General features: G+C 34.4%; 3 protein-coding genes and 1 non-coding gene across 9 annotated transcripts; 2 read left to right on the top strand and 2 right to left on the bottom strand.

Annotated features, from left to right (window-relative positions):
- The first annotated feature begins 23,328 nt into the window (after positions 1-23,328).
- Positions 23,329-25,922, top strand: LOC127872422 (putative defense protein 3). The gene is made up of 4 exons (XM_052415753.1): positions 23,329-23,515; positions 24,069-24,205; positions 25,205-25,296; positions 25,527-25,922. The coding sequence occupies exons 1-4, from the start codon at positions 23,329-23,331 to the stop codon at positions 25,906-25,908; spliced, it is 798 nt and encodes a 265-aa protein (XP_052271713.1). The 3' UTR covers positions 25,909-25,922.
- Positions 25,923-29,922: 4,000 nt separating this feature from the next.
- Trnar-ccu (transfer RNA arginine (anticodon CCU)) lies at positions 29,923-29,995 on the bottom strand. The gene has a single exon. It is a non-coding gene; the product is annotated as a tRNA-Arg (tRNA).
- A 4,226-nt stretch (positions 29,996-34,221) lies between these two features.
- Positions 34,222-39,542, top strand: LOC127872421 (uncharacterized). The gene is made up of 7 exons (XM_052415752.1): positions 34,222-34,243; positions 35,187-35,326; positions 36,272-36,414; positions 36,891-37,027; positions 38,022-38,094; positions 38,703-38,868; positions 39,191-39,542. The coding sequence occupies exons 1-7, from the start codon at positions 34,222-34,224 to the stop codon at positions 39,413-39,415; spliced, it is 906 nt and encodes a 301-aa protein (XP_052271712.1). The 3' UTR covers positions 39,416-39,542.
- Positions 39,543-43,331: 3,789 nt separating this feature from the next.
- Positions 43,332-55,966, bottom strand: LOC127875421 (coadhesin-like). Of its 6 annotated transcripts, none has more exons than XR_008047403.1 (13): positions 55,839-55,966; positions 54,886-54,918; positions 54,187-54,266; positions 52,857-52,925; positions 52,526-52,658; positions 51,668-51,787; positions 51,373-51,543; positions 49,879-50,049; positions 49,354-49,527; positions 47,313-47,486; positions 44,587-44,775; positions 43,882-44,195; positions 43,332-43,718 (listed from the first exon to the last, which is right to left on the bottom strand). XR_008047403.1 is itself a non-coding variant. In XM_052420479.1 (13 exons), the coding sequence occupies exons 1-13, from the start codon at positions 55,861-55,863 to the stop codon at positions 43,535-43,537; spliced, it is 1,497 nt and encodes a 498-aa protein (XP_052276439.1). In that variant the 5' UTR covers positions 55,864-55,966; the 3' UTR covers positions 43,332-43,534. The 6 variants fall into 6 exon arrangements, 5 of the variants coding, with proteins under 5 accessions (XP_052276439.1, XP_052276440.1, XP_052276441.1 ...); XM_052420479.1 differs by having other exon boundaries at positions 43,332-43,590; positions 44,094-44,195; XM_052420480.1 differs by having other exon boundaries at positions 43,332-43,590; positions 44,098-44,195.
- Positions 55,967-72,089: the final 16,123 nt, after the last annotated feature.

Below are 72,089 nucleotides of genomic sequence, written 5' to 3'. Positions count from 1 at the left end.
TTTTCTGTTAATTACTATTAAAACAGTTCCATTGATTTTTACCGGTATCCAACTCTTCGTAGATACTTCATGCACCTTATATATTTTCTTTGACTCGTCCTACTTTTTAAACACGTATTATCAGGCGTATACTAGTGACTGAATCTGCAACTACTTATAACTGTATTTCTTATTATATTTATTATTATGAGCAAGGAGAGTAAAAATAAAAAGACACCATTGAATAGAGCATTGTTTGTGTATATACTTTATTTCCATTATTAAACACACACACAAACATCATACTCATTTTATCCTCTCCAATAATGAAAGCACTGCGGGGAATCACGTGGTTTTATTTTGATATGGAACACGGAAATGGCGGCGTCATTGTCTCGGTAAGAGTAACTTTTTTGCTTCTCGTACTTAAATTCGAGATATTAGCTTGAAATGATATAGCCTATTATATGCGGAATCGAAATCCGCATCCAATGATATCTTACTATTATAAATTTACTACCTACTTTTCTCATATACCCTTTGAATTTATTTCAAATTGAATTATTTAAAATGATAGTTTTCACGGAATAAAGACATTGTGTCATATATTTCATAACATAAACATATGTCATATCATATTATTGCATGAGAAATTTGAGAAACATAATTTGGAATATGTATGATATTCTGGACGGCTTACCACTTAATATGTAAATAAAAAAAGCGTGAATAAAAAATGATATGTTTCACGGAATAAAATGTGTATGATATGTTCCACGTAACAATTGTTAAAGAGCTAGGTAAATACTTATTTTCAGACTATGGTTGTGTCGAATTCGCGGCAAGGCTTTTCAAAGCGCCTCAGGGTTAAGAGATCATGAAAGAAAACATACGGGGGTAGCGCCATACAAATGTTGTGGACGGATGCTCTACAGCAAAGCTAATTTAACAAGACACATGTAAGATGGTATTGTGAATATTAGGCATTTTCAGAAATGTTAGTGAGAAAAAAAAATGTATTTAAGCACAGATGACTATTCCCCCCCCCCAATTATATTTCATAACTGTGTATAGCCAATTATTCCGACACATTGCAACCAAAATTATTTCGAAATCGGTAAAATATGTACGTTGCCATTATTGTAATTGCTGATGATGGCTCTTTGGAAGTGTACATACACATTGACAACGCACGGAATGTATACTCCATTGGTATACTCCAATTTCGAAAAAGAAAACCAAAATCACCAGGTTTATTCGATTGTGTTTTGTCATTTATGATAAAAAAACGTTTGGCATATTAAGATGGATCGATTTCATGCCGGGACATGAGTTTCAAGCTAATACTCAAACTTCGTTGCACCGTTTTTAGTGGCGGATGTGACAAATTGCGTATCTTCTAAAATGGCAAAAGTTTACAAACATTCGCATTGGATCAAGTTAAATCTACATTTTTTTGCTTCATAAAACGTCAAGTCACCCGATAAAATATGAAATACTTGACCAGTTGTTTAATGGTTACACAGCAATGTTTTGTATTAAACTACAGGATTATGAGGCACCAAAGTCTAACGTGTAGATCTTTTGTTTTTTCTTGTATGTTTTCTTATGCACACTGGTCTTTTCTTGCTTGTAGGTGCGACGCACATAACGAAACTAAAGATTTTGCGTGCGAGACATGTGGGAGGTCATTCGCATTAATGGCAGACATAAGAACGTACATAACACATCATCAAGAACCGACGTCTAAATGTGACACATGCGGACATCAAATAAATAGGAGAGACCAATATGATGATCACATGGCTATGCATCTTGGTGCCACGAATCATGCATGCAAATGCGGAAAGACATATACTCACAAGCCGGATTTGTATAGGCATCCGAAATGCAAACATGATAAAAAGGGAATACTAATACAGTTGCAAGTAATAATACGCCTTCAGCTTAAGAAACTGCAACAAATTTTGACCCAATATATAGTAAGTGATTCATTTCAATTGATCGTATAGATGCAATTTGTACACAGCCATATCGTGATGATTATCCTCAGGGAGAGTGATACGCTTATGTTTATTATTTTATTTTTTGTAGGTGATTATGGTGATTTTGTTGTGCTATGTTCTCATGATAAACACTGTTATTTAATTTAATTATCTATGATATTGCTGATTAGTGAACACATAAACGCTAATCCATGTTTCCTATTATTGTTTTGAAATAAATAAAGCAAAATAGCGTTTTGTTATTGTACAATCATTTATAAACAGCAATTAATAAGACATCCAAATTACGGCGGCAGTTTACATTTGAACAGCTTAACTAAGCCCACACCCTTTTGAACGTATAGAATTTAATCTTGCATATTGAGTACATGACAATGTTACAAAATCGTTTGTATAAAACAAAATATATTATATATATATATATATATATATATATATATATATATATATATATATATATATATATATATATATATATATATATATATTTATATAACATACCTGCATTAAATTGAAAATCTGTTCACCATTTGGATAAATATTCACAACACATTTCTTAGACATCAGTCAATATGCTGCATCGGCGGCTATGTCTCAAACTCTATTTCATGTGATAATAACTTAAACAACGCTTATATAAGACGTAGGAATGACAAACAATATGTGAATAAATTGTATCCTGATTTTGAATAGTTTTTACTTTTAATTTGTAAAGCAAACTGGCGTTTTTGAAAATTGTTTTCGTTAATTCGTGCCCATCTTGTCAGATGGCAGGATTTATTCTCGCGTTTCCAAACGTAAACCGAAGAACCCGAGCTGTAAAGACGTCATTGAGGAAGACATTGTGCCCATCTTCTTTCTTCCATTTTGTTCTTTTTTCGTACACAGTCAAAACGGGTGTGCCTTCTACGCAGATTCTGCATTAACCTGGTGGCTCAAATACGATTTCCTCGGACTCTTCTGCAAGGTTGTAGAAGTGCGAGCGGCTCGTGCGGTAGGAGAGACATCTGTGAAAATTAAGCATAATACGCACATTAAACACAATGCACTAAGGTTAGATATTCCATTATTATGATAATACTTCAGTTAAGTGAAGAGAGGGTCGTGGTTAATTTATGTGTTAGAGTTTACGCCATTTTCAAAACATGGTCGATCATACGTATCACGGCTGCCAGTTAACCTAACCGCACTTTGTCCTGGGCTTTACCGGTACTAAGTGCTAAACCATATACTAGTAACTGAGAAAATATGCGACGTTTTATTTTTCGCCTTTAGACAATACGTGAAACATATCATACACTTAACGTGAAACATATCATAAATTTGTATTCCGTGAAACATATCATTTTTGTTTTTTGATTTATTATGCAGAAACTGCGATGATTTCAGACTCTCAGACAATTGACCTTTCGACAGCCGATTGATTGACAGGCTTATTAACCAATCAGATTACAGCATAGATTAGGCCCGTTACTATCCGCCATTTTGTCCGTCAAACTCGCCGTTGTCCGACACATAAGCTTATACGTAATTCTGTGTTTTAAACAAAGAAAATGGTTAAAAGGTGCTGTTATGGCACTTGTTATTCAGACACAAGGTATCCAGAACGGTTAAAAGATGGAAGTACGTTTTTTCCGTTCCCTCAACCGGGTACTAATCTTGAAAAATTCAAACGTTGGATTCGTCTTTGTGGTCGTCCACACGAACAGCTTAATCTCAACATATTAAGCGATCGCCCGAAAGCAAAACACAGTCGTAATAATAAGATACTACGCGAAAATAGAAAATGTAAGTTTTGCAACGGACACGTTATAAAAAAGAGTATAACTTTGTACTTGTTTATCCTCTATATAGACAAATTAGAAAGGAACATTTAAAACCATTTTTCAAAGGTGGCCAACGTTAAATAAATTTGACATTCTAATGCAGTCGGCAAATAAATAAGGCATTATAAACTTTGCTAGATTTTTTTAATGCTAATGAAATGCGTAATAATAAAGACAATCAGTTATTATTTTTAATAATATCACATAGAATAAAACATTTTTTATTTCTTTCGGTTTAAGTCTTCCAAATTTAATGTAAGTTAAGAAACTATTTTAAAATGCGCAAGTAATTATCAATAGGGGCCAATAAGTGTCATTTTACACCATATGTGGGCTTTCTACTAATCCGTTATCAAAACAGATGCCGCAAACTGTGAATGACCCTTTGAAAACCCGGTCTGATTAGCGAGTTTTTTTGTACATGAAAATTCTTTCAACTTTTTATATTTTAAATATTGCAGAAGATAGTTAACGAGGAAATAATAATATATAATAATATATTGTGTATGTTACTTTTTTGACGACTTTGACTATGTTTTACGATTATAACAATGCTCATGGGTCATTTTGACCAAACGCATTGTAGATATGTGTTATATCGGATTTCAATAAAAACGTTCATCGTCTTCTATTATAATAAATTTACTTACCTGTGCCACAATTGCGATGTTGCCATCGGTTGCAAAAATTAAAGGCTTTTAATTAAAAAACTGAAACATCTATTACTCAAGGAAAAATATTGTGACTAACGAACAATTCATACTGTATGCGATAATTGGCGATAATTTTGCCGACTTTGATGATAAATTTAACGGCTTTTAAGTAGACTAATAAAAAAGTTTTGACTATTTAATAGATATGATAATTATATTCAGCACCACTATTCAATGATAATAAAAACTATTGTATGGCCTTTCTGGTATACCATGAGGCCTTTTTGGTTCACTTATGCGGCCGATTCGCGTAGCCATTTTTATGACGGACTTCGGCGGAGTGACCCCCCTTGAAATCGGTGGGCGTGGCTTCACTCTAGCTGTCGAAAGGTCAATTTGTTTGTAATGTAAAGAAAACCTGATATCTATGTTAAAAGAAAAGGATTTGAGGAATGTCGATATTTATCAAATTTGTGAAGAACTCATTTAAATCCGTGAAAACTATCACTGTCATGCATTCGCATGTGTTCGAATTCAAAGGGTAAGCGAGAAAATTACTCAGTAATACATGAAATGTAAGGTACCATTACACTCGGAATTCGATTCCGCATATGATAGGCTACATCTTCGAAAGTTAAAATCAAACATTTAGGTACAATAATAAAAAATAATACTCTTACCGAGACAATCACGCTGCCATTTTCCGTGTTCCATATCAAAATAAAACCACGTGATTCCCCGCAGTGGAAAACTAGTACTTTTCTAAATCCCCCAAAGCCCAAAACAATTGAACACCAGGCTACATGCCTTTTAAAGTCTTCTTGTTCAAAGTTAGTTCCAGCTAGACACATCGATAAAGTTGAAATACGTGCATTAGACATCCGGGCAGGTGCTGTTGCAATCATGGAGCCTGGAAGTAAAGTAATGTAGTAAATAAAGTAATATTATCAAAACATTTGTATCGTCAGCTGCCTTTTTTTTCTATCGAATCTAAAAATGTGCAAGTTCTCATATTAAAGAGGAAACAGCTGCCGATCAACACGCTTGAAAGCCAAAGGATAGCTTTGCTATTACTTAATTGTGCAGACATCTCCGAAAAAAGGTCGGTATTGTTACGAAAGAGTAGTTGAGGAGAACACGTTTGTATCGTTTATTTGTAATTTTCAGGCCATTGACTTTCTTTAAAAGATGATCGCTAAATATCTTACACAGACAGATTATGTCAATTTATACTACAGTGTCGTTATGACGAGTTTTGTTTCAGAAACACAATCATGCAGGAAATAAATGGACTATAACGATGCATCTTCTTTATTGATTATGGAGCCTTTGACATAGATATACCAAGTTAACAACACGATACTTATTAGCTTTCAACGCATCCAATGAGGGAATACGGCGGCTAAATGTGTATGTCTAGTACACGACGCATTGTTGATGAGATGCAAATTGGCGACGCCAGATGTTCACAACATTTGTAAATAGTCCCCAAACTAGGATATAGGAATTGGTCTTGAGAGTTGCTCGAACATAACTGGCTCTCGATAAAAGAACTAAACAACGAAGTTTTGAGTAGCAGCACTAATATTCATTGGTAAAATTTGCACTTGAACATGTATTCAGTCATTATCTCTATAGAATACAACTTTTTAAATTTTACTGAAACATAATTAAGCCACGCGTACTAGTGTTTGCAATTATAGTCGATCTTGCGGATATGAGTCAAGTGTTCAAGACGTTTATGGTTGATTTCAGATGGAAAGCAGGATCGTGAAAAAAGATTTAAATTGAATGTTGTGAATGTCATCAGAATAATTAAGTGTATAAGCTGATCTTACAACCAACGCTACAGTGGATCAGTGCACACAAATATGGGGTTGAAAACAAATTAGACATAAAAGAGATCATTTGTGTGTTGTTCAGCTATGTGTTAAGATTTCGAGGAACGGTTATTATAAAGATTCTGCCATTTCTCTAAACATTTTCGCAATCCAAAGATTATTGATGGTTGCTGTAAAATCTTTTCAAGGTCTATTTCATGTTGAGTAGTTTTATTATCCCAGTCTATGTCAGATTATTCAAGAATATGTTTAATTAATCTCTTTTATATAGACAGCAGAGATTTTTCAAAATTAACAAATGGATGCCTTGTAAGCTTTTTCTTAATGCTTATATCTAGACAGAAGATAATTTTTAATTCAATACATTTATGAATTACCAGGCTTTTTCTTAATTTATTGAATATGATCGTGTCAGGCAATTGAAATAGAAAAATGGAAATGTAGCCCTTTCCATCGCACTACTTAGAAAGAATATTGGCTAAGAAACCACGACATGCTGACGGATATCCAAACAAAATAATAAAATATCATTGTTAAATTTTAAAGAAAATTTAGATCGTTCGTGTTTCAATTCATTTGAGTTTATTGTTATCAACATAAGCTTGTCGGCAAGTTTAAGAGCCACACACACCATTCACTATTCAATATTTTTTTTAGATTGGTAAACTTAATGTAAAGCTGCTCTTTAAATTTTTGCCCATGCCTCTCATCTGACAATCAAAGTACTGGCAGTACTGGTGTGACGATTCTTTTGAAGAGGATGGATATAAAACATCAATTTAAGTTTATCTATATCACCACAATTGTGTATGTTGATACGAACATTTGGGTACAATAACAAATTAGGGTTCGAAAATTTTGGGTACGAAAAAAAATTTGGTACGAAAAAAATTTGCGTACGAAACATTTTTGGTACGAAAAAAAGTTTAGGGGTACGGGGCAGTAGTACCCGTGGGTAACTTGACCCATTGAGCGAACTGGGAGGCGGGTCACATTCTTGTTCATTAAGTATGGCAATACATTCATGATGATTCTCGAAAGTAGGTATGAGCACATAGCCGGACCATGTGAGCTCAATCGTATGAGCACTTGACTATCCGACTTCGCCCACGAACATATGGATAAGTTAACTAATAGCGAAATGACCTTATATATGTATATGCTGAAATCTAACAATCGAACGAAATATCAAACATGGTATGTACACTTAGGTGGTTGTGTGATTTCTGTTAGAATATCGTATTCAATATGTAAATTTTAAATGATTGTGCCCGCACTTGAGTTTGTTGCCTTGTTTGAGTCTATACGCGCTGCACCCAGTGTGTGTATTTGTGTTTTTCCAAGGTAATGAATTACGTCCGCGCTGAGACTGCATAATGTTGGGACCCGGAGTGTGTCCAGCACTCCTACCTAATAAGATTAGATTGACGACAGTTGGGACGAATTTTGAATGATAGCTGCAATTTCCAGCTATTTGTTTTGTACTGAAATACTTTTTATTTTTTTATATGGACAAATGCTGCGGGGGGGGGGGGGGGGGGGTGATGAGATTTTCCGGAAAAAAACAACTGTCAGGAATGGTGACCACAAAACATACAAAATATAACATTGCGCCGGGAGCGGGAATCGAACCGGTGTCGTAAAGGTGAAAAAGCGAACGTCCTTACAACTGCGCTAGCGGGACGGACAATTACGCAAAGAAATGTTGTTTTATCTATATATATCATAGCAGTGCAGCGTTTACAATTTGCAGGTTCGAAATCGTTCGCATTCTTTTGTTTTTGTGATCACGTAAAAAGTTAATTTTACATGTTTTTATTCGCAATTTATTTACTAAATCGAGAACAAATATCAAACAAAATAGAGAAAATATATAGTTGTTTCATTGGTCCATAAAAATAAAATGGATGTAAAATTACTAATTTTAAATTAACGTCCTGATACACTTATTGAATCTGTTTCCCCAGGAAATGCTATTCTATTAATATTTACCTTTATCAACACGAACGACAACTCTGCTAGGAGAATGTTATCAATGAAAATCAACGAGCAATCTCCTACGCAGTGGCGAATGTCAAGGGAAGTAACTGAAAAATCGAGTTATCTCAATCGGATTGGCTCGGTCTTTAACATAGGTCCCCATTGTGAAGAATTTTTTTACTGATTATCAAACCTTAGACGACGCTGTTCCAGCATCGTCAAAAATACGGCTAATTATTGAACCGCCAAATGAAATGAATACTGACAGGTCAACGAAGCACAATATTACGCGTCTTCTGCTTTTACTATAGCATTTCCAAAATAGTACTATTCAGAAAGTTTCACAACATTCTTTTGCTAAGTTGTATGTACGACTGTATTGAAAATCGCATCACAATTTGATTTTGACGAGCAGTGAACGTGCATGCATGTGATTAATTGTTTTGTAAAAATCACAGAACATTGCAATTCGAAAAATATTAAGTATCCGATCATGCTATTGCTTTGTGTGTAGCTATATCAAACTTATACACCGTTGTGTTGCTTATCAATTTCAATAACAATGATATGGATTTAATGTTCACTTAAATTTGTGTGTGTGTGTGTGTGTGTGTTCAAATGAGTTCTGTGCTAAATATGAGGTTTTGCGTGGCGTTTAATCGGTTTAAATCCAGAAGACTTACAACAGATTGTTGAATCTGGTTGTCACCATATTTTATCATTATTACGTTTGAAGCTAAGTTATGTGATGTATGTTTAGGGAATTTGTCACTTGCTTCAATAAAAGATCAGCAGATATTTACAAGTATCCTGAATGTTTAGGGTTTTAATAAGCTTTTTATCTATCAATGTCAAAAGATTGGCATGTTTACGAGGCCCTCAAAACAGAACTATACCAAATGACTTATATGAATAATGAATGTAGGGCAATCCTTCGTGTTGTTTAACTGGTGCTTACGATTCCCTCGGGACAACAGAGGTACACATAAGTGCTTATATTATGGCTGGGTGCTGTAAACATGTTAAAAAAAAAAACCCACACTCATACCCGGATCAAAACCACAATGCAATTCACACACTTTATGGTGTAAGTATTTTCTTTGATTTATTTGACCATAGTTTAAAGAAATGAAAACAAATCGTTGATAATGTGTGATGTTTGACTTTATTGGACTCCGATAGCCATTGACTTTAACTAGATACGCAGACCTGGTTCTATTAAACAGACTGATGATTTAATAGTTTGATTGGTTGAATGGGTTGTTTTTATTTATGTGATATTACTCTGGGGAAAATGACGCGATAAAATAATACAAATGCACGTCGTTGCCTGATTCAACCAACACTGAAGAATTGTCTATTTTGTTAAATCGTCGATAAAACTGTTTCCTCATATTTGTTTGTTTTCTTTACAGGTTTCCAAAGTTGTGACTAAACCTGTAAAGATTCCATAACCCATGCTCTTAAATGAGTTCATCAATTATGTAGGATTCACAATAACTGTTATACATTGTTGTTGCAAATGAATACGGAGATCGAACTTGACTAACCTGCTACTTTTTAGACATCCCTTAGCGCACAACCTCAGACCGTATTTGCATATTGCTAACACAGTTTGAATTCCATCAATTTTTATTTATGTTTTGTTTTTGTTCTGTTTTTTTAAGTTTGGTCAAATTACTACTTTAGAAGGTGATAGCATTTTAATAACTCAATGGTTTTGTCCAATCGAATCGGTAATAACATCAAGGGCGAGGTTAACATAAAATTGTTTAAATTTCTTATCAACCTGCGTCGTTACCTAATTTTATAAAGTTTAACTTCATTATATAATTAAACGTAATTCAAATTATAACCCACTGTACACCTTCAGTTGCATCAAAAACAACCTAAGGTAATATGGTGAAACGTTCAACGGGAAATCCTAGGTTGAAATTTAGGGCAAAATGATCCAGATTTGTTTACGATGGACTTCGAAGAATGAAATAGTTGTGCGATTATGGCGCAAATTGAAAGCGTTTAATAATTATTTTACATGCTCATCTGAAAATTTCATTTAATATAAACAATTGATTATATTATACTGAAAACAGTACTTCTTGTTTGCGTAGGTAGATAAATCAAGGCGATTCGGTGAAAACTGAAATCGGTTTTACCATCAGAAGTTTGCAAGCGAACAACAAAAATATAATTATTATTATGGTGCAAATTGGTCGAAAGTTATAAAAGCATTGACCTAAACATTTTGTTCGAAATGTGCGTCCCCGTTATATATAACGTTATCAATAGTTGTTACGCATCTATTTAGTTTTAATAGTTTTAGTTTACTATTCATAATATTCATGAAGTGCACGCAGCTGCCGTCTAACAAAATATACCAACATAGATTAAGTCGCTTTATTTGATTAGCGGTACCGGAAGATTACACAGATGGTGTCCCGAGAAACTATTCCAATGTTTTTTTCCATAGAATATTTGTTTGCTGAACTAATTCCCACTAATTGCTTGTCGTAAAGCTGTCCCAAACTCCCTCAGAAGCTATTATATGCACACAAATTAGGAACCTAAGTCTAAGCGAATGGCAACGACGGTCAACTTGCTGTCAATGGAGCGTTCGTTTTCTTGGATATTGTACACTCATAATTATGCTCCTGATAATTGGGACAGTGCATGTTACACTTCAAATCCGCTCCCACTGTATTGTATTTATGATCAGACAAATAATGTGTTGAGGTTATGGATTCCAAATGCGGTGAAAAGACAAATAATTATATTCAAATGTTTATCAGAACAGAACAGAACACATATTTTATTCACTTAAGCATTTTACAGCTCATCGTGATCAATATAAAACATTCATACTGCGTGAACAAATACAGTAAAAAAGATAAAAATAAATTATTCGTGAGAGTGTTGTGTTTATGTACACACTGAGTTGAGTAGTGATACTTAACTATATATTAACAAAAAAAAACACAGTGAAAACAGCCAAAAATCACATTCATTTCATAATAATTTCATAATGCACTGGAACTGTTAACAATCATCGGCGTCAACAGATAAAACACAGTACATTCATTTCATATGAAAAGATAAATAAGTAACAATAATAAACGTTAAGTTAAACAACAATACAATTATTTCTTTCCTTAAAGCATATAATACAGTAAATTGCTAACCTCCGAAGGGTACTTTTATTATTTTTATTTAAGTAAAATTTATGCATACTTCGTCTTATTGAATAGTGTTTCGATATGTATTTGGATCTTTCTTCTAAATTAAATGGACATCTAAGTACAAAGTGATATTCGTTTTTAAAATCGCTAAAATTACATAAAGTACACATTCTTTCATTTCTGATAATGTTATTATGTCTACCAGTCTAATTAACATATTATGTGACAATAGACGTATTTTAGCAATGATGTTTCTATGTTTTTTTTTATTGTCAATGACATCTAAATAAATCTGTAAATGCCGTATGATTTAAAATTTTGCGAACTTTACAAGACCAGTTAACAGTGTTATTTTATCAGTCTAACCTTACAGAATGTTTCATCTTTAACGCACTGTTTGAAACATATACATCGACAAACACACTAATACTTGTACTACTAAAATGCTTCCGCGGCTTTTGTTGGTGCTTATACCACAACAACCACAACAACTACTTCAACTACTACTACTACTACTACTACTACTACTACTACTACTACTACTACTACTACTACTACTACTGCTACTGCTACTGCTACTGTTACTACTACTACTACTACTACTACTACTACTACTACTACTAAATTCTTGACAATAAACCATTGTGATCTTGGCAACATGCGTTAATTTATCATCTCACGAAAACAAACAAAACGATGTCCATTGCCGCAAATTAGTGAATAATAGCAATAAAATACATGCAAAGCACGAACAGTTCTCTTTAATTCAACACTTGGTCATTGATCGCGTCAACTTGGATGACATTTTGCCCGAAGCGGACGTAACGTCGTTTTGACACACGTTTAACCCTCGGATCTTACATATGATAACGTATTGATGTCGCCGCATCATTTTCACGTTTGATGTTGACAGATTCTGTTTTCGGTGGATGTAAACAACTTAAAAGTTTAAAGGTTCGTGTAATTTATTTTATTAAGAATGTTAATGAAATATATTAATTAAGGATGCACATATCTACTACTTGTATGCTGGATTGCATATTTTTGTTTTATGATTAATTTATTTTAGTCATGTCCTAAGTTAACACATAATTATATAAAATGTATCAAAACATGAAAACGGAAATTCCATTAAAATACAACTTAAGGTACTACATGGCACTTTTAATTGGCTATTTCACAGTTAATGGAGATTGGCAAGGTTATCTAAATTGCAATTTAAACAAAAATATACCATATAGGATGTCATTACTTAACCATTTTTGTATGTTACCCTCAAATGGATTAAAGTGAAATCGTGTAAGTATTTATATCCGAATGTCTCACATAACAAACTGGATGTTTGATCATTAAAACATATGACGCTTTGGAGTTCGTTAGAATCAGTGTAAGCCCCGACGTGCTTTTGCATAGACTTCATAAATCACTTTCTGTCATGTTATGTCTGTTTGTAGTCCATGTTGTCGATGGTATAAATGTACATTGTAAGTGAATATTTCTGGAGTTAAGATTCATGTTAAAAGTGTGAAGACCTGTTCAAACCCACAATGCTTTGCGTTGACAGTCCCAGGTGACACAGGATTTGTTGCTTTTTGTTTTGTCTTGTCTTACACATTAACTTCGTTTGGTATATAACTGCATGACAATTTGTTTCTTGCTATAAATAAAGTTGCGCATGAAAGAAAAAGGTTTCTCGCCTGTTGGTACTTGAAGTTTCATGTTTTGTTTATATTTGTTATTTATAGGTGAATGTTTTCATAATACTTCAGAACATATAGGCCATTTCCAGTTAAGATAAAGAATTCATACACATGTATGTATTTTTTCCGCAATTTTTAATTCTACATTATGATACAAGAACTATAAAGAAAAAAATCTGCCCCGATATTAACCCCGATATGTCATCCTAAGTGTTATCTAAGTTATTTGTCATCACTTTTATACATATAGTTTTAAGACAATAACGAATGGTTCTAATGACATGCATGTGAAAGCTACACACGCTCTATGGGAAAATGCACCAAGTAAAAATATTGTGTCTTTGCAACGTTTATTTGTATTTCCTTACCTACATCGACGGCAAAAACGTTATAAATATGGGTTTACGTGTCATTACGTACATATTACAACTATTTGGTGATTCAAAAAACATGCCTATCTTACGCTTAAAAGAAAGATTCTCTCTAGGGTTTTGTTTTATTTAAATATACTAGTTTTATGCATTACAATGACTAAATAAGATTGCGGAAACGAACATAGGTGACGTCGTTCTTAAAAATGCGAAATTGAATTTTGATAAATAAGATATAACCTTTACGTGAACTCGTTTATTGGCGCCTACAAATGATAAATGGGTGTGTACGGTAAATTGGCGCCATTTGTGTGTGTGGAGAAATGCGTTTGCAATAGTATTCAACCAGTCAACTGAAAATTTGCATGAAATAATAAAAATATAATTTTCGTTAAATGATTAAGCTTTATTCCGATCTGTAATTTCTTTGCGTTTATACCAGCTTGTTAATCATCTGTTTCTTGATCTGTGTTATACTATAAATGAGTTTGAATTGTTATAGCAATGCATCAGACGAGGCCATGATTTAACGTGTTTGAAATAAATCAATTTTTTCACGTAATATTGTGAACAGTTTTTAACGTTTGCTATACAGTGGTATGGAACATACTTAGGTTAATAAAAAAAGTTGAATTACTACGATAAACGAGACGCTCTGATGATATATTGTCCCAAGGAAAGACATCAAATTGGTTTTAACCGAAACAGAACATTTGTTTAAAATGTAAGCCTTTCAAACATCTTGAAAGAGTTTAAGAAACAAATTACACTAATAACAAGGTTGTTGCATAACGGAACCGTAATTATACAATAGCATTTATAATGATTAATTTTGCTTTGTCAAAGATAACATAAAACACAATATGTCACATAAATGAACACAATCTAGTCATACATTGATTTTCTGTTAAGTTTCAATTTTGTTTTTGCCTTTAATAAAACTAACTTTTAAAAAAGCTTTTTGAAAAAATGTCGATGATCTTACTTACCAAATAATGAAAATATGAACAAGAAATAGCAGAGGCCGATGCGTATCCCCACGCCGCATGTTTGACCCAGGAGGGCAACCCAGGGTTGGTAATGGGGCCATGCATAGTTGAGATTGACCGTATTGTCATAGGAGGTGTTCAGTATCAATTGGAAGTGAATCGGTGTAGAAATGAAGAAATTAATGTAAAATAACATATAACAAGAGATGTTTTTGTCAGGAACACAATGCCCCCTTCTGCGCCGCTTTGATTTATTTAAAAAAACATTTGGCAGGTTCATTACTTACCTCCCTTTAAAGCTTATTAGTTTCTTTGTATTTTTTTTTACCTTTGACATTGAATGATGACCTTGACCTTGACCTTTCACCACTCAAAATGTGCAGCTCCATGAGATACACTTGCATGCCAAATATCAAGTTGCTATCTTCAATATTGCAAAAGTTATGGCCAATGCACCATACCGGGGGCATAAACATGCGTGAAAATCTCTGACGCGGCCCCACCCCAACCCCTATAACTTTTGACCCAGGGATCAGATCAAAATTCCAAATAGTGCAGGGTCGCACATATACTCATAGCTACCATGTGTGTAAGTTTCAAGGTTCTAGTGCATATAGTATAGGAGGAGATAGTGGCCAGGACGGACGCACGGACAGACGGCGGATATAACCACAATATCCCCACTCTTTTGAAAAAGCGTGCTGATAATTTACCATGTTGATACACCAACTAATTTACACGCTTAAATCATGTGTATGATAAACGTATCTGTATAATACATTTAATTAATGACTGAATACACTGCATGAGTAATTCAGTCATGCGAAGTACTGTTGACAGAATTTACAAACAGCAAACCCCACGTGGATCTTCTATGATTCAAGCTAAGTTTACGCACCCATATGTTTTATTTAATTCATCTTCGAAACTCTTATAAACCGCGTTTGAGTTATCACCAAGCGAATCTTCGGATGTGATTCAATGTAAGTTTACGCCCCAATATGTTTTATTTAATTCATCTTCGAAACTCCTTAAAAACCGCGTTTGAGTAATCGCGTTTATAAATGTAATGATATATCTTCCGTCTGATAAATTTGTGGCCAACATTCCACAATAAACATTACATTCATTAAGCGCATGGTAGCAGGAGAACTATTTAATCTGTTTTACACTTTCTATATCATATAAATGTTGCAACCACTACAACTTGATCGCTTACGTTATTTGTCAATCTGACTGATTCTTGCTTTTGCTATAGCTATCTTATAGCTTTAGTCATATTGAAGTGAATGTGTGTACGTACTTGAGTGAATGTATTCCTTCCACTCACATATAATTCAATCAGAATTAATAAGTTATTAATAATCATCCACTCATATTGACTCTTTTTGAAGACGATTTGATTATGACGGGTTTTAGGATCACTATCGCAGGGTAACGATCTGTTCCACGATCTTGCCTTCCAAGACCGAAATAAATAATACCCCGAGGTATCCCATTGATACCATATTATGTTTTACAGATAAGTACATATATAAACAAACTAACGGGGAAAACTGTTTTCCGTTTTCCAATATTCGTTTTGCTTCAAAATAAAACTCGATGTTTTACTTGACACTTTAAGGATTCAATACTATTCTTCATGAAAAGAAGGTATATCAAAATTATGGTTGGTACAAACCGGTACATACTCTCATTTCGTTTTAGGTTTAATTGGGGATTCGTAGGTTTTCGCAGGCGTTGATTTGTGAATCGCCTTCGCGACTAGAGACGCACGATGATGATATAACTGTCCACTAATAAACAATCGATCATGAGGCCGCTCAATGTTGACAGCTGAATGACATGTGGAAATGACAAAAACATCGCTATTGTCATAAAACGTGCAGCAATTCAAGTCATCATTAACACTTTATTTCAATATACCCAGTGTCACATTTTATTTACAAATAATTTCTATCATGTCAATGATTTCAAAATTACTGAATATGCATTAAATAAAAATTGTTCCTGATTCGATGATGAGTAAATGTTCAATCTTAATAAATATATTTAATTCATGTGCCAACAAAACTAGGTATTCATGTATAGGCTAAATATACGAATTGCTTGTTTAACTGACATGATGACATGCAGATAAAATCTTACAATATTGTATGTCTGTATTTCTAGAGGTAAAATAAGTATGCTACATTACGGACAGGAACAGGATGGTATTTTTGCAGAATTTCGATTAAGTTTATATTATGGCAACATATTTAATCTAAAATTAACGAGTATCATTTCACTACAGTGACATAGAAAACAAGACTTAACTAGATGTTCCCTCAAATTTTCACTGGAACCAATACATTCTGCAGATTTAAACTAAAACGAAAGTTAATAAGAACTACTTAAACCTATCCAACCCGCCCACTTCCCATATACACGAGCAATGTAATACAATAAAAGTGAACTATGTATCAAATATTATATATAACAAAATCAGCAAATACACGTTTTTTAAATTGACATTTTGGACGTTATGTTTTAAAGCGCTTTTTGTTTTACAATCTCTCTCTCTCTCTCTCTCTCTCTCTCTCTCTCTCTCTCTCTACTCTCTCTCTCTCTCTCTCTCTCTCTCTCTCTCTCTCTCTCTCTCTCTCTCTCTCTCTCTCTCTCTCTCTCTCTCTCTCTCTCTCTCTCTCTCTCTCTCTCTCTCTCTCTCTCTCTCTCTCTCTCTCTCTCTCTCTCTCTTTTGAACGCATGCAATGCTTATTTAAACTGTTCGAACAATTTTTTTTTTTCATTTTGCTTCATTTCATTTTTGCCCAGCATAAGTGTCTCGTACAACTATGGCTAACGACTTCAATAATTTTACTGACATAGTGTAGGAATTTTAAATACATTTTACTGCATATAAGTATTTATTGTATCATTAATTGCGTTGAAGCGATCTGAATGTGGATTCCTGCACGCTCATCTGCATTTAATATATAATGGTTTGAGCTGGAAAAAAAACAAGCATATATTTTGATAATTATTACTATGTTTAATTAAATATGGTAAAAAATGTGGTCAACATATTGGATCAATAAACAATATGACATAAATTTAAGAACAGACTGGACAAAACAATTGTATGTACTTCAAACACTTTTTTAATTAAAAAAACTTTAAACACTGCTTTTTTATTTTAATAAACTTAAAAGGGATCTTTTCACGTTTGGGTTAATTGACAAATATAAAAAAGTTTCAGAATCGCAAATTTTCGTTGTGGGAAGGATATTTAAGAGGAAACAGTAATACTGAACATTTAGCATGCTAAAAAATATCCATTACATGCATCTTTTGACGATTTAAAAACCTGAAAATTATAAAGCGTTGCAACGCGAAACGATTCAATAATGTAAAGATTTTTGTTGTAATTGTTAAACTTTGTGACACAACGAGGACTGCTTAAATCAGGTATAAAATACACCATTTATTGTATGAGAACGGGTTGCCTAGTGGACTTTTACCCCAGGGGTCAGTGGTTCGAGCATAGTTGAGGGTTACTTTTTTTCTTTTTTCAATTGTATTCTTGTTTTTACTGGAGCTTTTCATGGGTGAACAGCCCTTTTACAGAGTTTAGAAAATGAGATCATATGGTAACAGTCCTTTAGGTATGAGCTTGGTTGGTCATTTGGAAGTCAGTTCTGATAACATGATTTAAGAAAGTTTGTTTTTAATAAATAGAGGATATTTGTTCATGTCAGTGTTAGATCGTTTGTTTTTTCACGAGTAATCATAGAAAATATATTTTCACCAGTGGCACAGCCACGAGTGAAAATATTATTTTTCAATGATCACGAGTGAAATAACAAACGATCTTACACTGACATGAACACATTTTCTGTTTCTTTTATGCCCCTTTTTCAAGAAAATAATTAACATCTGTTTCCCTTTCGCTGAAAAGTTACCCTTTCTCCCGTTGCGTGCCTCAATACATTTCAAAACACAAAATGACGTCATTATACCAGCGAAACTCTCCGTTCAAACTCTTTTACAATGTAAACAAGATAAGTATTGATGCAAAGCATCAAAGGGCGTCGGGAATTTCAGTGTTAAAGGCACTCAATGAAGTTACATGGAACGATTTTTTTCTACTGTAAATATTAATATATTGGCCGATTATTTTAAACAAAATAGAAAAAGATACTGGTATAACCATATATATAATTTTGTGTTATAACCCCCAAATAACCATTATTTATGATGTTGTGTTATAACCCCCAAATAACCATTATCTATGATTTTGTGTTGTAACCCCCAAATATTTCATAGTTCATTTTATTTACATTGGTTTCCTTTTTTACTGGCATCTGTGTGCAGTTTTCATTAATGGAACAGAACTGTGTAGGTTTTAAAAAATCTGCTTCATCTTGTAAGCGTAATTTCATATTTTTCTCAACTTCAAGGGGCTCATTTACGATAGGGTTTGAGTACTCATTGATATAAAAACACTGTAAAAGTTTGAATTTTTTTTAATGAAAACTGTAAATTGCATAAAGAAGCTGCATTTCACAATACTTTGAAATTCAGTAAAAGATCATAATAGATTTTTGCTTTGATATTCATCATTTTCAATAGGGTTCGAGTAATACTGATATAAAAACACTTAACAAGTTTGGAAAGATTCAGACGAAAGTTGTGAAATCTTTAAAACAAGTGGAAATTGTTTATTTTGTCAAATTTAACAGGAAAAAAATTCTGGACGTATTGTCCCGATGTTTCTCATTTTAAATGAGGTAAAAATGCTCATTGATATGAAGACACTGTTAGTTTGGAAAGAATCGGATGAAAAATGTTGATATAATCACCTAACCAAGCAGTTTTTCACTATTATTTTTAAATTTAAAGACACATTATTCTGGACTTATGCTCCGATATTGCTCATATAGAGTTTGGGTTGGGTCCTCATTGATAAAACAAACCTGTGCAAGTTTGGGAACAATCGGATGAACATTTTGGACTTTGAACAACGATTTCAAAATTTCTCAAATTCTAAGGAAGATAACTATGGACGTAATGGTCGGATTATGCTAAAAGGATCATACCACATGGATAGTAACACGTGTCGCGCTTCGCGCTCTATATGTGGTTCTTAAAAAAAATCCGAGGAGTGCTTGACTCTAGGGAAACGGGTTGCTGGGTCACAGCTCCTCCTTGATAAGCGGCTGCTTCCTTTATCGCAACTCATTGTTACAATCAATAATTCGTGTCGCGCTTCGCGCTCTATATGTGGTAGGGATATTACTTAGGGCCTATGATAGACAACCATAAAAATACATGAATAATAGATGTGCTGTTTGCATTTATTTGTTAATATAAAAACACGTGTATTTTTTATAAGATATTTCAGTGATGTAAGAAATTTTAATTAACGTTGTCACCACGCGGCATCCATTAATTTTATTAAAAATTTCCAATTGTAGTAAAATGGATTTTAAAATGTCTACATAAAATAAAGCTTAATTATATTTATAAACCTGACTTAAAAAAAGTCTGCCGCCGAATTGTTCCGTTCGTGCCGGAACCCGGGATTGAACCGGGGGCCTTTAGATGATTGTTGCGTAAACAATTTCAGTCTTACGCTCTCCCAACTGAGCTATTCCGGCTGAGATCATTTATGTACTGCTATTTGGTGAAGTTGTGTATAGCGATCTTTATTATATGTCTATTAATAAACTAATACATTGTACGTTTTCGTACCACTACGCCTTCCAATAAACTTGCTTGCGCGATAGGTTGTCAAATATCGTATTACATTGATTCTCCACTAAATAAGCAAATTAGAAAAACCACAAAATAAATATATTTTGATTATGTTTTGTTTTTATACAAAACCAGAAAGTTTCGCGAATTTACCAGTCCCTGTGATCTTTCCCCTGTGATCAGTTGTGGATCAGTTATTAATTAAAACAATTAGCTTTGCATTATTGGCAATAAATGTTGAAATAAATGTAATAGGCACAAATGCAGTTTTTATTTACACTATTTTACACAAAAAATCACCACTATGCAAGATATTCTTAAAACAAAAATATATACATTGATCCGTAAAATAACTTCTCCTCCCATAAGCGAAAAAAAAAATGCATTACATACTAGTCGCCGCTCTCCAGAGCAACGCCAATAAACGGTGGAAAAAGCATACAATCAAAAGAAAATTTGTTGGATTCAATGGAATATCGTTTTTAATTCACTCGTGATCATAAAAAATATGTATAAATCATGACGTAAATCTTAATATGATAATCTAAAAATAGAAAAAGTAGTTCCGAAAATTTGTTATTTTCACCGGTTAAAATAACAATTTGTTTATTTTCACTGCTGTAATTACACAGCAGAAATGTCATATTTTAATCATTAGATATAAAATAAACATTTTTGTTGGTGCAATAAATTAATTAAGGTAGCGCACCTCTAATGGGCACATATCCAAATATAATCTAATTAATTATTTTCTTAATCAGCATCATTTCACTGAACTACATGCAAATTTGTATGTAGGCTTTCCATGCTTTTTAAAAAAATATACCGATTTTTTCAAAACCACCCCCACGCTCGGCTTTTGTCCAGTTTATTTTCACCCCTGGGGTATATAAAAGTTCCATAATTCATTCAAATTTCCAAATATGGGCATGCAGTTGGTGTGTACAGATGCTGTAAAGGTGTTTAAAGTTTAAACAAGATGAAATAAGTATTCTTTTACAGACATTTATTTTTTACAAATTTTTATCTATGGAAGAGCACCACGAAATGTAAGTGATTTCAGCCAAGTAAAAATTGGGTCGGTTAAAAACAGTGTCATAAAATTCAAAATAGTATCATTTAAGTCATATTTTAAACTTAGTTTTTATAGAAACACTATATACAGCAAAAATACCAAGAACTAGACAGATTTACCGTTTACTTTTTGAAATAAAAATAAAAATGCAACATGCATGGTTCGTATTTTCAACAGTAAATCACCCAATTTCGCCATAACGTTGTTTTAATTTTAATAATTGATAATGTGCATAAAAATTGCAACATATTTAACAATAAATATAGCTTATATGCCATATTAAATCAAATTACGTTAGAAAATAAATAAAACGCGTCGCAAAAAAGTATACGTCGTCGGCAGGATTCGCACCTGCGCGGGAATATCCCAAAAGATTTCTAGTCTATCGCCTTAACCACTAGGCTACGGCACCTAATAGTAGGCTCTTCAACCTTCGAAGAAATCGCGGGAAATCATTAGAGGTGCACTACCTTAAAATATATGTAGATAAAACAGCCTCCTGAAAGTTCAGTTTCACGGTTTTTATAATTAATTTATTAATTTATTGTCATTAAAATACATGTTTATGAAAATGGCAAAGTCAGATCATACAATTTATCGAATAGCACGTAAGTAATTAGTGGAATGTGACGTTTTCATTCTGACGTCTACGATATAAAAAAAAGAAATTCGGAGGAAGCACAAACGCCATAGAGCCGAATGTGCGTTCTCATTGGCATGAAATAAGATTAAAAATATAAAAGTGCCTTCCGTGCAAACATATGCGTTTTCTCATTCAAAACAACCGAAAACGACGCCATTTTGTCAGTCAGTAACAACTACTTGTCTTAAACGTAGTCAGTCCAAGTGCACGCTTGCCTCCCTGAATATTGTGCGTTATGTTAATAAAACGTTTAGGATGCGGTGTACCTTTGTCTTTTCAAACCTTAATCATAGCTTGAAATGCGTAAACCTATTATAATTAAGTAACGTGTAGTTCGTCCTAATATTTGACTCATATAATCTGGAATGTCTTTGGATGTGCACGAGTTTTATAGCTTAAGGCAAGAGGGTCTCGTAAATTTCTAAGCCTGTACATCTTCATTAATTTTATGAGGACGTTTATCGATCACATGCTGTCAATCTTGATAGCATTTTATCGACCAACGCCTTCAAACACGCCAATGATTATTTATAAGAAATATGATTACATTAACATATTATTGCGGATAATATCGAAAAACAAATATACAAAAACATCGCTTTGTAACGTTTGTTGATGTCTTGATCACATGTTTAATTTATGAATCTGCTGCCCGTCTTATCAAACTTCGTACGACATTTTCACCTTACGATGCAATTTTCGAAGCGCCATAAATATGTAACCGTCACTTTTATAATTACTTTTGTTGAACATTTCCATTTATTTCCAAAAGTAGCTGTTAGATATGCTTTATATTTGAAACATACAGATCATAATCACTTATATTTTTAAATTACAAAATTCAATCGTAAGTTAACAATGTCGTACGACTGTACCTTTCTTAACGTTATTTTAATAAAAAGTTAGGTTAAATTTTCTTTTTGTAGCACTTTATTTGAACAATACGAAATTCGTGTTTTAAAATATTTTTCACTAATTTGTGTTTATTTTTGAGTACGTAATTGACACTAATTAAAGAGTACAATCTTGCTTTATCTCTTTGAAAAAATTTCAGTTGATGATAAGATATGCAAAACTTTTATTAATTTGCATTTATCTGTGCTTTGACGTTTTTTTCATATTATATTCTTTAATTTTGGAAGTCTTACAGAATGTTTTGGAAGATTGTCAGCTCGCAAATTTGTGAACACGTCCTCCAGCATAAAATCAATTGCAAACTTTAATAAATCTATAAATTCGGCACTAATTAAAATAAACTTTTGTGAATTACGTATCGATCGATAGTAGCGTAACATAAATATAAATAATTCTCATTTGAATACAATCAATGCCTTTTGATTCCAGGCAACAAACATGATACTACAGCTGATCGTTCTAATGGGCGTATTGAGGGGCGTGGCAGGTTACAGTAGCGGTGCACCCCCTGGGCAGTGTAACCTCATGTACCCGGGACACGGGGTCCCCGCCCAGCCAGGGCCCGCCCCCTACAGGATCGAAGTCAGCGATAACTCGTTCGGGTGTCCGACCGATAACATTACAGGTGATGCGTTATTATGCATGTAATCTATCGAACGACAAACACAATTAATATATGAACTCAAACATACAATCAAATTAAAAGCAAAGTCCGTCCAGGTATTCTTAACAAGCAGTTGGTGTATGTATAACATTTTAATTGAATGCACAACGATTTTCCAAGTGTGTTCTTTGTCCGCCCAAAGAGTTGTTTGTTTGTTACGGTCAATAAATCAAGAAACATTACGGTAAGGTGCCATTGTGAATATTATAGTGCCCTATTTAAATTAAATACTATACCATTGATCTCGCCTTAGCATCAATGTCGAGTAGTTCAGGGAACTCGACGAGTTTTCTTTCAAGTATTTATGGTGAGTGCCTAGCGACCGGTAATCACGTGTTCGTTCCACACTATGAGAGCGTTCTTTAGATTTCCCATACAAAGTACTCGTTTTTTCCCAGAAAAGGGATTCATGAGCGTTTCGATAAGCATTAGGCTTTCAATGCAATCGAGCTTAAATAAAAAGATATAAAAGTTACTTGAAATACTTATCAATAATGCATTCTTCCATTTACAGTTTCTCTGGTGGGCCAGGGACCCGCTGTGTTCCGTGGCTTCTTTTGTCAGCCCCGCCCCAGCCCGAATGTGTTCTATACTTCAGGCGTGATCAGCGCGCCACCTAGCGCATCGGATATGAAGGACCCTTGCGGAGAGGTAGGGAACTCAGGGGCTATGTTTTGAATGATGTTTTAGTTTAAATTTTTCCAAATTCAATAGACAATTAGAAGAGCATGTCCTTGAAAAACTTGAGAACTCGAATTTGAAATCCATGAGTATTTTCTATGGAACTTATACTTAAATAGTTTTTGAGTAGATTTACAAGCATTTTTTAGTTTGTTTATATGCGTGGAAGTAAATATCATGTTTCAACAATTTCTATGACATCATTGACGATAGTCACCGATACAACACGGTTTTATAGCTACTGTTGATTAACTTATCAAACACGACACTGGCAATTCTTATTTAACAAGAATAAGGGCAGATGTAACGTTGTAAAAAAGTTTTAAAAACGCATATAGTAGTAAAAATAAAGTACTTGTCTCAATCGAACAATCATATATCGGGCCATATTAATAAAATGTTCGAATCTAAATAACTATCGATTTACCATTATTTAACAACGCTCGGTCGTTCCGAGTATTTTTATCAACGTTGTTTATTATATAACTATATCAAATAGTGTCCGCATTGTTAGGTCCTAGTAAGATCGATGAATTCCAAGTCATCTGCGAACGTGACCTTAACGAAAAATAGATATCAGCATACATCTATACCACGTCTGCCAAAAAATTTGTTTAATAATAAAGTATGCTTTATATAAAAAAAATCACGAGAAGCAATGTTTACAGCTTATGTAATATAACGTCATTAAATGAAGTGAACACACTCGCCATATGTCAGACTTGTCGATGTAATCAATATTCAACGTGATTTGAGCTAAAAATTCCAAGAATACAATATTTTAATAATATAATGTTTTTTTAACAGCGTTGCAGACAATAGTGAGCTTTATTTTTTTGAGCTCGTACATACCTGTGATACTCACATTGGACTTGCAAAAACAAAAGAAGTAACCGTATTATTGAAAAAATAAATAAATAAAACAAACAAACAAAAACAGCAACAACAACAACATAATCTACCTTTCAGGGACGATCACTCACGCATACTCTGGGCCGCATTAACAAGCAGAAGGTTACTTTCTCTTGGACACCAACGATCGCACAACCAGTCTACATTGTGTAAGCTTGTGGTGGTATTACAATCTTAAGAAAAGTAGTCATTTAATATCAATATTTTTGAAAATTTCTAGTTATAATATTATTTGAAAACATACTTTAACAATGGATGATGAGGTTTTCAAAGATTAATGTTTCTGATATTATTGTTTTAATTGTTTACATATATATATAGAATAACTATATCGATGTACACAATTACATATTGTAAACGATTGCCTCATATTTTCCAGGTGTAGCGTCGTTGCCACGTACAACACCTTCTGGGTCAAATTGACCTCTGAGGTCATCAATTACGTCCAGAAAGACTGCACCACGCGACAGACGACAATTTCCCCACAGACGCAGACGACAACTCCAATCACCACGCCGGCTGTCAGACCTGTTTCAACAACAACAAAGCGTCCGGTAGTACCAGAAGTCGCTACAACAACTGTTGCTACAACCACTGCAGCACCGGTCACGAGATCCACTTCCGGTCAAACTGACGGCAGCGCAGGGATCATTGTTGGCAATACGACATCAAACGATCCAAAAAATAGTGTTCGCTCAGCCACGTGTATTACAGAGATTGTGTTTGCAGCTGTTACTATTACAATTGCTTTAGTATTTTAAGAGACTCCTATATATATGCGGGTATTATTTTTTATTGAACATAATTTAAGAGTAGATGTGAAGTTATGTATATATGGATATTATTTCTAAATAGAAAAGAATTAATGAGCAGATGTGAAATTATGACAATAATTAGTGTACATATTTTTGAATACAAAGACTCACGGTTTCAAATATTTTATTAATAAATAATAATTTAAAAAGAAATGTAAATGCTTGCGTGTAACTTGTGTTTGCATGTTGAGGGACTTTTTTTAAAAGAACATGATAACATGTTGTTTTTTTCATTAATGTAAAAAGCCGAACTAAAGATGTGAAGCATAATAACAAAATAAGAATTTAAACAAAATGTAAAATAAAAAAACGTTGGACTAACGGGATTTGAACTGAATTTACCTCCGAGTAAAACGAGTATCGCCGGTAAACACTATTCTGACTATCCTATTTGACACTTTATTATCTAAAATATATATGCGACCCGTCGTAGTGGACTCTCCGATCCTTCTAAATTGGATCAATTTATTACCAAAACTAGGGATGTCTAGTATATTTATTTCTATATTTAGAATATTTCTTAAATAAACTCCTTTAAGCAAACAGCGCAGACCCTGATGAGACGCCGCATCATGCGGCGTCTCATCAGCATACTGTACAGCATTAATGCTTTACTATGGAATCCAGATAGTACCATCTATAATCTCGCCCTTCTGTCATCAAGGGCGACAGTAGACACACGAAGCGATATAAATATACCGTTTAAAAAACGCGACAGTCGACAAGCGATATTATAACAGCGATATTTGAACAGCACAAATATCGCGTATCGCTTAGTGTGTCTATTGACGCGGTCTGAAATCAGACCGCGATACACGAGATTCGGATAATATGGGCGATATTTGAATAATAAAATATCGTGCGTCGCCGCGACTGTCGCGCAAAATAGTGTGCGTTGTTTCGTGTTTCGTGCGTCGCCCTTTGAACGCGAGACATGACACACGAAACGATACACGATATTTTGCGCGACAGTCGCGGCGACGCACGATATATTTAACACGATATATCGCCTTTTTTGGCTACCTACATAAGGGCGATATATCGTGTTTAATATATCGTGCGTCGCCGCGACTGTCGCGCAAAATATCGCGCGTCCCCGCGACGGTCGCGCAAAATATCGTGTATAGCTTCGTGTGTCTAGTGTCGCCCCTGATGAAAGAAGGGCGAGATTATAGATTGAACTATCCGGATTCCGTACTTTACTAAGGTACATAGCTAGCAAAACACATAAAGCACGTTATTAACAAGCGACATACTGTACGCCATTAATGATTGATTATTGTACTCGGGCAGCTCTGTTTGAGTACATGTACTTAGAAGGACTGTTCTGCCACTCAAAAGCGACTCAAATTGTTTGCTTACATTTTAATATTTCCTGTATAATCATGCTTTCAAATTCACGCAATACTTGCATACACGAGTACATTTCCATATATACGACTCGGTAGATTAAATCTATTATCTACCCAAAGTTTATCTCGGCTAGAAATGTGACATCTCTTCAGAAGCGGCGGTATATAAAGTAATTTAAGTAATGCATGCAGACGCGAGTACATTTCATCCATACCACTGGGTTAATTAAATTTAACCTCCAAAATTTATTTCGGCAAAAAAAATGTCATTGCATCAAACAAAACATAAATAAATTCGGCGTATATCCTGACTTTAAAATAAAGCTATGACAATTATTTGTTTAAACAATGCAACTGATTACACAGGTTTAATTGTTGTTGTTGTTTTTGGTACTTCTTAGTCGCCTATCCACCGCATGAAATGTGTTCTATTAAATTCACGTATATTCAAACCACGCAATAGTGTTCGTAAGTAAAAATTACATCGCTTATTATGGGTTTATTTCTTCTTCATCGAAATATATGGTATTTTAATATTTAATGAACACGCAGTTTTCTTTGGACAAAATCGAATCACACATTCAGAGCCACGTCATGCGAAAATGGATCTTATAGCGTGTTGGCCGGAGTAGCTCAAGCCCAGTCTCCGCAGTTTCGCAGTCTGGCCAGGATCTGCGCTTTCCGCTTTAAAATCACGCAAGATTTTTAGTGTATTATAAGTTATCTTCAGACCAGGCTGCGAGATGCGCAGTCTAGGCAATAGCTACGCTGGTCGCATATGGCATAAAACCTATTTTCGCCTGACGCGGGTCTTTAAAAGTCACATTGCTTTTTGTAAATGGAACATCTGAGCACACTCAGTTTCGATAGAAAATTGAAGTCATTGTGTTATTTATAGCAAACTGGCAAATTGGGGTAGCATATGTAGACTTTGAAGAAAGATTTCCAGACGGGCTGACAGAGTACGACAAACATTTGTGGTTAGATAATTCAACGATTGCAGTTTATACACTTTTTTCTTGCAGTTATAATAAGCTAAGACTATTAAAACATTATAGATTTGTTATTTTTTATATTAAATGACATTTTTCAAAAAATACTTAAATCTGTTAACACGTCACTTTTATTCATTTCTGTCACAGTATGGCATATTTACGGTAAGCTATGTCGAGGCCACGAGATAGAAAAAGGAGGAGTGCAAAACTAAATTAAAGAGGAGTGCAATTAAAAAAAGAGCGGTGCAGTAAAAAAATGAAGGGTACAGCTATATATATATGCGTACAGAATATGTGCACATGTTACGCAAAATTTGATTGGCTGTGTAGCTCGTTCCCTCAAGAAAGCTAAAATTCTCATCACTTTTGTTTAATGCACCACACGATTATTTACTGCACCGCTGTTTTTTTTAATTGCACTCATCTTTTATTTAGTTTTACACTCCTCTTTTTTTATCTCGTGGCCTCGACTTAGTAACTCGAGGCCACGACATAGCTAACTCGTGGCCACGAGAAAGACAAAAGAGGAGAGCAATTTAAAAAAAACGATGAGTAAATGTCACCTCTATGCCATCGTACATATTTGAGCAGGCATGAAGAGAACTATTAGCGCTGGTTATATACTGTCACCCGACTTTCTTGTCTGCGGTGGGAACCTAGTCCCAACGTCCGTAGAATATAACATCATAGCACCATTTACTGCTACCGGAAGTGTATTATGAAATTTAGTGGATTAATGAATAAAATATATATTAACGATAATTTTCCTCATACAGCTCTTAAAGGGGGCCTTTTCGCGTTTTGGTAGACTTTCCAACTGTTCAAATGTCAACTTGTAACATTACAAGATGTAAAGATACGCGATGACTAATCTAGACGTGTTTACATGCTCACAGTGGAAATCGGCAGTTCGTTAAAGTTACTGTTGCAAATGTGTAGACTTTAGCATTCACCTTTATAAAGAAGCATTAGAGTTGTGACAAAGTTTTGTGCGTTGTGTATGCGATTTAAAAATAAAAGTAAATGTATATTTTACATTTTGAACATTTATTTTTTATTCATTGAACAGTTTTAATTGGACAATGCACAAGATGGACATTTGAGATGTCTCAACCATAAAAATTAACATTGTTGAAAATTGAAACATTAAATATCAAACATTGTTTATTTGAACGGATATTATTTGACATGTTTGAATAATCTATAATTGCAACATGGAACATATCAGCTGAATACTCAACACGTGCAACATTTCTGGTGATAAATAATATTGGCGGTCTTTCCCTTCCATACTTTAAATTATTTAGCAATGTATTTTTTTAAAGATACGATCAGTAGTATTCAAAGGCTTATAACGAGTATTTTCCGAGCAGCTCGCCTACAGATTTATCATGAAATTCGCCCATGGTATGCCTTTGTTTCTGTAAGTCCACCTGATGCCTGTTGGTCCTTTGTACGTTTGTCTGCACGGATAAGTCTATTGCGTATGTCAGCCACGGACGTTTATTTAAATTTACACACACGCACATTTGAGCCAAAACTAATGAAACCTTTGATAGACCTTGTTCAGAAAACCTTGATATATGAAATATGTGTAAATAAAATCGTGATGTAACCTACGGCGGGACTCGAACCCGCAATCCCCGGCTTAGGAGGCCGGTGCCTTATCCATTGGGCCATGGAGGCGGTACGCAATTTAAACCGTGTCTATTAGTTCACAGATATATTTGTGCATTTTTTTGGTGTTTTCACGACAAAGCACACTCGTAGACTACTCTGGTACTCAACCTTTACATTTTACTATACATGTACTACACGTTTTATTGAAACATGTCTGTAGGTGTGGAATTCGGACGCTCGATCACTAAAGCGCTATATTTTTGTACGGCTTATAATGCATGCCATATGTGTTAAGTTTGAAGGTCATGATGTGATTCTACAAAAAAACAGATACTGTTTTGCAAGGGTGTTGAATTCTAAAAACTTTACTGATAATACTTTTTACTCAATTTTCGTTTCAGTTTGTACTTACTGGCATAACTATATGGTATTGCTACTGGTATACCAGCAGATCGTGACAACGTGATGTAGGTAGACGAGTTACTGCTATGTGCAATCAAAAGCCGACTAAAGTCCGTTTGTAATGCAATACCGTAAAGGGAAGCGAATTAAATGCGACTTCGAGAGGCAGATATATACAGTCCAACCCAACATATATATATATATGAAGAAAGATATGCGTGAACGACCAGATACACAGACATACAAACAGACATGCATATTCCTCTTGGGGACTTTTTCATGTTACACAATTTCACTTAAAACAAATAAAGCTTTATTTTAAGAAACTAAAATATTTAACACAAATTGTTGCTGAAATAGTTAATCAAACTTTATTATAATCCAATCTTTAAATTAATCCAACGTTTTTAACTTAGGTTGAAAAATATGAACTCTGACTGTGACAAGCGTACATGAGTATAAATACTATTATTACTCCGCCTACTAAAATATACACGAAAACAGCTAGAAAAACGGAAAACATGAAATACATGAAGATATAAATGCTACCTCATGTTTGACCTAATTAAAGACAAACGACCGGAGATACAATGCAGAGGCTCCGCTTAACACCGCCGAAATGTTCCAAAACACGTGGAAACTCTGCTATATAAAATTACATGTATATCTGTATTAACAAAGTTCAAATATTTCGCGTATTTCGCGACAGTGGTCGCCATACCTGGCAGATTTCCCTGGATACAATTGTACCAAAACACTGACAAAACCTATCTGTGAAACCGAAAGTGTGGAATAAAATTAAACACCTTTGACGTACCTCTGCCCCCGCCCAAAATATATGACTGTTTCAGTTACAGTACAGACATAATTCGTCCTGCGACGGAACTGTTTTGGAATCCGATTATTTATTAATGTGCCGATGATTTCCAAACAGATTTCCAAACAGAAATTCACCCTCTATTTACATTTAAATAAAAACGCGGACATGTTTGACACAAATTCAAATCCAATTTCAATTTATGTTTATAAGTTACTTGTTATTACGTTACTGGGAACTTCTTCTAGCGATATTTCAAAATCCAAGAAGTGTTAGACGCCACACGCCAGCTTTGCTTATATACGCTCTTAGAATAACATGATTAAGTTTAACAACTGAAGACGTTGTAAGAAAGAATTTATAACGAAAATACGACTCGTCGTTCCACAGCAATGCGACTATGCTGATTTCAAGTGTTATAGTATTAGCAAGAAACAACTTTAAAAAATATATTCAGTGTATATCCTGACTTGGAAAGAAAGTTGGAAAATTTACGTTTCTATATGACAAAATAGAAAACAAAGGTTTGATTGTTTTTGTTGTTTAATCACTTGTAAGACGCATATCAACCGCGTGAAATGTGTGTTATTACGTGCACGTTAATTCAAACCACGCAATAGTGTTCGTAGATAAATATTATACTTCGGCAGATAACCTTATATGTGTCATATCAATTTTTATTATAAATTAATTTCTTCGCAATCACAATATATGATGAGTTAATACTAAAATAACGCAAAGTTTTCTTTTGACACATTCGAATCACACTGTCGGGGCCGCGTCATGCACAAATTGGTCTTAAGGCGTTTCGGCCAGCGTAGCTCAAACCAAGCCTATACAAATGCACAGTCTAGTCAGTAGCTACGTTTCCCGTCATAAAATCACGCAAGACTCCGTAGTCTCATTAGGTATCACCTAACCAGACTGTGGGCGCGCAGGCTGTGCTATAGCAACGCTGGTCGCATATGGCATAATACACATTTTCGCACGACGCGGGTCTTTAAAAATCACATTGCGTCTCTTAAATAGAACATCTTAGCACACTCTGTTTCGATAGAACATTGGAGGAAACTATGCTTTTTATAGCAAACTGGCAAATTTCTACAGTCTATTAAAACTTTCATGAAAGATGTCCAGACGTGCTGACCGAGTACAGAAATCATTTGCGGTTAGATAATAAACTGGTTGCCCTGTTATCATGATACTACACTATTTTGGTAGTGATTGTTTCCTCATCGTGAAAGCAAAACTGTGTTATCATCGTGTATCGATAGTCAATAATGTCTTTCCTTGATTTATTGACCGAGTGCGGACCCTGAAATTTTGCGACATGAAATTTTACGCGTAATTGTAACTGGGCAACATGTATCTCAATATTTCTAATGAACAAGCAGATGGTAGTACGGATTTCATAATCGTGAGCAGGGTTACATCGTAAACGCTGTACACCGACGCAGTGATGAGCCCGATGTTTTGATTGATTTTTCTCGAATCGGCCAATGAAATATTCGAATGTATTCATTGGGGTTTGCTGGCGTTATGTAGAGGCCATTAAAGGTGAACAGCTAGGTTTAATAGCTATGCCGAAAAAGCTATGTAAGCTATAACGTGTAAAATGCTTCGTAAATCAAGACAGTGTACTTTAATTGCATGTTCATGTGTATACATCTAATAAAGGAAATTGAGAGCTAGCAATATTTAAAAAAAGTAATACAACATAAAAAGTTATGCGACACGTCACAATTTCCATACACAAAGTAGCAGTAGTAGTAGAGATCGATCCTCGTTATCTCGAGTTTATGGGTCGAGTTTCACCATCAGCGTTTTCGAAATTAAGTCAACATCATATTTTTGTACATGAAAATAGTCTAGTACATATCGTTGGCAATAGACAAAGAATATACCCAAACCAAATTGTATTTATATATTTTTATTGTTGAGCTTATGTCTGCTAGGCGTTCATATTTACAGTTATTATTAATATATAAAATACTTATGCGAAACGAAACTTACATGTACATATAATCACTTTAATACAGTATATCTTGGCCTGTAAAAACGGGTTCCACTTCTTTTTGCTGGTGAAGGGAATTGAGCTGATGCAAGATTATATTTTGAGAAGAAATCAAGTAAAATAGTAGGTATTCGGTTTTCTATAACACAAAAAATCAAAGTTGAATGTCAAAAACGGACAATAAGGTTAACGAGGAAATTATTTTATTACAAATATTATGTATATGATTTGCAGTAAGCATCTATTTTTTCCATAATTTCATTTTATTCGTGTATTTAGCACGTATTGGTATAAACATTTTAAAAAGACTCAATCAAACACAATCAGGAATTTATCGGCCAATATCACCTGTATGTTGACCTTCTAACTTGTGTAATTAAAGTCTGCGCTGCTATGTCTTAATCTTCTTGTAACGCAATAAAACAATTATCGAATCACATGCCTACATCTTGATGACATTTTGATTGACTGACACGTGTTTGACACGCGGCGGTAAATAGCCCTTTTTTAAAGTGAAAAGAAACACAGTAAAATATCACTAAACAACGCACAATAGCAAATCAATCGTACCGTTAGCGTGCATATCTCTGCAACTGTCAATCAAAATGTTATCAAGTCTAGACATAGACAGACTATTACGTTTTAACATTTGAAGCGGAGACTATTATTTCAAGAGTTTGAAGGTTAACATTTCTGTGATGTTTATGATTACATTTTGATTTGTTTAATTGTGTCAAATTTAAAATGTTTATAACAGTACATGCCTATAACAATAAGGTAATGTTATTTACGTACAAAACCGAGAAATTCGCAGAAGGATATTGGTAGTGAGTCTAATGACACGAGAAAACAAAAGTCGGCAAGTTCTATTCATTAAAATATTATACCACGCGTAGTGTACGGTTTAATTGATTATATAAATGCATGTTTTAGTAGGTAAAAACTGCAGAATCAATTTCGGAAACTTATACGTGTTTTTATAGAGCTGTTCTACAAACTATTATACATTGTTCGAAATAATAAGGAATAGTCATGCTTTTCAACTTTATTTTGTTAGTGATGTTTGGATTAAGTGAAGAAGGTATGTTGAATAAACAAAGTTGTGACCACTATTTATTCTTGCATATAAGTTGATGTATTGGTTTATGTTTCGATAACAATATAATGTAATTGTTTCACATCGTAATTAATACTTAAAGAAGTGAAAGTAAACCTTTTGAAGAACGTAAAATTTCGTTCTAATTTTAAGTTTTACTATACGTCCTTATTTGAAAATTAATGTCCCTTACATTGCGATATCGTACTAGTAATGTGTTCGTAAATAATATATTTTAAAATACTATTTAAAATGACGGCGTGAGAATATTTCGCTGTTAATTCTGAACAGTTATTAACTCGTATGATACAAATAATTATATGAACATGTTTGAGCAGGACAATAGAATAGTGACCGTCAATTATCTTTTAATTTTTTAAATGATAATTGGATATCCGCACATGATTGATTATTTCGAAATACATTAGTCAGAATTCTTAATAATAGACTGCGGTCAAAATCATAGTTAATATATATTATTCAACGCATTTAAAGAACTTGTGTTATCCGGATATCTTATATTACATGTAAATATATGTTGTAATGTTTATAAAACTTACAGCAAAGTTTAGTTTAAATCGTTCGATTTCATCGAAAGCTCTTATTGAAGCGCTATCTAACCCGTTTCCTAGGAGAACCAGTACTTGGGGTCTTTGGAGAGATTTACAAAATGCTTCCACCGTGGGGATCGAACACGTGTCCAACTGGTCGCTGGATGGAAACAATTTCCAATACGCTATGCCGACCTAAAAAGCACAGTGCAAAGGTTACCTATGAATGAATAACGTTTTACAAATTAATGTAAAATTAGACTAACGTACGCCTTTACTATATAAAATATAACTATCGGACCAATATTAATCACTTGTAGAAATTTGTATATGCGGTAAGGTTGTTGAATGACATACTGTAAGAATCTCTTTATTAGCACTAAGATGCTTTCCCAACGGCACCATTGTGGTTCCCAATCCCAACATCCGGTTCAAGACGGTAAATGTGACGTCAGGGACGTGTCGTCTGAGAGTCGCCGTTGTTCACGTGGAAGTTTGGCTGGACCACTGTCAGCTAGTGCGTAGGCTTGACAAGTTATAAATTTGCAAATAACAGCATTAAATAAATGTCCTACATGCAGTGTATAGGGAAATGAAGTAATTTTTATGGTTCTCAGATAGCATACTACATTGTGGCGAAATCTATGAAAACAATCAAGTTCTACGTTGAAATTTAAATGTATTAACCATGACACGAATGACATTTTTGTATGAGTAGCAGACCGAGATCACTGTTGACATAGAGTTAATAAGATATTTATGCAGCGGGAGAATGCAATGCCCCATAACAATCGGGACATGTTGTTCTTTAAGGGAAACACAATTATAACAAATGTTTGATCTCTATCCCAGACCGCTTAAACAGTCTAGGCTTAAAATTTAAATAATAATTAACAGAAGTAGTAACACCAAAGTTATGAATTCATTGTGGACAAAAACACTAGGACACATAGATCCACTGACTGGGTATTCGTCGATGAAATCGTACACATGCTTGTTCATATGGAGTCCAGGCTTCCTTGCGATAGCACTCAATACATTAGGAATTGATGAATATAAACTTACTGAGCATGTCAATTTATATTGGAACGTCGGTTGAATTTCAGCTACTCCAGTAGATGCTTTCCAATCTATGATGCTTAACTTGTTTCCATGATATTAAATATACATTACTTGATAAAAAGTATTATAACACGACAAAATGTAAACCGTATGACTTTAGGTTCATCTTGCCATTTTGTCTGTTTGCATAACACTAGTGCAAAATGAACATTTCAGTATTTATTTTAACGACGACTTTTCTCGTTAAAACAAAACAGTATTTTTGTTGTTTACTGGATGAGCATGTGGAATTTAAATGAACAAAATTGTTGATAAACTTCTGGATACAGGCTGTACAAATTTAACCAACCCATATCGTGCGTGTTAAAGCATACAAAAAAACATTGCACTTATCTTCTAGGATGCGATTCACATTGTGACCTTTTGGGAACACAACATTTCGGGTCTCGTCACAGTGGACAACTACTTCTCACAGCCTGTCGTCTGCAAACAGATCCCGAACGAGGGCGTCACGCGTGACGTCAGTGTGGGACTTCACATCACGTGCGTATTTCACGAATCCAATACCACCAGAGTAATAAAAAGGCACTTTAGCCATTAATTTAAATTAAACTTAATATGCTTATTTATGTTAATAACGGCATTCAAATGTACAATTTAAATACGTTGTTCTTTCTTATGTCCTTTTCCGACCAACTTACCGCTTAAAAACGATCAATTTGGTTGCGCATGTAATATGTTTTAATAGTTTACTGGCAATAAAAGACTATCCCAACCGTACATATTTTAGCTGACAAAACGAGCATTCAAGCATAAAGCGACATCTTTATATATTTTTATTTGTACTAATTACGGTATTTAAATATGTAAATAATTGTTCTAAGTACTTCATTTAATACGTTTAAATAGTTTCCTGACAATATAAGACCTTCCCAATAGTACATTTTTAGATGGCAAAACCAACATTCATGCATAAAGCGACATCTTTATTTATACATGTAATGTCTTTCAATGTTTAGCGAGGATATCCCCATACCCACGAAAGACGTGGACTTGTTGAACGTTGTCCGCATAATAACTCGTCTTGGGGAAGACACTTCCGGCAGGGAGGTCCAAGTGCAGGACGCAAGGAAGATCCTCTGGGATTTACAGTTAGGTAGGGGAAGCAAAAGCTTTTTGATAATTAGCAAAAATGGATTGTAATAAATATATTTTTTCGAATTGTTCAAGAAAAACATTTCGATCGTGTAACGATACAATACGCCAGTAATGTACGTTAGTTCAATTTTTTTTTTAAACTGCTACAATGCATCTCATTTTTTCAATCATTTACAATATATGCTAATTTGATGGAAGTCAATTTAATTCATTTTTTGATGTTGTTGTGTAAAAAACGGATCAAGTCTGGTGATTTTAGTTAATAGCATGACATTTATATAAGCCTGACTATGGGAAAAGGGGCTTTAAGCATGTGCTTAAATAGTCGTCCCAGATAAGCCTGTGCAATCAGATGCAACACTTAACTCTTACACTGGATTTTCGCGGAATTTTGCGGACTTCACAAGCAAATCGGGGACGACGATGTACGCATAAGCATTAAAGGGATCTTTTCACGGTTTGGTAAATTGATAAAATTGAAAAAAGTTGTTTCAGATTCGCAAATTTTCGTTTTAGTTATGATATTTGTGAGGAAACAATATTACTGAACATTAACCATAGTCCAATATAGCCATTATATGTATCTTTTGAAGATTTGGAAACCTAAAAATTATAAAGCGTTGCAACGCCAAACGATTGAATAATTTGGAGAATTCTGTTGTTGTCGTTTAAATTTACGAAACTACGAAGATTGCTTATATAAGGTATAAAATACTCAAACTATGTATACCCGGCGGAATAGCCGAGAGGGCTAATGCGTATTTACTTCAGACTAACTCCAGGATTCCGGGGGTCACTGGTTCGAGCCCTGGTTCCGGCTACTATTTTTTGCTTTTTTAAATTTTATCTTGATTTTTTACTGGAGCTTTTAAGATCCAATGTTTACATTTATCAATATAAAGCATTTAATGACACACTTCATAATATGCCAAAATCTGTGAAAAGGCCCCTTTAAGCCCCGGTTTTTCAAAGCGCGGCTCATATAATTTCAGCGGAATTTCGGATCATACCTGATGTGTGCAGCTACATGTCGGACATTGGTGTGGTGATCCTGCAGCAGAACGGGTAAGACTAAATTAACCCGAGCACGATAAGAATCCGTTGATGTTAAACTGACGTAACATGTAAATATTTTTAAACGCATCACAAATCTCTTCGCGGGGACGCGGGTGCATAATTTTCTGTTAGAAATAATTATAAAACGTGACAGGTATCTTGATTCTTTGAACTATATACTATATAGAAATCGTAAGATCATATATATCATAAGCAATTGGGAAAATATTGTGCACCGAGAAGAGTTATGTGAACCGAGGCCGAATGGCGAGGTTGGCATTACTCGCCCATACACTGTTTTACTTCGTTTAGATTCAGTTTTCTTACTTTAAATAAGCAGAATGTTAGTCTCAGTGGATATTGTATAGAATATTCAAGCTCTCATCAACAATTATTTCGTATATTCATGTTAGTAATCCTGCTATGATTGTTTTGGGAAAACCCACGTTACTACATGTATGTAGGGGTATATTAAAGTATTGCCCCATCGGGTACAATTGCGTTCAAAAGTAACGATATTTAAAAAAAAGCTTAATGTTATAAACTTTATGTATAATCTCTATGTTGCAAATGCTGACTCCGCACTGATTGATACTTTTAACTCCTTTTAACACCAGATGCAGTACGTCATCCAACAAAGTGAGCGACTTTGCCCCGACTGCCGGCGCCGGCGGCCTCCTGACGCTATTTCCGTTCGGCTTCACGGACCGCGCCGACAGCGCCGTCTCGATTGTTTGTTCCGTACGAGTATGTCTCCCTACTAATACAGAGAACTGCACTGCGGTGAGTGATCATTTTTCTCTTATAGAAACACAAACTACCAGACGATTCGTGTCATGTTGAATTATTTAATTCATGGTAAATAGGGGAATAAATATATACATATATCGTGGTTCCATTCACGTTGAGGTACATAAACTTAGACAAAAACATTTTTCTTGTAGCTAAATAGGTAAATCGTGTAGGTAATTAAAACAAAAATCAAGGGTTTTGATGCACAAATATTATTGCCTTTGCTGAAAAATGAAAATTAAGTCAAACCTTATTTGAATCTGAATCGAAAAAATCCCTATTTGTAAGCGCAACTTTATTGTATTTTTTTTAGAAATGCGGATTTGATGGAAACATAAACGGAAGACGCCGACGCAGATATACCCAAAAGCGCTCTACTTTCGGCCTGAGGTCAGAAGTCGCCACTCTAACGCTTCACTTTGACACGCCGGATGTGACGTCATCTACAAACAAGACATACATCCCGATGGCGCCGCCGACAACATTTATGTTGCTGCTAATTTATGTTATATCTGCAATTTGGTGTTCACAACTATAATTGACAGTGGCTGTTGATAAGATGTTTGAATACAGTAAATGAAAAAAGCCTTTTTTCAAACATATTTGAATGAACATTTGTAAATGGAGCGCCATGTCAATTGCTATGGTAAAAACATGAAAAAACAGATGTGTTCGTGAAACACTTTGTCCCCCCCCCATATATTTGACCTTTGACCTTGAAGGATGAACTTGATCTTGACCTTTCACCACTCAAAATGTGCAGCTCTATGAGATACAAATGCATGCCAAATATCAAGTTGCTATGTTCAATATTGCAAAAGTTATGGCCAATGTTAAAGTTTAACGCAAACCAAAAAACAGGCAGGGCAAAATCAATATGTCCCCCAGTATAGACTGGGAGACATAACAAACATTATCGTCTATCTTTTTCGGAAACCGCGTTGGGCAATTATGACACGAGTGTTTTCATTTTTATTTCACGGGAACGACGAATTATTGACGAATTTTCTGCTTAATTACTGGATATCATTATATCCAATCAAAAGGCTATATTATGGTCTTAAAGAAAATCCGGGAAAACGACTTATGAAAAAAGTCGAAAGTTTCGTATAATTTTTTTAAGCAACCAGTTGAGACAGGAAGCTCATGAAAACATGTATTCGACTGAACATACCGGAATGTTATAACGTATTAAGTGGGAAAGTATTTTATTACATACATGCATTTATACTCAATTCATAAACAGCGTATATGATTATCAATGATACATTTCTATAAAACCATATGTTCAATTTTCCTAGATAACACGCATTTTCGTCACCTTAAAATTAATCGATTATGACCAACCCACTTTTTGAAGAACTTTAATGCTTATTTTGTTATTAATGATTTATACGAGCAATATATGATGTGTGTATTTGTTTCAAATATTTGAATATAAATTTAAAAAGTTCTTAATGTTTTACACGCACATTTTACTGGAGCGTATTGAAAATAAACATATACCATTCGATGACTGTTGAAAACTTCTTGGCATCAGAAAAAAAGTGATATGGGTACACTGAGACTGCTTAATATAACATTTGTTAAAATGTATTTATATTATTGTATTCCGTCAACGATTCAACATATGTGTATAACTGCACTCAATTTAGAAAAGACAACGACCTATATTTAACTTTCTTTGTAATATAACAATTAAACACGCATTCTGGTCAAGTATACATAATGTAAAGACGTATAAACGTGGTGAAAATCAACGCTAATAAAAACCCTCGTACGAAACTATTTTTTTCACCGGTTCCGAAATTAGCTTTTAAATTACCACCATCATCGTCAGCTCATTATTTATCGAGATCTACTTCCTCTGTCATAATATCTTTCAGATAACACTGTTGACCAAGATCGGCTAGTTATTACTGCACCACTATCGTGTCACACGGTAAGACCAAATTAAGTTTTCTCTAAATGTATAGTTTTCAGATAATACTGTTCGACCGGATTAACTTGACATGCTTGCACCACTTTCAGATCACATTATGCGACCAAGATAAGCTCCCCCGACATCATTGTTAGATCATACTGTCTGACCAAGATGAGCTTTCCATGCCGAAACAATTGTTGGATCACAATGTGACCGAGCTAACCTCTCTCTACCGACATCGTTGTTAGGCTTCACTTTGTGACAAAGATGACCTTACCCTACCTACGTCATTGTTAGATTACACTTTGTGACCAAGATAAGATTTCCCTGCCGACATTTTAGGTATATCACACCTCATGCCCATGATGGGCTTTCTTTATGGACGTCATTGAAAGATCCTTCTTTGTAAAACGAGATTAACTTTTCTTGCAAAAATGATCGCTTATTCACGCCTTGTTTTAACTAATGCTAGCTTTCCCTACCAACAACACTTAAAGACCACTTTTTTCGGCCTCCTTTTAAAATAACTATGTGTTACATAGATAAGTTGTATTAACCAATCTCATTATTAGATAACACTTTGTAACCGCAATAATATTCCTTAAAGATATAATTGTTAAATCACACTTGGTGAGTGAGATAAGATTTCTCTACTGATATCATATTAAAATCCCTCTCCGTTATCCAGATAAGATTTCCTTACCAGCATCATTGAAAGTTTTGAGCGAAATTAGTTTTCTCTAGCGACATAATGGTAAGCATGTTGTGAACGATGTACATCAGTAAGAACAAAGTAAATTCTTCGATTCTAGAAAAGCGACAAGATGCAAAGAAGTTTCTATCTAAACTTGCAAGTAATAAAATTCACTTATGTAGTACTAATTCTCAGACGAACCGCCCAAATGGAAACCAGTTAACATCGTATTTGTACACTGAGAGGTTTTGTCGTATGCTTTTTTTATCAAACGTATTCTTTTGAGTTGGGGTGGTGTTATCGTAATTTTGAAGGTGCTGTCTAATTGACATTGAACCTCACAAATCGCTTACAATTAATAATATGTGGATGCAAGTACGTTATATCACAAGTTTAAATCGACTATTAAACACATTGTTCACGGCGATTTTGATGGCCATGATGCTATGTTATGCAAAGATATTCACGACTAGAATGAACAGAAGACACCGCTACTTCACCAGATAGCATGTTATAGCAAATACTCATACGGTGTTGTTTGTTATTGAAGTGATTAATTGGTATTTGCCTATATTTTCATCGTATGTTACTATAGCTTCCTTCCGTGTTTGTTCGACCGTCTGTCCGTCTTTGTTTCAGTTCATTTGTTTGCAAAATGTGTTCCTACGATTACTCAAAAAGCAAATTGAAAAGTAATGAAAAAAGTATCAATTAAACTATAATTAAAACGTTTAGCTTAAGCTTTTTAATGTCTGAATGTCATTACTTTCTTTGTGCATCCGTATTTGTTGTCCCGAAGCACTGAACAAACTATACAAGTACATAGTATACAGCTGGAGCCGGCGCTTTCTCAGTTCTTAACATTGTTAAAACAATGGCATGCGTATAAGGTACCATTACACAATAAATAAAAACCGTTCGTATTTTTCAAGAGATCAAGGGTCGGGTGAGTGTAACTGGAATAAGAAAAACCTTAATAATGTTATTAATGTTACAACTTAAAAAAATATGAAAATGATTTTACACAAAATATGCCAAGATGAACATTACTAAGGCTCTAACTTATTCATTCTGCGTCGCACTTTCTGGAGTATGAATAGGGTTCCGTATTATCATTACCATATTCGGTATCCGTTTGTAATTTGCTTCAAGGCAATTAGCTTTTGAAGATATTGTAAACACATTTTTAAAACGAGTTCAGTACCATATATGCTTTCATTTCATTACTGTCTAAATAAGGCTTTAGATTTTTTTAGAAAGCGAGTGGAAGACTATTTACCATACAGTGGACATATGAAGCAGTGCATTCATCATATCAAATAGACGATTTATCGAGCAAAGTATATAAACACGTATTAAAATCAATCAAAAATCTTCGGTAAGGTAAGCAGTAATAACTTTTTTAAACTCAGACGTTATATTCAACATGTGTTTCAGAAGCGACATCTGAAAATTTGGCAGAATATAAATTTCGTACTAGGGATTTTGTATAAAGGAAACTTAAGACTTTAACATATATAACGGTATAGTAAAGCTAAAAGTTAAGTAAATGTTTTTGCATCTGAGAGGATGGGTGTGCATAAAACAAGCAACACATATTTCGTTAAATTTTGTACCAGGTGCCTATACTAAAACAAGTATATGCAGACTGTCTATATACTTATATTAATAACATAAATCTGGACTGTTGCTTAAAACACAATAGCACTTAATCGAACATTATTAACTTAGTCTAACCCGCCTCTAAATGCCACATGACCAGTTTCCATTAAATTTTGCTATGTGATGTAATCATCTCAATCTCATATGATAGTTGAAATACGACGACATACTTGGAACAGTTCACACATTTTATTGGGTTGTGATGCATTTAATTTATTGTTCATAATTGATACATGAATAACGAACACACTTTTATTATATTGTAAGTTATTCACAGTATACACCAGCATCTTCACTGTGCTGGCAGTTGTGCGCACCAGCATAACGCGAGCAATCAAACAATGACGCTTCGTTTCCGGTACAAACAACGTCATCCATTAAGATGGACATATAGCTAGGCCCTTCAAACGGGTCAATAGGACGAGCATTGGACCTGAAAACAAATACCAATGTTGATAAACCTTCTAACACATTTTGAATTGTCAAAACGTGATGTTTAAATCTTCAAACAAATACGACATATAAAAGTGCTCGATAGAACAACAAATGTGATAGAAGAACCTCGTTGAACCCACTCATGTTAAACGTATCTAATTTCGCCTTCTATTCAAACACTTTTATACGCGTTTATTATTTTATGTTCATACAAAACGTGATGTTTAAGTCTTCAAACAAATACGACATATAAAAGTGCTCGATAGAACAACAAATGTGATAGAAGAACCTCGTTGAACCCACACATGTTAAACGTATCTACTTTCGCCTCAAATTCAAACACTTTTATACGCGTTAATCATTTTATTTTCATACATTATCTACATGTCAGTTAGATATCTTTTCAACAATAAATTTAGGGATATTTGAACAACAAATTATTTAAACTTCATAAAATATCAAACAATATTGCAATTAACGATGGTAGTCCGAGCTGCCTACACACAACTCGAGCAGCATTGCTATTGGAATCAAATGAATCGTCACACACAGTTCCCCATGCCCCGTTCAAGTATACTTCAACTCGCCCATTATTCAAACGAACTGAAAGTAGTAACTTATGAGACTTAATCAGCAAAACAAGAATGATTGGTCATTGTTACCATTAAGCAAATAAAACCGGTAAATCTATAGCAATACGTTAAAACAAATAGTGATTTTTAGGCGGCATCTTAAATTACATTTTCTTCTAACCATTTTAAATAACTATAAGCATTTGTTTAACTCTTCTTTTACATCTTTTGAAACTTACGATTCATATGTCAATCACATTAATACAAGAAAGATAAGTTGAAACTCATGTTGATGACTTAAACTAATTTTAGAGTACATATTTTTCATTAAATGATTCTAACGAATACTCTGTCAGATGTATAACTGAAATCACTCTATTCATAGTTTGCATACATACGTGAAAGTCACAACGATAACTTACTAGAGTTCTGAATGTTTGCATACTGGCATGTATTGCACGATTGTGTATCTACACTGACTCCATGACATTGCTGACCATACACAGAAGGTTTCGGGTTGGAACATTCTCGGTATCTTTGATGAATTCCACCAACACACAATATTGTGGATGGGCACGTGCTCCACGAGGACCATGCTGTCCAACCCCCATCTGTAGACATTGACGTTGATTATATGTCAATAGACAATAACTTAGGGACCAGGAGTTGAGTAATCTTATACAATAATCTATGAATTTAACGGGAATCGAAATATACGTAGACGTTGTTTTTAAAAACCATTTTCAGTGACGGAAACGCCTTTTTCCGATTTTTTTTTATAAATGTTTTGAAAAGAAAACATCTTGTTACTTGTATATTGTTAACTTATAATAAAAAGTTGGAAAACCTTATTTATTAGCAACAACGATACGTATAGACTTAAAACTCATCTTTAATAACTGGGTATATCTCGCTAAAAATATCAGTTTAATGGCGTTGATAATTAACACAAGAATCTTAGCTTGTACACGATTTGTCAGAATTAAGGCATTTGTCGTTTTTCCCACTTCGTAATATATAGTCCCAACTGTGTCGATCGATCTATCAAATTTGAAATACCTCTACGTGTATATTATCGTTTAGAAATAGCTGTTGGCTTCGACGACATTCGACATACTAATGGCGTTCTGTTTTCGCAGAGGCGTATCCAGAAATTTTTTAGAGGGGGGGCGGGAGGGGTGTCCCCTTCCGTCGACGAATTTTTTTTTTAATTGGCACCTTGAAATAATGCGATTTCCTGCTATCTAATCAGCATTTTGCATGATAAAAGTGCATGTAAAACAAATAAGAACTTGAGTTCACACATCAAGTGTGACAGACACACGGACAGGCAGACACACATGGGTAAATCAAATGTCTCTCAAACCACTTAAGTGGTGGGAGACATTATCTTTATCCATAACTTTTTTAACAGAGTAAGATGGGTGGACCTCCTATTTAACCATGCTGGATATCCTACTAGGTCAACTAAGGTACAACATTAAAATGTTTATGTCCATGTCCCTATGAATAAAAAGCAGGCACACAGCGGATAACCTGTTCTGACCCATTGATGATATTAGTTTTGTCTTAACAAGTCCTTGGGCACTGATACTCATTTCACACTCGCATGATGTAACAGGGAATACACATGATATGGACAAAACAGTGTAAATGGTGGGGTACAGCTGGGAATAACAATGTGCAACAGAGCCCTGAAGGGTGGTTAGGTGGGTTGGGTACACCTTTCCACCTAGCCTGCCATATAAAGTGCAACTCAGCAGGGAGGGACTGAGGGGAAGGGAGATCATCAATGAACCATTCAAGGTCACTAGCACTGACAGGAGAGGCGCACATTTGTTCAGGTATAAACTTCAATCACATGGTTGCCTTAGTCTGCAAATCACTGAATCGGGTGTCCATTTCGTTCACAAAAGTGTTAACAAAGGGAGTCGTTAGGTTTCTGTGTAGTTTAATTCGGGTGTTGCTGCCTCGATGTTGTAACGCTTTAAGAAAATGATTTAGTTTCATATAGCAAAGTAATTCTTCATTTTTGAGTCTTTTTTAATTTTAAAAAGTATGAATGTACATCAAAGCAGTTAGCCCGATTTGTAAAAAAATAAAATAAAAAAAAATAATTGCCATTCATTAAGTGTGCAGTTGAATTTCACTGGCAATAACTTGTTACTCAAAAGGATTATCACTCTAAAGAGCTAATACCAATTAAATTCATCAAAGATATTACCGAAAAAATAATTATGATTGTCCATTGCGTTCGTCTAAACTCTTTAATTGCTACAAATTGAAATATTGTTTTTCACAAGTGTCATGCGGCAGCCATTTGTAAACATTTATCTATAGCTTAAATGTATGGATGAATTTCATTAGTTGAATGTATCTTCTTCAGCCAATCAAATAGCGCAGTTTATTACTTACAGTCAATGAAGCGTTTAGCTGACGAAGGTTAGATCGTCTGTACACATGCCTGGGGGCAAATCACACAAATCGACAGCTGTTTATGGCTTAATTAGGGACATATGACAGGAAATACACAAGTGGATTGAAACTGTAAGGGGCTCATTTTTATTAAAAATCGTGTCTAGCCAGCCAGCTGGGGGGGCTTTAGCCCCCTAGCCCCCCACCTAAATACGCCCCTGTGTTTTCGAACTCAATACTCCAAGAATTTTGTGTTTTAAATTGCTCTTTTATAACGGGATTGATTTTACTCAAACTTTCACACTTAAACGCTCGTAATGTGTAAATGATTGCTTCAACTTTTGGTAGAATCTAGACCCTTTGTCTGGTTTTTATTCACATTGTAATATTTAGTCTTAAAATTCTGTGTTTTTAAATAGTCCAAATGCTTGGCAGATTTTTCTCCAAGCAATGAAGTCTTTTTGTCCACGTGTGCTGTGAAGGCATGAGTGTCTGTGACATATGTCATGTTAATTTTTTCATGAAATAATGTAAATCACGTTTAAACTTAAACTGTGTTCACCAACTCTAGTGTTTTCATTTTATGACCAAACAGTTAATATACACCCGTTTCTAATTTCACAATTATGTTATACACAATCTAGTGTTTATGATGTTTTATTGCCATGAATACCCGTGCTTGCATGATAACATAAACGAATAAAACAATTATATAGATAGTTCAATACATGACCTGTTTGCGGACATTGCTGAGTGTTGCATGCTCCTACGTCAACATTTGGACCATCACACTGGTGGCCATAAGCAGATGCTGGAGGATTAGTACACTGGCGACTGCGCTGATGAAACCCTCCATCGCACGAGGCTGAGCACGTGCCCCAACTTGTCCACGTGGTCCATCCACCATCTTATGCAATGAGTATAATATGTATATAGTAGAATGGCTTGTTAACCTTTTCATTTTAAAATATTAACATCTAAGAGATAACATAATTGTTTTATCAAATTTATTTGTTAAATCTATTCTCAGATTAATAAAATTGAAACAAATAAACACAATTTCTCAGATGTAAAACATAGTGTCGAATATCAAAACTATGTATTATTGCTTTACCGTAATCTGTCAATTTAAAGGAAAGCGAAATATACATATTTATCATACCGCTGCATTGATATCTGCTTGATATAAGTTTAACGTTGCATGATATATTTTTTATATCAGTTCAACAGGAAGTTCTTATATCAGTCGATGATTGGAGGTAGGTCATATTACTCGGAATCAACTATAAAGTAATCATTTTAGTAAAATCGAATCAGATTAAACAAAACAAAAACTTTGAGACTAAGATGTAATATATTTTAAACACAAAATGCAGCACAAACAGCAAGAAACATGTTTTGCAAATATTAAGCGCAAGTGCAATGACGTCATTATTAACACATCAAACGACACAAATCATATTCTTTCCCGCTACAAATGCAACCTTTTAGCGATTTTGTCATTATTTCTTTAATTCGGGGACGTAGAGGTATGATAAACAGAAAAGCAGGTTACTGCCTGATCTTTTTGTAATATATCAGGCTCGGAACGAATAAAATAACGGCTCGGCAAGCCTAACTGTTATATTATTTTACGCCTTGCCTGATATATTACAAAACGATCAAACAGTCCCTGTTATTCTCTATATATTAAACCTAACTATTTTCATGGGCAAGTACATGTACGTCTGTTTTTCTGTGTGTGTTTATTTTATTTGGTTAATAAACATTATTATTTGGATACGATTTATATATATTCAGAAGTTGGAAAACATTTATTAGCAACAACAACACGTAAGGAATCTAATTATTGCAACGATCTGTCCACTTTTAGCGCTTTAATTACAGGGTGGATCTCGCTCACACTTCTATAGTTGTATAACCTCTATGTACAGATGATCTTAAAAGAAGAAATTCAAGCTGCGACGGCTTAATGCAGATTTAAGGCCATATGTCTGTTTTTCCAATATACAATCTATAGTCTCAACATTTTGTCTGTTTAACACATATTTAACAACTTGGTGAATCTCGCTTTATCAGTTGAATGGCGTTAATAGCTATGAAAATAATCCTGGCTTTCACAAACTGTTTCAGAGTTCTAGCATTTTGTCTTTTTTCTACTATGCAATATACATGTATAGCCCAAATTTTGTCGATTAATCTTTAAAAGTTGATATACCTCTTATGTATATATTCGTAAAGGAAGTGATGTTAGCTTCGACGAGTTTTGACATAATTATGACGATTTTTGCTGTTGTTTGGACTTTATTCTCACAAAATTGTTTGTTTTCAATTCCTCTTTTATTGAAGGGTTAATCAAGCTAAAACTTTCACAGTTAAGCGATATTTAGTGTGTTTTCAATTCATCTAAATGCCTGGCAGGTTTTTCTCAAACCAAAAAAATCGAGTGTGCAATTATTAGCTTAATTGTTGCTTTTAGTCTTTGCGTGCACTGTAGAACATAAAACGGATTTATCTGTGCCCAAACACGTGTTGTTTAGGCATGAGTGTCTGTGACACATATCAATTTTTTTCATGAAATAATTTAAATCATCTAAACAATAAATATGGAGTTGTATTTTGAATACTCTGTTTACCAAACCAAGTGTTTTTTATCAAACAGTTAATATACACTCGAAACTTATTTCACTCAAACAGATTTATATGAATACCCCTTCTTGAACTATAACATAGAACGTATAAAATACTTTTATATAGATAGTTCAATATATGACCTGTTTGCGGACATTGCTGAGTGTTGCATGCTCCTACGTCAACATTTGGTCCATCACACTGGTGGCCATTGACAGACGCTGGGGGATTAGTGCACTGGCGACTGCGCTGATGAAACCCTCCATCGCACGTGGCTGAGCACGTGCCCCAATTTGTCCATGTGGTCCATCCACCATCTTTAGGGACGCGTATATCATATTAATACTTATATGGTATTTTAACATTTAACTTTATAAATATGTACATCTTGATGATATTTTTATTTTACCAAATACATATAACATATAAATCAAAGTGATCAGATTTAAAGTCATTATACCATAAGATAAATGAACATTATTTCACAAAACGATTTATTCACATATAACACATAAGCATGGTCGTATTTCCATATTGTTAATTATAGCCTCCTGTCCTTGGATATACGCATATATGGGTAAGCATAATGTATGAACATTTCTGGACGTTTTTGTTTCCCTTATATACACGCATGTAAAGCACGAATATGTACTCTGTAAATACTACACCTGTGCATCCTTGAAGTATACATGTTCGGTAATCCAGAGAGTCTCCAAAGCAGTGATCTCCAAACCTCGCAGGAGGTGGGTTGTCGCAATATCTGGTTCTGTGTTGTAATGCTACGCCACAGGATGCCGAACATGATCCCCAAGTAGCCCATGTACCCCAACCACCGTCGACTGTTAGAGATATAATGTATTGATGGTTGGGTTAATCAAAACAAAGATTATCATTGCAAATCTTATGTTGGACGAACACATTCTAAAACAAAGACAACGTTTTTGTATAAATATCAATTTCGTTGTCTAAAATGTAAAAAAAAAACACAAACAGTTCTTAAAAATAATACTTTATTATAACCAGTGCAGGATTAAGCACCGTAAGGCTCATAGGCAATGACACATTTGGGACCCTCGCTAAAAAACCCATAGGGCCTACTAGAACACCAGTACTAAATCGACTTCACTCGTTCAAATAAGCCTACCAGTGCCAGGGCTGACAAGACATAAAATGTGACAAAGTTCTTATACATGCATCAATTTTTTTATAATACCGTAATGCCAAATTATATTTTCTCATTGTATGCGGGGAGGGGGAATTTATCAGTTCAATGAACAAGAGTGAAAAAGCACAGTCTTGAATTCTACTCCAGTCTGAGCTCCCTAAAGAACAGCTTGAACACGAAATCACCAGGAACAATCCATGCCATACTATATTGCAAATAACGTCCAAACACTTTAGGGATCGATAATCTAGCTTTATAGAAATTAATCAAATAACCACTAATCAAAAGGAAAATTGAGCTATTTGGAAATTGACACTGCTTTTGAATGCACCACCTGTCGTTTTACTTTGGTAAAAAGTAATAAATACACATACAATGCTTGTATTCAGTGTGTTTCATTTGTTGTTACATAGTAAAAGGTATTCTCGAAACTGCCTTGTTAAAAGGACATTTTCACAGTTTAGTTATTTGACAAAATTGAAAAAAATGTTTCCGACATTATATGCATTTTATGACGATTTAAAAACCTGGAAATTATAAAGCGTTACAAAAGCGAAACGATTTAATAATTTTGAGAGTTCTGTTTTCATCGTTATATTTTATAACAATATCTGTATTTTTTATATAAACTATAAAAATACAATTTGTACGGTATGAGCACGGATGGCCGGTAGGTTGCAGCGTTTGACTTTTATTCCAGGGGTAAGTGGTTCGAGCCCATCTGATAATTTATTTTTCTGTCTTTAATTTAATTTTTTTTAGTACTGAAGCTTTTTAGTTCTAATGTTTACATTGATAAATTTAAAGCATTTATTGTCAAATATCAAAACATGCCATAATCTGCGAACATTTCCCTTTAATGTGAAACTCGGCTCAAGGCGATAAAGCAATAGGTAAACATTTACAACTTCATGATGAAACAACGTGACCTGTGTTTTTATAATAACGTAAACATAAACAAACTTTTACCCTAATGACTAATAATATCAGTATTTACCAGGGCACGAGTCTCTTACACAAGACGTGTAGTCAGTGGAAGGCCCTATGCAGTTTTTACCATGGTTTGCTGGCGGGGGATTAGTACACGTTCTGGTCCTCGTCTGTGAGGTGCTACCACACGTGATTGTACAAGATGACCAACTTGACCAGTCTGCCCAGTTACCGTTACCTGTTGTAATATAATGTTAATTGTTACAAAACAAATACTGAATGATAAGTAAGTAATATACAATTAAAATTCGCAATTTAAATTTTACTGTACTTTGATGCTATAAATTTAAGTGACAACTTACTAAAATTGCACAGGTTACAAAATCGAGGACAAACCATCGCAGCATGCTCGTAGTTACCAGTACAGACGTCGAAAAGGGAACTCATTTTAGCACAGGTCTCATCGTCAACACAAGCGGAAGCTACAAAAAGATGTTCGTTAAGTGGTGTTGATTTTGTATAATTCGTTCGTTTAATTGTAGTGTATTTTATGGCATGTTTTTATAATTGCCTGTATAGAATTCAGTTGTGTTTATTCGATCATAACAGCAGACTTGACCTCTGAGGAGTGATAATTTTATTTAACTGGGTCTTAATATTTCGTTTGTTAAATTTCAAGAATGACACAATTTCGAACTGTTAGCCTTTGGATAAGTATGATGGATTAACAAAGATCTCATTTATCCTTTCTCCATGGAAAATAAAATCGGTTAATCGTTTTTAAATACGTGAACTAGTTGTGATACACATTTTTGATACGTTTTATGAAGAAAGTGAGTGAGTGAGTGAGTGAATGAGTGAGCAATAAGTGTTTCAATGAGTAATTGAGTGAGTGGTTGAATGAGTGCGTGAACTACTGAGGGAGTAAGTGAGTAAGTGAGTGAGTGAGTAAAGAGGTGAAGCAGTCAGGCATTCAGCATGTTAACATGTAAGTAGAAACATATTTTTTGTTAACGTGACTTGCGTATAAAAACGCTTTTTAGAGCTCTTTATGGACTAATACTTATAATTTTCAGTATAACAATAAATAGTCTTAAATGAGCATTATTTTTATATTGAAATGCACACAATATACATATAAAATGCGAAACGATGGATAATAAACAATTGTCGGAACTTAAAAATATTTACTTTAAGATAATGACAAGATAAATATTTACGTAAATTGTGAGAGCACAGTTGGTCGTTGCATCTATCTGTTGAACAGCATTCTGAACAGTTGAATGACGTTTGTCTGAGTTGTATCAGAGATCGTCCTATGAGACTTGAAATACTTCCGGACTTGACACACAGCTTTAAAGAAGTTATTAATGTTTATAATGATTGATGCACACTTTACTTAATCAGTACTGAGCATTTAAGGAAAAGTTTATATTAAAGACGTATACCGTTCAATTATATCGACAATGCACATGAAGAAGATACTTACTGTGTATATAATGTTTCAAATACATGTGTAAGCAGATTTGTGGAAGAATGAAGCTGTCTTACTGTATGGTCCACACAGCCCACATCCAAAACGTTACCGGAAGCATCAGCCCTCATGCGATGATAGCATGCCTAATATGACATAGATTTAACTCCTTGCGTCAGTTACAACAGACACATTGTATACATGTAATTCATGTATAAGTTCAATAATAAATGTTATTACAATGTCTGAGCAATCGTCGTTTCGAAAATGCACATTTTTATGTATTTAATTCTGAATAAACTTGAAAATGATGGGAGAGCGTTTTAATCAAATAAGTAAACTTTGTAATCGCAGACATGGCTACTAAACTTTTGTCTTCATTGATGCCTGAACTTAGTATAAGTGTTCAACATGTATTGTATCAAAACTTTGGTAACTCAATTTATCTTGAAGAAACAGACACACAAATTATAGATTTTGTTTTTAAATGTGTTTTAATGACGTTTAAGTTGTTTTGGCAAATTTTTCATCTGTTCTTTCCTTTAAAGTCTTGATTGCACATTTCTACTTCTTTGATATCTATAATTTACAACACACGTTATTGGCGTTTGGAATGTGTTAATCGTGTTTATTGGTCTTGTAGTTGAAAACATGATCGATACTCAGCAGAAACTTCATGTAGAAATTTTAATATATAAATTAAAACGTTCTAAAAACAGTTCGATCATGTGTCGACATGAAAGATGTTTGCTAGAAGTAATTCAAATTAAACGTAAAGAAATGATAATAAGTGTGACACTCAAATAACGTTTTTTATTGAACAGGACGACATATTTTCAAAAAGAGAAAGGTAAATATTGTAAAAATGTCCAAAATGCGTTAGTTACTATCATATTTCAAATGCACACGCTTTTTTGTCTTTAATCCCAAATATACTATTGCACGATGCGTAAGCGTTTAAATAAACACGCACTCACAAACAAGGTTACTGATAACGTTGTCTTTGAGTATGTCTCAGTATTAAGTATTGGTTCCTACTAATTAAAGCAAAAACTTTGAGACGTAGATTGCATTCCAGAATCAGAATAAAATTAATGACTTTTTAAATTTTTGTCAGGAAAAGGTAAATGACATATTGTATATGTAACCTTAATGTTAAATTAAAATTAGGACCACCATTTAATTCAGTAATTATGTGTTTATTTCTTTTCAAGCAGACAGACAAAACTATCCATATTAGTTATGTTTAAAACTCAACATTAAATTGAAAATGTTTGATAACAATTTGCTGCAATCAATGTCTTCATACTCACTCAAGTTAACTATATTTCAACTATTATCTTTGGGAAACAAGTAAAATAAGGTTATTCATTGTGTAATGCATATCAACACAGAAATAAAACATGCCTGATTTGCTCCACATGTTGTTATGTTTCTGCACGTTGTAATGTCGTGGATGCCATGGCAACTGTAGCACTCCAGCGAATCTTGTTAACACATACATATAATGGTTCCCTTAATGTAATGATAATTTGTAAAGAAAGTTAAAATCGGTGGATCAAAACATTAACAACGTTTCTACAAATTACGCACAACTTGCCAATTGTGTTTGTTAATTATAACAAATAGAATACGACATTATTAAAACATCAGCGTATTCTATTATATTATCTACTTGAATGTTTTTCCTTCTACGTGTTCGTTGACTGTGCAATATTTTAAGTGGATATAACTTTTTTTAGAAATAATTTGAAAGAAACGGGGCTTTTCAAACGCTGCTCAATCTATAAGATTTAAGATTAAACTAAGATTCGGTCTTCAATTAACTAAGTATGTTAACATTTTCATCAACATCATAAGTAATACAAACGAACAACCCGAATAAAACATAATTGTTTGTCCTTTAGTCAAATTATTTCAACAAATCTGCAGTAAACAGGCTGGTGACTACACCATCAAAATACCATTCTTTGTTATAATTTTTATTCTACGTTTTACATATAAGATGAGATTAGGTAAGACCGGAACACATTTCACATGATGCCATAATACTAAAATAAAATATTCACCGTCTACCTAGACATACGTTTAAGAAATAAAACATACCACTGCCGCTCACAAGCAGAAACAGAAGGGCTGCTGTAAAAACGAAAAAACAAAATCATCATTACCATTCGTTAAACGAAACACATGAATATTATGTCGAACGAATTACATTGATTCAGACACAATTTATGCATATGCCATTATTACTATCAAGAGCTATGAAATACAGTGTATTCAATAGTCATTATAAATATGACGTTTACATTAATAGTTTACTGTATTAACGTCGCGTGTGTGTGTTTTTGTCGATTTTGAAAGAACCGATTGAAACATAGCATCAATATGCGGATTACACATCATCAAATACATCTCTACATTTGTGTCCAAATAAGTATACTATTACAAATAATGATCACTTTTTTACGGAAAACAAGTTTATATTAAGTTGATTGTTTTCGAGAGTAATAACTTGCTGCCTACGTTTTGTAGACAACACCATTGTTTTTATCTCAATTTCTATAAAAAATGCATCATGCTTTCCACATGCGCAGTCGCGCCATTTTATAATATTGAACACTGTCAAATTCGGATTGCGCTGGTGTTAATAAAGTCATTTTTTACAGAATATCATCATGATTCAGTTGACACAATAATTACACAATTATGTGTTCAAACTTTTACCCGGTTTAAACACAAACTGCATTCGATTGACCGTTTTCAAGCGCTGACTCTACATTTTAATTCACTGAATCATATTTTATGTTTGGCGCATGTATGTTATTTAAATGAGTTGATGGAAAGTACCAAGAATATCTAAACTGATAAGGTATATGAAGTTCAACAATTATTTTCTAAAGTATAAAGCATCTAAATAAAATATTGTGTGTCACTATCGATTATTGTAAAAGCTTAATTTTCTGATGCAAAACTTCTTTTAAAACGATTAATACATGAGCATGGGGTTAATCACAAATATTAATTTTATTAAGAAAAGTTAATACATTTGCTTTTACCTAGTCCTATAACATGTCGTTCCATGTTTGCACTCCTCTATGCGCAAACAATTAATGCTATGTGAAAAGCAAGCCAAATTCAAATGATTTGGTTTGAAGTCTTGTTAGTTTTTTCTAGTCGGTAAAAGATCGTACGTGTCTTATCTAAGCCAAGTAAATAACTTTGCTCTGTGGAAATATTCCATCTGTGTCGATTACTTAAAATGGCTGTGTTCTAATTTATGATTGCATCGTTTTAGTATGTGTCACGTTTAATGCTTCTTCATGTAAACATATTTGCACTGTATGTCCAATCTTAATGACATATATTTAACTTATTAGGGTGATTATAACTCTTACATCAACCGCAAATTATACATTGAAGCACTTTTTAAAAAAATCAACGTTAATACTGGGGAATTTAATTTGTACAACGTAAATGATACAGTCAGTGTAAAACATTCTTATCAGTAGCATAAGACATAATTATAATATTTCTGTGAGTTCTGATGAGAATTAAAAACAAATATAAACACTGGCTAGCAAAAGATAAACACTTATTATCGTAACAATCGTTTGCTATAGAAACGGTATTGTAGAATTATTAAGAGCAGAAATACAACATGGCTCAATGTTAGAATAAATGTTTGTTTACAAACGTCTGAATAACAACGATAATATTACTTTCTCAATTATGCATTCGCACAATTTAGTTGATAACGAATGAACTTAATTGTTTTTCTTTTATTTGTACCTTCGCGTCTTTGATTACACACAATTAATATGTATTATAACGGCCTGATTTTCCTCAGAGTTATTTTAAACCCTACTGGAGCTCTGTGAACGAGACCCCCCCCCCCCCCTCTTGGTTTTAAGATGTTTTGACGTCAGCGTGCGTGCATGCAATCATCGCTATCTAGTACAAATAATCACAGTTGGAAATTATAAGTTTCCGTTCGCTTCTGGCTTCTAACTTAATAGCCTTCCGGTGTATCCTTGTACACGCCTTAAGACTGCATTGTGAAAACAATATACACAACATCATGCTTTCAAACTTGATCCAGAATTCAGAATGTTTAAGCTCGTTCTTTACTTATTTGTTTTATATTTATATTCATTGATCATATAAAGTGTTTTATAGAACAAGACCAACATATTACAAAACGAGCAATTACAACAATTGTAAATATTTAATGTCTAAAATGATTTCAGTTATTGTATTGAAGAGGATTGTAAATATATTGAATATTTGCAATATTCCTTATTATGCAAACAAGTTGAAGTACTGTATAGGTCATTTGTTGTTTGTTGATACCTTTTAAGATGTAACGTTACATATATCCAAACATAACATAAAGCTACATTTTAAGAACGGCAAGAACATGAGTTGTGTCATGGTCATCAATGAATCTTGATAGTTGTATCTTTTAAACAGAAAAACGTGCGAGGGGCGAAATGTGTAGTTATGGGATGATGCTTTAGCTCACATGCAGTGTGATGGAAAATAAACATTAACACTTAAAATTTCGATATATAGAACACGAGAAAAAAACAAGATACAAACCGAGAACGCTTTGTGTTTGGCACTTTAATTGATATCAAAGTCCGACATTTGAAGCTAATTTTAATACCATTTCCCATACGTTTTTATTTTATGCGTAAACACGGAAAAACATATCAACGGGAAATTTTTTATTTGGTTCAAGGAACGAACGTGATTGTACAAAATGTGTAACACGGATCAACATGATTATCCTTGTGATGGTAGAAAGAAATCACTGTTGATAAACCTTAGAGCTCTCGTTGTATTTGCTCTTAATAAGTATGACGATGATCTCAAATAAATTGCCATATTGAATTTTACTACAAGTTATAGAAGTAGTATTTCTATAAACGTCTTTCAATAATACAGAATACGACATATTACAAAAATGCAATAATGAATTATCAAACACAAAACGCCTGGACATTTTTCATTGGAGATATTATATATATATATATATATATATATATATATATATATATATATATATATATATATATATATATATAGATATATATATAAACAGGTAAATACAATAATTGAAAGGTGAAAGTATGTGTGAAATGAGTGTAATCATCTTCTGTGGGGTAACATGCCTTGTAAAGTAACGAAAGATAAGTTTACCTGGGAAAGTTCCAGTGCGGAAGAGAAAGAGTACATGTTCAAAGGGCAATATGGCGGAAAGTCGGAATAGTGCAAACATCTTAGGCGAAGCGACATCCACACCTGCCAACGTCATTCTGTCTCCGTCTCCACAAATAATCGACGGCAATTTTAAAAGGGCCTTAATAATGAGTTTACAATTGCATGTTAAACCTGACATTATGGTTTGAGAGAAGACATCCGTTATACATAGTTTTCTAATAAATTTATGATTAACGATGTTGCCCTCGGGGCATGGTCAGTTTCAACTTCAGTGGAATCATTTTAGAGAACAATTATACTCTGTTTCAAATCATATATAAAATATCTGGACAATGAGAGTGTACATTTTTCTAGTCCTTTTGCAATTTGTTTAATTAAAACAACAATCCCCGGAATATTGCCAGTTTTTAACTCATTGGCATCATTTTGACAAAAACAACAGCGGATAGCTTTAAGGTTTTAAATTAAAAATTAAATATATGAGCCATGCGGTTCCAGAGAAGAATTGTACAATCTTTTTACTAGTTCCTGTATGTTAACTAGATGACCAATTGGCCGCGGACAATAAAGACACTAACTTCATTTTCAAAAATGTATTGTATAGAGCGATGTCGGCAGTCTCCGGATACATTAAAGATTAATTTCGATTGTATTTTTAATATCCGAAGCCGAAGGATTATGAGCTGGTTACCGAAAGCAGCCGTTTATCATCCATTTCGTCTATATTGCTTAGCGTTACTCGTATTAAAATATCAAGTATGCCAGGAAAATAACGATTCAAAACACAGACAACTCTTTAGTTAAATATAGCGTTATCAAATTGTATTCACTTCTTTCTTAAAACTGTCCATTATACAAAAATACAAATAGTTTTACTGACAATATAAACTCGTATGAAAATATTGCAAACTGGCTTAATCTTTTATGATATTATTTCATGTTAAAACTTTTCATTTCAGTCACGTAACGCTTTAATTATGTCAAATAGCCTACCCTTTTAACACCATTGTTTAAATAAAAACACTCATAAAACATGTCAAACAAAATTGAAATCAACAGGAACACGAACTCAACAGCAGTACATGATTCAAATACTAGTAATCAGTCAATCACGCGATAATACTTAAAAAGCATCACTTTTTCTTATAATTGCGTCTGATACTTCAATCACACATCAAACAAACACACTCCATCTTTGCTCTTTCTTTCTCGTCCAACAACTCATATTCCGGCCTGTTGGCACACATATAATGCCAAAGTGTTTGGTCCATCTTTCTTTACAATTTTGTCAACAGTTCTTATCAGTTTATATTTAGTCCGTCCATAACCGATACGTGACATTTGTGTCAGCCACTAGACTATCCTCTTTTCCTCAGCAGCTGTGAGAACTGTATGTGGCCATATAGTGCAATCGATGCTGGAATGACCCTTAACCTTGTCAAATATCGTTGACCTTGGTATATTGTAGAGCCTAGATGACTTAAAGTAGACCATAGATTTACTTTTTACTGATCCAACTGCGTTTTCCAGGGCATACTTTAGTGGACGACTCATCCTAGAAGTAAAATACAGAGTCTTATCAACTTACCAAATACATAGCAACAGGGTCAGGAAACACTCCAGACTGATAGCATTATCTAAATATTTGACTTTTGTGTTGTTGTTTTTTGTTCCCAGAAAGATATAAATTGACATGATTTCCTTATTTCAAAACCATTTATATTGACACATGGTCAATAGAATATCAATTGTTAATGTGACTTAGTACAAGTTTTTACATACATTTGTATCAAGTTTCATTCTTAAAAACAGGTTTCCGGAAGAGCCGACTCTTGAATTTTATGTCGGCTCTTTCGGATACCTACGTTATACCCATACCAATCGCGTGACGTCAAATTTATACTTGTCAATTATGACTGTAACCTCTTTACATAACATAATCCACTTTTTACACTGTCAAGGTTTAATTTAAACAATATTTTTCGAAAATAATGTCATCAATGTTGCTTAGCATACCCAGTAAGAACGTTAAAGAAAATTCTTACCTTCAGAACAAGTGATTGTTTTTCTACCTTTTCAAAATGTCCGCGCCTTGAAATTTTGCAAAACCGGAAAACAAAAATCGCGCTTTCTGCTCAAGCATAGATAATGACTTCAGGGAGTTGACGTGTAAACTTAATTCTGATTGGCTGAAAGTATCTGGACTTAGACCCTATTCGGGGAAGCCCGACGCCGTTAAACCACATATTAAAATTTTACAAAATGAAAAATGCAAATCGGCCAAGTGGTTAAAAAGGAAATGTCTTTGAAAATAAATGTTGATGCACGACTAATGATGTATGACATGCACATGCAAACATAAACGCTGTGTACGAGTTCATGTGAGCTTATGATAAAAGTGCATTCTCTTTTTGAAAAAAACAACTGCTTCATTACTAATTTTTTTTTATGCTCGCACCTTGTATGGAAGTAGATCTTGCTGGAATGGAATGCGTATGCTATACCAAACAACATGGCTGCGTATTTGTATCTATTGAAGAATGATATTGTGAGCTCAGTAAACACTAAATAAATAATGATTGTTTAAAGTATTCTGATCAGTATGTAAATAATTTAATTTCCCATCAAGGGTAGGTATTTGACCAAGATAGCCCACGTTACTTCATGACAGGTGTAATGCTTAGAAATTATGATGATGATGATGATGATGATGATGATGATGATGATGATGATGATGATGATGATGATGATGATGATGATGATGATGATGATGATCATGATCATGATGATCATGATGATGATCATGATGATGATCATGATGATGATTATGACGTCCACGACGATGATGGTGTTGATTATGATTATGATGTTTGTGATGATTCTAGTAGTCCTTGGATGGTTGTCTACAATGAACTGATGAAAACAATCTAAGGATTGTCAGAAAAAACTATAGTTCCTTCTTCGTCGGTATCCATTTTGAACAAAATGAACTTGAATGAAAGTATTTAGCGTGATCATTAAAACACGAATGTCATGGAAATAATGTTACACATGCGATATGAACCTTAAATTTGAGTAAAGGAAAACAGCAAATCAGCAAATGTTGTTTCGCAACACTATCCTGCTAACTTTGTCAGGTAAGAGCGCCTTGCCAAATGCTGCAAACTCGTCAAATGCGAAGCCAGTTCAGTAATTGCTGTTTCAATTAGAGTCAAATACAATTTAAATGCATTATATAATTAAATTTTAAAAACGAAATGTATAACAATTTTCAGGCTCAAGTTCTGGTTCAAGAAACTGTTTATGATTTTATTTCAAAATACATGTGTTCATGATGCGCCAATCGACTTGCGCTAACTGGCCTACATGAACTACAATGAAGTACAAGACAAAGACAATGTTACGAAATTCACTGATAACAGAAAACGAGATATCGAAAGTCACGAACTGCTAGACACACAGTCACTCTTTTTAAGACTCTTTTCTCGGTAGTCCGCATGTAAGGTCAGACAGTTTCTGGTGTGCAGGTCAGTACATGTTAAACTGACGCAACAAGTGAATATTTTTAAACGCATCACAAATCTCTTCACGGAGACGCGGGTGCATACTTTTCTGTTAGACAACATCCTAGAGCGTGGACGTTCTACAGGTATCTTGATTCCTTACACTGCATTTTGTATTGAAAGTGTAAGATCATAAACATTATATGAATACTTTTTTCATTTTCGTTATCTACGTTCTTTTCATTATATGAATACTTTTTGACGATACTTTTTGACGATGCTGGAACAGCATCGTCCAAGGTATCATAACCATCTAAAAAAAAATCACAATGGCGACCTATGTAAAAGACCGAGCCAGTCCGATTGAGATAACTCGATTTTTCAGTTACTTCCCTTTTGCATTCGCCACTGCGTAGGAGATTGCTCGTCATTGATAACATTCTCCTAGCAGAGTTGTCGTTCGTGTTTCAACATTCAACAATGGCCGCCCCCATGAGAGTCTCGATTCAAAACTTTCTTACTGCATAAATTGGCTTGTTTCGCTATTTAGAAGCTGTCATTTAGGATATATGAATTAGTTCACTAAATCTCCGCTTATGACAACAATAGTTGGAATTCGAAAGATATATAATCGATGTAAATTAAGACTTTCTGGATCGTAACAGCTTGACACGGCAAAACTGTCATACTGTTATTTTTAGTTATCAATATAAGTCACATTGTGCTTTATAAATTGTATTCGAGCATATGCGACTTATTGAATGACTATGATACCCGATATCAACATTTCATCAGGGATTTGCAGATCACCAAGCTGTCCTGAAATTCAACATTGATTTCAAACTCTTTACTGGCTTGTACTATTTCTTAGTGTTAGTACTTTTAATCATTTTAAAGTTAAATGAACTGTGTCACAGTAAAAAAGACATTAAGGCGATTGTGGCCAGTTTGGATCTAGATCAGCCTGCAGTCGCTTGAAAGCTGTTTGCTTAAAAGCGTTTTTCTGACAATAACAAATAATTTAATTGGATACTGATTTGACTGCGCTTTTCCTGTGACCTGGCTCAAATAATAGAATTGTCATTAATCAAATTATTTATTTGGAACATTAATCAATTGTTTTTCTTGTCCCTCGGGATCAATGACTCCAGCACTTTCCTGTTGAGAATTGAATACTGCTAAAGGCGATGCTAGGGGGCGTGAGAGATGTTGCACCTTCCAATATCGCTCGATTGTTCATTGTCGGCTCGGGTACTACGTACATGTACCCCAGGTACTCTTAAGTATACTTACATGTATCCCGGGTACGGTAAATATACTAAAATGTACCCGGGAAATTTAACCCTAAATCAGTCGTTGTCGACTATTTTTTGTAATAATTATATATACACATTTATGTCAATTTTCTGTAGAATGGCCTCTATATTATCGGAACACATACTCGACAAGCATGTTGATGCAGTGTTTTTTAAGAGAAGTGTGTTTAAGATAATCGGTTGCGCGTTTTACGACATCGGATTTTGGGCGCGAATACAACTCGGGTACAGTCTAATATGGACCGAGTACAATTACGTTTATTTACCGTACCTGGGGTACATGTAAGTATACTTAGAGTACCCAGGGTACATGTACGTATACTTAAGAGTACCCGGGGTACATGAAAGTAGTACCAGAGCCGACAATGACCAATCAAGCTCCATTATCCCTCATGAACCGACTCAAAAAACCGAGTCAGCAATATTTGACTTAATTTTTGGTTTGGTTGCTCTCGAGGGATCGAACATTTCAGAATCTTCCTAAAAGCCCTACGGATTTGATCCCCAGAAGCGACATTGAAAACTAGCATACTTTGTTATCTAAAAGGCTGCTAAACCTGATATACAATGAAAATGTGAATTTTCTCTCACATGATGTTCATCAGTCATATTATATAAAAACTTACAGCAGTAGTAAACAACTAGACAATAATTAATGAACGCATCTTTCATTTGTCTTTGACACTTTGATTTTGACATGGCCTAGATTTAAATATGTGACTGGACTTTACCAGCACTCTTGTAACAGAGCTAAAGTTTAAATGTACCATTGAAGGTCACCTTAATCCAGATTTGCTATTATAGACGTGTGAAAAGTTTTAAGGGTGTGGCAAGTAAGCAAATATTGGTCATTACCCAGAGGCCACAACTGATCTGTGACTGTATTAAAACAAGAAAAATCAGTGCCTGATTTAGATTTCCTTAGATAGTTCAATAAAAACTAATTTCATAAGCCTGGTAACAGTTTAACGGTAATGCTACCAATGTGTCACACCAGGGCCTTGAATTTGAAATCTAGGACATGCATGGTCATTTCTTCATGAAATCAGGACACAAAATTGTATTTTAAGTCCTTAATTGACCTGGCTATAGTTCTCAGATTATTATAAGCTCAATCAGTATATTTATATCATTATTTATGCTTTGTGTATTGTACACATATACACAATCATGCAGTTACATGATAGTAATAAATAATATCAAAGCTACCCATACTATAAAGGTCATTGACAAAGCCTATGGTCAAAATGTGAACACATTGAGTGTAATCGCCCTTTCGTGCCAGCAAAAACAACACGTTGACAGGTTGTCATTTTTGACAGTTCTACTTTCACTTTCATTTTGTGATATCAAACTATTAACAATTATGTGGATGAGAAAAATATCGCCATTGCTTTTTATGCCCCCGGTAGGGTGACCTATATCAGTTGAACTGTCAGTCAGTCAGTGTGTCAGTCTGTCCGAAAACTTTAATGGCCATAACTTTTTTTATATTGAACATAGCAACTTGATATTTGGCATACATGTGCATCTCATGGAGCTGCACATTTTCAGTTGTGAAAGGTGAAGGTGAAGGTCATCCTTCAAGGTCAAATGTCAAATATAAAGCGTCTGTCTATCTGTCCGAAAACTTTAACATTGGCCATAACTTTTTCAATATTGGCGTGCATGCGTATCTCATAGAGCTGCGAATATTGATTGGTGAAAGGTCAAGGTTATCCTTCAAGGTCAAGGTCAAAGGTCAAAATTTGCAATATTGAAGATAGCAACTCCATATTCGGCATGAATGTGTATGTCATGGAGCTGCACATTTTGAGTGGTGAAAGGTCAAGGTCATCCTTCAAGGTAAAATATATGGCTTCAAAGCTGCGCAGCAGTGGGCATTGTGTTTCACAAACACAGCTCTTGTTTAATATATTTTCTGCACATATCTTCAAAAAACTTACATCAATACGCGATTTTCTTTGTTAATTCAATAATTCCTGACAGACTTGTGTACATATTTCGCTTACATTTTGACGCGCGTAGGTAGGACCGCATTACCGCTTCCGAAATGTGTATTCATACTATTGCCTTCGAGGAACTTATCTGATGTTTTACGGAAAGGGCCGAAAATGTGCGAAAATGTGCGAGTGTGGGTCACGTTCCCCACAGGTACTACTTTCCCGTTCCCCCATTTTTTTTCCGTACCTAAAATTTTTCGTACCCATTTTTTTTCGTACCCAATTTTTTTTTCGTACCCAATTTTTTTATGCCCAATTTTTTGTTCGAACCCAATTTTTTTTCGGTCCCAATTTTTTTTGTTCCCAAAATTTGTTTTCATACCCAAATTTTTTTCGCAAAATTGTTGTACCAATTTTTTTTCCTACCAACATACACAATTGTGGTGATTGTGGTGATGTAGATAAACTTAACTTGATGCTTTTATATCCATCCTCTCAAAAGCATCGTCACACCAGTACTGTCAGTACTTTGATTTCATTTTCGTTATCTACGTTCTTTTCTGGTTCCATATATGTATAAAATGTCATACTTTTCCAACTATAACCTAAACTAATTAACATTTACGTTAACCCGTGTGAGTCTAAAGTGAGCGTCATTACGTCGTTATTTTGACGCCGCGTCATATTTAAGTACTAGAAAACCTCACTGAGGGCCCTATGGCAGAATAGTGACCAGCCAGGCAGCCCTAAATAGTATTTGGACCGAAGCCGAAGGCTGAGGTCCATATTCTATTTGGGGCTGCCTGGCTGGTCACTATTCTGGCATTGGGCCTGAAGTGAGGTTTTCTAATTCTTATATTATACCGAACATTTTGTGCAGATAAATGTTAATAGAAATAAAAATAAATTACACAATATAAATGCCATCAAGATTTGTCAGTTACTATTAATAATATGTACCGTATTGTTGTTGTTCGCGAGTTGTCTCCCTGCATAAGTTGGACACGGAAAAAATTCGCTGCTTTATACAAAATTCATTTTTATTGTAAAGCATTTCATATATTGAGATATAACTGCTTATATCACAGAAAACATGTTGCAAAACATTGATATCAAATATAGCATTCATTTATATATTTTTTAACATGTGATTAATAATAATTTAAAAAAACACACTCATGACCTTCCAAACGAATCGTGACTATTAATAATAAGTACGGTGTACGCGAGTTGTCTCCCTGCGAAATTTTGACACGGAAAATTCGCTTCTTTATACAAATCTCATTTTAATTGTAAAGAATTTCACATATTGAGATACATTTTATATAAAAAATATAATTTTTTTTACAGACAACATGCTGCAAAACATTGACCCCAAATATAGCATTTAATTTTTGTATTTCTTAAGATGTGATTAATAATTATAAAAAAAACACACTTGTGACCTTCCAAACGAATCCTGCGTTTACCCTAAAGCTAAAATCTCTGCGTTCTAACACTTGTATAAATTAGATCGGGCTACAAAGACCTCGTAGAGAGGCCAGTAGGACCTGTAAATAAACTCTGATACACACACACTTGCACAAATGTTACAAATAACAATTCTAGCGGGCACTATTACATGCGCGGACATCTTTACAGGGCACTATTTAAAATAGCGCCCGCTGACTATGCGCGCGCATCTTTACAGAGCACTATTCAAAATAACGGACCTATGAAGTTTATATACGCAAAGAAGAAACACATTTATGTGAGGTATTTATATTTCATTTTATTTTCGAACTCACTTCGTTCATATTTTATTTGGAAATGTCCGTTATCATTTTATTAAATTTCAATCATGTTGTTTTTGATACCGATGACGTAAATGTGTTACTGTTTGGTAATGTCATATAATGTGTCAATATTAATTTATGATTTTTCTTCAAGAAAATAAATAACGCAGTTTGTTAGATAATTTAACGAAATCGGAATGTTGATATATTTCTGTTATACAAACACACGTACAGAATCCATAATACATTAACACTAAGTGGTCAAATCAACCCTTAGCACAGTTAGAACAGTAAGCATGTCACATTCTGTCTAACACGCAGAGCCTTCCTGACCCCGAGCTGACAATAGAGGTCGCACGTTATCACGCAAGTAGTCGCGACGTGCTGCAGATTATCCAGGAGCGAGCAGCTGCAATGGACGGTCGGTGTTCGTGAAGAGGAAACCTGGGTTCTTCAATAAACACAAAGAGGTCTCTTCACCGTCGCTGCATGTCCTCGCCATGACAACGCCGGGGTCAGCAGACGACATTCGGAAGTACTGATATTTCCTGCAGTGGAAGGACACATTTTATTATTTGTATTTTGTCCAAATCAGTAGGATTGTTATTAAACTATTTGCGTTTAATATACCAGTACATTTAATGTAATGTAATTACTGCTACATATCGTATGCCAGGTAGCGCATTGAAGTGTTCGCCTATGAACGACTTCCAGTTACGCCAGCACCACGCTGCAGCGTTAGTGCTGCTCGATCCGTCCACAACGTTTGCCAACTCGTCCATTGTCTCTACGTCGCTTCGTCTGTAAGCCTTTTTAACACAGGCAAACCCCATTCGGTACCCCTCGCAGATTATCATAATCGGACTCGGGAGAAATACGGGTTGAAAGTAGCCCGCCCACGTGATACCATTCTAAGAATGTTACAACAACAAAAACAATAACAACGATGGCGTCCATAATTCCTGTAGAGTTTGTACTTGCTCTGGCTTCAGAGAATAGAAAATCCCCATTTTCATCTTTGCAAAATGTAAACAACTCGCAAAACCGGCCATGTTTGTTTTTACTATGTAATTTTGATTCGCGTAGGCCCGCGTAGGTAGACCACAATACCGCTTCCGAAATGTGTATTCATACTATCTCCTTCGAGGTACTTATCCGATGTTTGACGGAAAGGGCCGAGAATGTGCGATTGAGGCAAACCCGCTGTCTACGTGACAACGCGCGAGGCTTAGAACATAATAAGTCTAATTAAAAAAATAAATAAAAGTGTTATGACTAATAGTATGATTGATTTCTATGGATAAGTAAACACAAAAAAAATTCTTTACCGGGAACCTGCATCAGGAACTCGATGGTGTCCTGCTGACTTGTCATGACACGCCACAGGAAATATCCAATGACGTACCTGTTTTTATTCTGTCCTGAAAAAGAATATCGCGCATATTGTATTCAGTTATAAATAGACACTTAGAAATTCTCCAAGCATTGTGTTCTTTTGTAAAAAAATCGAATGTATAAATAATATCATTTTTTATTTTTTAGGCGGTAATTCGGAACACCCGTGTAGTATTTTCGTTCAAAAAAGCGTATTCATAATATAAAGCATAGTTAACATAGTAGCGCTTCGTAGCTTACAAGAGCTATTCGTAGCTAAATACCATACAAAACAAATATAGTTTTTTAGCTGTAGTACACATTAAATACGCCCGTGTTGTTAATTACCTGGACAGTTATCGGCGTGAATAATGAACGACCTAGATGGATTTGAAGTTGTGTCCGTGCCCAATCTATCATGGAAAGCACTGCGTTTGGGCCGTGAGTCATCTTGCCATCTTTTCCACGGGTTTCGTTCTCGTCGATTAGAAAGTTCAGTTGTTTATCGCCACTATTGCGGAAACCGAAGATCTGCACTTTTCTGAGTGTCATGATATATATTTGGCCCATCTGTATGCCGTATTGTGGTCAACTTACACTTTGACTAAAGTCAAAAGTGAAGTGGCAATATCGCACGGGGTCAGAAACGGCCATCTGAACACAGTTTAAGTACACGTTTCTTTCCTGTAAAATATGAGCATGCATTATTATCAACACCTATTAGCGTATTGGCATTCGTGTTATCACTGGAATTTTTAATTACACCAGCAAAAGATGAGAATAAAACATTAAATTATTACTTATATTTGTAGGCTAACAATTAATTAAGTTGTATTACAAATAACAACCTTGCGAGCGTCCGTGATGTGCGTCTCCATTGCTGTCAGTGCATGTAGCTTCTCGTCTTCTGTCACAGCGCCGACGATGTCCCTTCGAAGTCGCTCGCAGGTGCCGCAAACGTCCTCTCTTGGTTTTGCAATTTAATGTGCGGAACGCAGTGCAACCAGATGCTTTTGAGTGCCGATATGTTCGCGCACCGCACATTTCTCTCTTCACAAGCAGCGCTTTATTGCGCATGTAAATGCAACTTTGTTGTGCTTGATGGAAGGAAGACGATTGTAATATTGTCTTTTCCCCTGGGGCTGCTGGGTATGGCAGTCCGATTTCTTCGGATGTGTTCATGATGAACTGCACAACCCGATTCACATCATCAAACATTAGTGCGTGTTTAGGATTTCGCCCTCTGTTCCCCTGCGTTCTCGGTGTACAGCCGCCCTGATTAACTGTCTGTATTAGTGTATATAGAACAGCACGTTTAACGTAAAAAAAACAGCTGAAAAGTTCCCTACACACTGAAGCACCATTAATTGCAAAGTGTGTGTGCACGCGGGAACGTTTCTTCCCTCTCTTAGTGCTAGAAGAGGTATCCAAACAATTACTTAAAATTCCCATAAGAAACATTTCTTTTTTATCTTTACTCTTCTCACGCATGTCTAAAATGGACTGATACACCGAACATGGTGTGAAGATCTTTTGACAATGCCTGCCACATCCACATCCCTTCATGAAATGCTCTACAGCTAACCTATCAGGGTCACACTCTCCTTGTTCATGTACGCCAGCGCTTGTTACGTTGTGAACATGGTTTGCATCTTCTGACAGTGATCGACCATCGATTTGATCGTCTTCGTTGTCGCTATCGTTGTCATCACTCGCATCAATATTTTCACTCACCATAGACCTTACACGACCCTGACAGATGTCGGCGTAGCTGCTTGTATCCACGTCGCTCTCGTCACCCGCCTCCAATGTCTGGGAACAAAAAGGGTGTACTCGCCGGGGTACGACCAAAGTGGTCTGAGATGATACTTTTCAAATCCTGAAATATCTAAATACGCGTTAATTAATCAATTGATAATTTATGTATATCAGTATATTTAAAGCAACAATTAAGTGGCAATTTAATATTAATTGTATACTATAACATGCACATACTAACACAAAAAAGGTAGCAACTTCTACGATTTGAACCAATGCTTAGATTAATCAAAACATCGGGACGCGTACTGCCTTACCGACTTCGCTATTTACTCTCAGTTGAGTTAAGACGTATCGTACTATCTAAATATATCCATACGGTATGTTGCAAAAATATTATTTTGAATAGGCTATTCACACAAAAATAAAACAAAATCATTAACTTAACTAACAGCTTATTAATCTTAACTAACATCTTAATAATCAATCAATTTATGCTACTTAAACTTTAGATTTTACTTATTATGGCTAGTAGTAGTCAGATGCTTGTTTAATATTATTGTAAACACACATTTAATATGATTAAAATATGCGATAAACTTGCATACAATTTTCAAACAACAACACATATTTACACAATAAATAATGTTTTCAAGATATCGTAGTAGTCTTGTTATTCTCTAATACTATTCTACGACCAACCAAATGTTCTTTCATTCACTGATCCAGTGCAAAACACTAGGCCTACGTAACGTGTTTCTAAATCAGGTTTAAATAAACAATGTTAAAACAGGTATACTTTTAGTCAGTGACGATTGTGCGAAAACATAATATAAATAAATCTATATAGTATTAACACGCATTCTCAGTAAACAGGTGCATTTGCGGTCGTTGACCTTTTTCTGTTCAAATATAAATGACCATTGGTGAAGTTATTCTATTTTGATGATAGGATGTTGCCAGTTGTCGATGTCCTAGTTCAAAAAATTAATTAGTTTGGACCTGCATTTGATAGTTGCGACTAAATTGACATATTTGACATGTTCGTTACTGTCGCCGTTGGGAATGATTAAATTTATATCTTCAATATGTGATGTTTTATTTTTTTTCTACCAAATAAATTACTTTACATTTGAAGAGCCAAACTGTAGCAACATGCTTAATGCTTGGAAAACCCAATGTTTAGGTAAATCACTTGACAAATGAGCGGTTATCTTCCGATTTTAACTTGCTTGTTGTTAACGACACGTTCGTTACCAATGATTGAGATTGTTTGATAAAGCTGGTAACGATCTTCATGATGCCACAATATGTCTTATATTAGAGTAAAATGTCTTCACTATAGATAAATATCATCTTTTTTAAGAAATATGTTTAAAAAGACAAATAATATCAGAACGAAGCTAAGCTGTACAATAAACATAATTTTGACATGTCCGTTACCTATAGCATATGCAAAAATATACAGTCGCATGTATATTAGTTGTTGTTGTATTTAAGAAGTGCTTAAATACTATTAAAAGGAAAGAAGCCATATGCATGTATGATAAAATAATAATTATGTAATGCCTTTTTGACAAAAAAATGAAAGATTCCGTTACTGAAATGTTCGTTACACATTTTCCAATCCTAACAGAAATTCACAACTGGCTTTCCATACTTGCCGATTTGCAATAACGTCATTGATTTTGATGACGTGATATTGAAATATGGTTATGTTTACGATGTTTACATGTGGCATTTGAACCGAGAAAGGGCACTTCGAATTTCCGGGGTAGGTTATTTTTTGCACACATTTATTTTATGATTTATACATGTAATGTTGTGTTTGCTTTATTATGCAACAATTGTTTACACTGTAAATCATATGTTTTGACATCAATTTAAGTCATAGACGTTAACATGTGTATACAATAGGCGTTTACAACTAAGACATGTCCGTTACCAGATGGTAACGAACGTGTCACGTTTTTTTATGAATTTGTCGGTAAGGTTCTCTATCAAAACTGAATTAAAAATACATTTTATTTGTGAAATGTTTTAAATAGAATAGTATGTCACCATTTTACACATATTTAATGGTAGATAATATATGCATATTACAGCTCATTATTTAAAATCGAAAATAGTGCATGCTATCTAGCTGTATAGAAATGAATTTTTTAGTTTCGTTTAGGCATTTTTTGCATGCAAGCTATACCTACTCTCAATATATCAGTTTGTGGTATAGAAATTAAGAATGGAGGTCATTTTACGCTACCCGCTAAGTATTCTTTTTAATTTAAATGATTAAACACCATGCACAAACCATCGGTAACGGACATGTCATGTAAAGTAACGTACATGTCAATGATTTAATTAATTTTTATTGAACTGGGATATCGACAACTGGCAACATCCTATCATCAAATAGAA

This window comes from Dreissena polymorpha, chromosome 3 (assembly GCF_020536995.1).
Source record: "Dreissena polymorpha isolate Duluth1 chromosome 3, UMN_Dpol_1.0, whole genome shotgun sequence".
Lineage (NCBI taxonomy): Eukaryota > Metazoa > Mollusca > Bivalvia > Myida > Dreissenidae > Dreissena > Dreissena polymorpha.
This window is presented reverse-complemented; position numbering and strand designations above follow the sequence as displayed.

Bases quoted from the DNA above. Each gene is read 5' to 3' on its own strand.
- LOC127872422 (XM_052415753.1), top strand. From the start codon at position 23,329: ATGATACTACAGCTGATCGTTCTAATGGGCGTATTGAGGGGCGTGGCA. The intron at 23,516-24,068 runs GTGATGCGTTAT...TTCCATTTACAG, and splicing joins TCCGACCGATAACATTACAG to TTTCTCTGGTGGGCCAGGGA. The intron at 24,206-25,204 runs GTAGGGAACTCA...TCTACCTTTCAG, and splicing joins TGAAGGACCCTTGCGGAGAG to GGACGATCACTCACGCATAC.
- LOC127872421 (XM_052415752.1), top strand. From the start codon at position 34,222: ATGTTTGGATTAAGTGAAGAAG. The intron at 34,244-35,186 runs GTATGTTGAATA...TCTCTTTATTAG, and splicing joins GTTTGGATTAAGTGAAGAAG to CACTAAGATGCTTTCCCAAC. The intron at 37,028-38,021 runs GTAGGGGAAGCA...ATATAATTTCAG, and splicing joins CCTCTGGGATTTACAGTTAG to CGGAATTTCGGATCATACCT.
- LOC127875421 (XM_052420479.1), bottom strand. From the start codon at position 55,863: ATGGAACGACATGTTATAGGACTAG. The intron at 51,544-51,667 runs GTAAGTTGTCAC...ATATTACAACAG, and splicing joins TTGTAACCTGTGCAATTTTA to GTAACGGTAACTGGGCAGAC. The intron at 47,487-49,353 runs GTCATATATTGA...TCATTGCATAAG, and splicing joins TCAGCAATGTCCGCAAACAG to ATGGTGGATGGACCACGTGG.